We start from the raw sequence: 72,089 nt of genomic DNA on the forward strand, positions 1-72,089 counted from the left end.
TAAAATCTGGGAAATTACTGTTAGCTTCATTTTATGTCAATTATTCCTGGAAACTGATGCATAGATGTAACCACTGGCAAATTAGACTTCACAAAGTGAGAGGTGTGGATGTTAAAAAAGAACTGCTTCACCAATATAACTTTCAATTTACTATCAACTGATTTTTTTTGAGGGGAGAATAGTAGAAATTCCAATTGCAGAAAATAATTTGACACAATAGATCATGAATTGTCTTTAGTGAAAATCCCTGAGATAACATTAGGGATCCCTGTAAATGAAGTTAATAATAATATTTCACATTCATTGTTTGTTGAATTGAATGACTTGCATGCCAATTGCATATTGTAAGAAAATCCATCAACTTGTAAGAAAAAAATTCTCCCATTAATCGGTGTAACTTCTAAATCAAACCATATTTATGATCGACATAAATTACAAATCTTTAAAACAATTTAAATATATAAACATCAGTGACTGGACATGTTGAATCCTAATTGCATTATTCATGTAATAACATTCAATTTGTTAATTGCCTGACTTCATAAGCCAATGCACACAGTAAATTATTTTGTTGTATTCGATACAGGTTTGAGGGCAGTTTTTGAAGAGTCCAGTCGTCCAATATTACCAGCTGTTCAACAGAAAAAGAACAAGTTTATTGTGGATTTATGAGGATGGGAAAAGGACTGGTAGCCCAATGTGTGTAATGAAGATACGTGTGACCGTAACTTACTGTCTGAAGGACATCCATTATCTTCTTCCTCGATAGAGAACTGAGAGTAAAGAAAGGCTTCAGTTAATAAATGTCAAATATTTCATTTCCTGGATTTTGAGCAATAGAGCATTTGATACTTCATATGGACTTGTTTGCCTTTTTTTTATTATATGATTTGAGCAATTTATTCAGTTTCATAAGATGTTCTCATTCTTACCCATTCCGACATTGCTGCCCACACACGAAACTGTAAGACAAGTCATGCATTTTTATATCAATTCCAGTTATGTAATGTTCAATATCAGCGCAATATTGCCATGCAACACTTAAAAATGTCTGAATGTCCTTGCATTAGATACTGCTATTTAATGCTACACAATAGCAAATGAATTGACATTTATTTCAAAGAAAGATTCACACTTCGTGATTCACGTTCAGTGGTTCCTCTGCTAGAACGTGTGTGAACTTTAAGGGGAAACTGACTTCATACATCCAATAAAAATCACCTTTTGGTTTGATCCAGATGACAACTGGTTTGATGTTTTGGTAACACTTTATTTTACAGTGTCCTTGTCACACACGTTACATGTAGTTATATAGTTATAATAGTAAACTTTGCATAATTAAATGCAACTAAGACTAAACCAAACCCTATAGTAAGTACATGTTGTTAATTAATATTACTCAGTACTTAAATGTATAATTAACACCTTAAAATAAAAAGTGGGTTACATTTTATTTTAAGGTGTCATTGTTACAGTGTAATTATATATTTAAGTACTGAGTAATAATATTAAAGGACAACTCCGGCGCAAAATGAACCTCGGGTGTAATAACACATTGGTACAGACTAAATCGTTCCCTGAGATTTGTTTTCATGATAATCGAATATAAAGAGTTTTATCTCTAAAAACAGTTTAGCTTATAACACTAGTATATTGGGCATCGAGTAAGCAAACAGAGATCGCTAGTTAATACCATTAACAAGGCTCAAATTAGCCCCACACTAACACGGCAGCATAATGAGTGTCCTTACATGCAAACCGAAGCATTGAGAACTTTGTAAGTGTATAGACAGTTTAATAAGAAGATACTTTACACAGACAGTACAGTTAGCGCATACAGACAGCAGCCATCTTGGAAAACAGTCTCGATCAATAGAACCACGAAGGTGAGCGAACAGTACGTGTAGATATTGAAGATAAGATAAATTATATTTATTTTTTTATTTTCTCTGTTGCGTTCAGTGCTTCTCTTATGCGCTCAGTGCTTTCTTCCGGAAACAACGGACCATATGAGATTCCAAGTCACAGTTCAGCTCACGTATCACCGTGTTCGCGGTTTGACTGATCGAGACTGTTTTCCAAGATGGCTGCTGTCTGTATGCGCTAATTGTACTGTCTGTGTAAAGTATCTTCTTATTAAACTGTCTATACACTTACAAAGTTCTCAATGCTTCGGTTTGCATGTAAGGACACTCATTATGCTGCCGTGTTAGTGTGGGGCTAATTTGAGCCTTGTTAATGGTATTAACTAGCGATCTCTTTTTGCTTACTCGATGCCCAATATACTAGCGTTATAAGCTAAACTGTTTTTAGAGATAAAACTCTTTACATTCGATTATCATGAAAACAAATCTCAGGGAACGATTTAGTCTGTACCAATGTGTTATTACACCCGAGGTTCATTTTGCACCGGAGTTGTCCTTTAAGCAACTACATGTACTTTATAGGGTTAGGGTAGGATTTGGTTGAGGGTTAGTTGCATGTAATTATGCATAATTTACTGTTATTACTAATGCAACATATGTAACAAGGACACAGTAAAATTAAGTGTTACCAAAAAGTGTTACTGATATTTTATCTATGCAATGAAAATATATCTATTTTTAAGTGTGTCTAAATATTTTTTTGGGCACCTGTACTCAAGAACCTCATTACCTGAATACATCCTGCTGTTGCAGAACGGGACCTTGGCTCCGTCTCGATTCAGCGGGGCGACGACCACCGAGTACACCTGCCCGCACACGATCTCCGACACATCGCAGGTGCTGCTGCCGGGCGCCGGGCTGCACACGTGCGTGCTGTCGCTTCCCGTGACTTCTGCCGTGTAGCTGGTGAGGGCGCTGCTCGACCTCCAGCGCACACGCAAAGTGTTATTGGTTCCTCTGAAGAGACGGATGCCCGAGGGACAGCACTCACCTTGAGAGAGACGAGAACGTTAGATTCAACATGTGATATTATTGCTGTAACCTTTACACACGTTACCCGGCATAAATTACTACAGCAATGACCAAATAGCTACTTGGCTACATTATTTTCCCCATTTTCGTGGCCTAGAGGACGTCAGCTGATAATGAAACTTGTTTCTAAGACAAAATATTGTAGATTAATTTTGATTTAGAAAGTGTTGTAGTAGCCTATACATGTGTATAATAAGTAAGTGTTAGAAGTTTTATAGTAATTAAATATAGTAAATAGCATCCTAGACTATGACTATCTTAACGAGAGAGAGAATAATTTCTGTAGTGTAAAATTATTTTGGGTTTTTGTATATTTTTTCTATATTTTCTATATATTGCTTTCTCTTGCTGTTACAGTAATGTGTATTTATGCACATACAAATCCATTTGATGCATATTGTATATGTTACATATATGCATATTGTATTGGGTTGTATATGTACTTTACACAGACAGAAAAGCATTTATTTGACAGAATTCCTGAATCGTCAGTAAGCTGATCTGTCTAGATAGCGAGGTAAATGTTTATGTTGTTGCCAACAAATGGGACGCTAAATTGTATTCACATTCAGTTGGATATTGACTAAATATCTACTATACATTTTGGCTTTAATAAGATTTCCCTATAAATCGACAAGAATGAACTACATCAAATTCGTAATTACGACTTCAGAAGTGGGAAGTAGGACATTTCCGATAGCACACGAAGGCAGCTTAAGAATCACTCCAGACGGTTACGGAAGCAATTCTATGTTTTATATTGTTGCTGTCTGATGAAAACCCCAAATGTCCATTTTTACTACAGATGTAACAGTTCACATGTGTAATGATAGAATTTATAGTGCAAAATGTGGCCAATTATGTTATTTTCATTTCATTTTGGAGACACTTTTCATTGGACAGCAACAATATGAATTTGTGGTTTTTCTACCACTATTAATGGCAAGTTATTGAGAACACACTGGCAGAAAACCCATGATAGGTGCACTCCGCCTTGTGCCCGGTGCGACTGATCGCTTCCAGGGAGACGGTGTAGTTAGTGCCGCAGGTGATGCATCCCATCACGCATCCTGTTTCCATGGTGTGACACTGCGCATTGCCTCGTGGTGAAGACAGGGAGGCGATGAAGGTCTGGGCGCCGATAGCGTCCGACCAGGTCACGTTGGTCATGGCCTGAGTCACCTGGCTCACCGTGAGATTGTCTGGGCAACAAGGTGCTGGAAAAAAAATATAAGTAAAATTATATTTGTAGACTTTCAAATTAAAACGACGTGTGTTTCAGAACCCCAAAACAGCACTCTAGCTGAAATGGGGAAATGCTCTACATAGGCAAAAACTCAAAGCACACAAGCGACTCTCCTCAAATTTGATTTCAATAGTTTTCTGTTAGCATGTTGCTAAGCTAATGCCACCATAACATAAAAATATACAGCACATACTGTACAAATATTGGTTTAAATAGACCATTTTTAAGAGTATTATTGAATCATTCTTTTTGGAGAAAATGTATTTATATACTCTTAAAACTTATTTTCTTAAATTATCTTGTGTATTTTGTAGTTTAGCTGCCTGTGTAGGTTTTGGAACTTTTCTTTTTTGACACAATTGGCCTGTTGGCTCTCTGAATGGCCATGGAAAGCTAACCTGTTTCCAGGGGAACGGTGTAGCTGGGCATGCTGTTTCCAGCTGAGGAGGACGCGGTGGCACTGACTTCATAGACGGAGCCGCAGGGCAGGTTGGGCACCTGACAGGAAGTGCCGTTTGAGTGACAGACATGCATGTCGCCCACTGTGCCAATCACACTGACTGTGTAGTTGGCAGCTGTGTTAGCAGAAGTCCAGTTAACCAGCACACTAGACAAGTTACTCTGGCTCACACCGATGATCTCAGGCATGCATGGAGCTTTGAAAGAGAAAGTGTGCGTATATTATACACCTGTGGCACATATTCATGATCTAAATTCAAATTGAGTGTGTGAGTATACCTGTTTCGTGCGTTTGTGAACTGCAGGTGAGGTTACAGCCGCTTACGTCGTTGCATGGGATGACAACTACACTGTACCTGCTGTTGCAAGTGAGGTCAGAGAGGGCGCACCTGGGCGCCGTGTCGTTACACAGAACCGTTTCTGTTGCATCCACAGCACGAGTCTCATACAGATCCGCACCACGCACAGGAGACCACTGTATCATCAGCGTCTCCCAAGAAACTGCAGAAACTGTAGTGAGCTCTGGACAGCAAGGCACTGTGGAAAGTAAGAGAAGATAAAGCAGGTTAAAATGAATTTATGCAGTCATCGCAATCTAATGGAGAAAACCATGCAGTTTTAGGGTTACGGGCAAAATGTGGCGCATATCTATATATTACATTTCTGTAATTATGTCAAAATTATGTCACCGTGGGTCAGGACCAAAAACAGCATTTAAGGAGGGGTGTACAGACAATTGATGTGTTTATAGACTCTTGAGTTTTCTTCCATGTGTTGATGTTGTTGCAATTGAAAGGGTAAGTCTGGATAGGATATATTGAAGGGTTTGTCCTTTTGTTTAAATAGACTAAATACTTTAGTTTACATTACAGCCATGACCATGGGTGCCTCTCTATACTCAAATTGATGCTTCCTCGTTTGCTCGCTCCTCCGTCCTCCAGCCCGTGAAAACAATTGAACTCAGCCATCTTGAAGGGCATCTCAATTCTCTAATTGCACCCCGAGGAGGCGAGGAAGCTTCCTGAGGAGTCATGAGCGAGGACACACAGGTGTATCCTTCCCTCGCATCCTAAGGGGGTGGAGCAAAGACACGAGGAAAGGAAACGAGGATGCACAAATAAGAAATGAGAAGCACCCCATGATTTGCTACTCGCTATTGCTTGTACGGGGAAGATCATTCTAGAGAGCATTTGATTGGACAAATTAGGCTGTGAGTACAACATGATGTCATCAATCTTTTGGGCTTGTTTTCCCAAAGAAAGGTATGTTCATTTTATATTTGTTAAAGTGCTTTCTGCATATAATAACATGAAGCTCTCACAGGTGGTGTGGTTGACGAGAGGTCCCGGGGGACTGGGTCCAGCCTGGTTGTGTGCAAACACACTCATGATGTAGGAGTATCCGCAGCTGCAGTGAAACTGACAGCGAGGCTCAGTTGAGTTGCACGTCCCCTCGATGCCATCATCACTCTTAATAAAGGTAGTGTAGTACTCTGCATGAGGGACTGAGCTCCACTTCACAGAGCAGTTTCCAGCCACCACCTCCTCCACCCAGATAGGCTGTGGGGGACAAGGGACTGACGAACAACAGGATAGACAATTAGAGGCATTGCAAAGGGGAAGATTTTCATTGATAATGGCTTAAATTTCACTCAGCTGCTCACACAAAGTTAATGATTCTTCATAAGACTTGGAATATAGCACTTCGGACATAATGACTAAATGGCATAGTTTAGGATTGACTAACCTCTTTGCATGTGAATTAAGTAACAGAGCCAATGAATATAGCTGGAAATTCAGTAGGCGTCTTTAATATGTAGCCTACTGTAAATGTAGTTGGTCATATGTTTACATGCTAATGTTTTTGAATGTGCTGTTTAGTTTAGTTTCAGTAAACAGTCTGGGTGGACTGATGAGGGAGCTTTGTGTTGTCAACATTACAGCATATCTTAATAAAGGCATGTCCAATCCTGCTCCTGGAGACTTTAGCCATAATTAAACACACCTGAACCAGCTAATCATGATCTTAAGGATCACTGAAAACGTTATGGCAGTTGTGTTAGAGTTAAACTCTGCTGGAAGGTGGCCCTTCAGCAGAAGGATCGGAAAACCCTGACAATATTAAGCACATCACACTGAGCAAGTCCTGTTATCCAAGCATGAATTGTTTTACTCACATGAAATAATCTGAACTGGGTAAGAGGGGGCACTGTTTCCGCCCTTGTTGACAGCGATCACTGTGACAGAGTTGGTCTCTCCACAGCTCAAAGGAGTCAGGATGCAGGAGTTACTAGATGAGGAGCAGTTCTGGCCAGTCAAGCTCACGGCGACATACTGCTCTGCACCCTGGGCTGGGTCCCACGACACCACAATACCTGCATCAGGGGTGCTTGTCACCACCAGAGAAATAGACTGAGGAGTGGGAGAACCTGCGGAGACACACAAACAAAGTTTAATGTTCCTTAACTACAGCAGATTTTTTGGTAACACTTTATTTCGACAGTCCCCTTTAGACCAACTATAAGTAACTTTGAAGCTACATCTCAACTAACTGTCATTAGAGGATTAGTAGACTGTCTGTTTAATATCTGCCAACACTTTATTTTGTTGGTCCCCCAACAGACATTCTACTGACTATAAGTTACTTGGCAACTTATTCTCCCAACCCGAACCCTAACACCTAACCATAACCTAACAGTCTATTGACAGTCTACTACAGCCTACTAATACTCTAATGAGAGTTAGTTGACATTTAAAGTTACTTATAGTTAGTAGAATGTCTAAAGTGGACTATTTGGTAATCAATGAACATTTCCAATCCTGCACAGTGTAGCTTCAACCCTATTAAACACACCTGGATCAGCTAATCAAGGCCTTCCATGCAGGTGTGATATAACAGGTTGGAGCTAAACTCTGCAGGACGTCGGTTATTCATGAGTCCTGAAAAGCCCTGCCTAATATGCTGTACTTGGTGTGCATTCATTGCTGGTTGCTCTGTTATTGACCCCTTTCTCTTCCTCAAGTGTGATTTAGAGGTATGACATTTTTTACATTAAGTAATCTCTCTTTCCATTCCTATCCTCTTACGTGTGATCTGGCAAATTGTGAAGTCATCTCCGGGAATGTTCTCGGGACTCCAGGCGTTTCCCTTAATACAATAAAGGGTTCCTGCCTCCAGGTCTTGAAACAGAACCTGAGCGTCTGTGGTGTTGAGGCGACTTCGGCTGTATGAGCCGTCTTTGATGATGCTGAGGCTGTAGAGGACAGCATGATTGACTGGCTCCCACTTCACCAGGATGCTGCTGTTACTGGGAGAGCTGGTGTTGAACTGAGGAGTAGGAAGGACTGGGGTTCAACAGAACGAGGAAGAGAGAGAAACAATAATGGTAAGAAATCAGACAGACAGCTGCATTGTGACCAAAAGTTTTTTTTTTCTCTCAAGATTGAACCCCGAGCTAAGTGATCTAATTCTGAGGTATAGGTTCATTTTGTTTAAGTGAAATGGACATGAGAGACAACTGACAGGTGTCAGATGGTGTAAAGTAATCCGAGCAGTACCTTTTCACTCCTGTCCTTTCCTACTTGCCCTTTCTCTTCCCCTCCACTCTTTCCTTTCTTGTCCTGTCCTGCCCTCATCCTGGCATGTCATGTTCGTCCCATTCCTTTCTGTTCCTTTCACTCCTTTTTGTTTCCTTCTGTAATTTTTCATTCCCTTACGTTCTCTGGCATGTCCTGTCTGTGCCTGTCCCGTTCCTTTCTGTTCCCTTCAGGTCCCCTCTGTTCTCATCCATTACCTTCGGTCCCTCTGTTCACTTCCCTGTCCAGTCTTTTCCTTTCCTGTCCTGGCCTTCCCCTGGAATTTTCTGACTGTCCCTCAACTGTTCCTTTCTAATCCCTCCCTTTCCCCATTCTTTTCAATCAAAACTAGGCATGGGTTCTACCCTTACCACTTCCTGGTGTGTTCTAACTAAAACAGTTCTCACAATGCTTAAAATGTTTGAAGAAAACATCCCATTGTGCTGTTAGGGATCATATGCATGACGTAATTCTGTGGATATTTGTAATTGATATGATTTCTGTTCTGGGAATTAAGGTCTTTCCCCTTATTATTTTCTTGTGGCCATCTCAGGTGGAAAACGTGCTACCTGAACAATGAAACAAAACTGCTGAGGGCGCTTAGGTGAAGACACGGAATACATTTTCTGTGCCCAGTCCCTTGAGGAGGGCAGCCCTTTTGTTATAGTTCAGCTTCTCATACCTGGATAGGGATACATGCGTGAGAAACCTATTTAATTGAAAATGTGAACATAACCAATGCATACTGCTAAAAATCAAGCCCATGAGATCAGCTATGTAGCTTATCCTGATGTTTTTCCCCCCCAATGAGAGGATAAGGTTTCTGCACTGGGTGAGGGTTAGAGAATAGCCAACTCTGTCCCTTCATGAATGGATCATTTCTTTGGCCTCTAGGTCAAAGAGGGTGGAGAGAGAGGAGAAAAATATACCTGTCTTTGCCTCCACGGAGATGGATGGCTGGCTTCTGCCTGCACTGTTGACAGACATGACACTGAGAGTGTAGTCTGTGTATGGCTGGAGGTTGGTGACAGTCCCCGGAGACGTGGGTACTGGGATCTCTGAGAAGAAAGATCCATCGTTTGTCTCAGCCCGCAGGATGTAGGAAGTTGCACCGGAGACCTCAGTGAATTCCACAGTGATACTCTGGCTTTCTTTAGAGGAGGCCATCTCAATGCTGGGCACATCGGGAGCTAAACATAAGAAGAGATATTGCACAGTTCCATTCATTTAACACATCATCAGTTTACTGTAATTAACAATGCTTTTAGTAGGAGCCAAACTGATTTAGAAATGTTAAGCTGCAACAATGTCAGTTTATCAAACAGGACGCTAAGCCTGAAATATGGTTTTATGACCTGGAATTATGAGGGAATTTCCAGGCAAAGAAAAGAAATTTGAAATGTATTACAATTTTGAAATCGCTTAAAGTTTTTCACACTGAATACTCTTGAGCAAGACAACACCAGTTTTCAGTATACGCACCAGTAGATCTATCCACACTAGCGTCTGCAAGCATGTTCATGAGGCTGCCCAGGGCCTCGACACGAAAGGTGTATGCAGTGTTGGGATTCAGGGAATTAACGGAGCCCATAATAGTGTTCTGTCCAAAGCTGGCAAAGACCACGGGGACTGGAGAGTTCCTGAGGGAAGCTGTTACTCTGTAGGACAATGCACCTTCATACCTGCTCCAGCGCAGCACTGCACTCTTTGATGTCACCGTAAAAACACTCACGCTCATTGTGCTGCCTGAAAATAAATACAAGAAACGTATCTTTCTGAGGTATTCATCAATGATGTTGATTTAATACAAATGACAACCAAGAACAGTGTATTAATGAGTTTGAATTTAAACAGATACTGTAAATTGGATCCAGAAGAGCAGTACCTGATGCCTGTAAATGAAACAATTCAAAATTACTTTTGTTAGATTGAAACATTCGTTTATAAGTAAACAATTGTATGCATTGTCCCTATTATTAGATTTTGAATTCTAAGCGTTTTTCGTAACTGAATAATGATTCAAATAGAAAGTTAAAATATGACTGTATGACAGAATCATGGAAAACATGTTTATAAACACACACACACACACATATAAATATACATATATATAATTTATTTTATTAAGTAGTACTATTTACCTTATTCCTACATCATTCTATACTACATACGGAACTGTTCGTACATGAATAAAGGGTAAAAATAAATAAATAAATAAACAAAATGTGACTAATGACACTGTACCTGTGAGAATACTCCAAGCAAAAACACCAGTCCCTTGATTGCTCCAAGACCTGCCATCTGTTTTCTCTGTTTGAAATCCGGTTTTCTCTCTTTTTTGTAAAAAAAAAAATAGACTTAACTCTGCACTCTTTTCTGTTTCTTGTGTTTTGGCTGAATGTACATGGAGCTTTTCTTGAAGGCATCTCAGATACTTTAACCTAGCCCCGCCTCCTCAGAAGAGCTGGCCAATAAGAGCTTGGGATGAGAATGAGCTAGCCAATCAGAAGTGGAGATGTGAAATGCATGCAAACAGGTGTAACAGAAGACTGGGTGAAGAAGTCTATGCAAGTGCAGTTTATTCAAGTTTGTGCAGTTTAGTTGCTAATTATGTAAAAATCATTTATTATAAAGTGTTGCATATGCTGTCCCTGCAATTTAAAAAAAAAAAAAAATTAAAGTAAATAAAGAAATGAGACTGAATTTTCTTTGTGTAATTTTGAGATGGTACATTTTGGGCATTTAGTTTATATGTATAATTATAAAGGCTTTGGGACCCAGGAATCTTTTTTGTTAATTTAAAAAAAAAAATTTTTATGGTTTAATGGTTTATTCTTTAACCCTGTATAGTGTGAAGGCATGCCCCGCTAACAGTTCAACATGTGTTTGGGTAATTCTTTATTAATGGTGTCCCACCATACATCAGGTATTCTGGTGTAATTGCAACAATACATTTTTGACACACATTGAGTGGTTATATTGTGCATATAGATTTTATTTTAACATTGAATTGAATTGCTTTTATTATATTGTAATGAGAGTTTAATGTCTGTGGTGTCACAACAATGGATGTAAAAGGGGAATTCATGTAAATTCTGTACTGGACAACTTTTTTTTAGATAACTTGCAGATTTGACATTTTAATCTATATTTTCATAAACAAAGTCTTCTTAATATTTACAAAATGTCCCCTGATCTTGAATCTATCATGATGGCTGTCCCCATTTTAGGACAATCTTGGTGAAAATAGCACGTGCTTATAAATATATGGACAACTTGAACATTTACTAATAATGAACAATCGTTCTGTTTTATTTATCTTAGTTAATGTTAATTTCAGCATAATACTGTAAAAAAGAATTTAAATTAAAAGTTGTAGGCTATTTGTTAACATTAATGCACTCACTGTAAACTAACATGAACAAACAATGAACAATATTTTACTAACATTAATAAAGATTAACAAATGCTTCAAAAATTGCTCATTGATAGTTCGTGTTAGCTAATGCATGAACTAATGTTAACAAATGAGACCTTACTGTTTTGCCAGAACACATTCTGCCACTCGTTTGCCACTCCAATTGACGAATGAACCGTTTAATGAACTGCATCTTTGTTCACTGGGCAGTAATGGTGGAAATGTTCAATAGCTGTTTTTTTTTTTTTTTTTTTTTTTTTTGTAAATCAGACTTTTTATAGCGTATAATATCCTCTTCTTGTATCCAACGCTCGCACGCGCGCGCACTCACTCCTCCCAGATGACGGGAGCGCGCATTTGCTTTGACTCACTCAAGATGGCAACTGGAGCAGAACACGGCTTGAAAAAGATAGTTTGGCAAAGTAAGTTCATTGAGAGCAACAGTTGATTTTCTTCACACGTCTCGCATGCACAGTGCTACACTTCATCGTTTATACGAGTTCAGCTCAGAGGAAGAGCTGTCAGAAGTTTGAAGAGACACAGTTAACTTAGTGTGCTGGGTTTGCCCAGAGGAGTTAACGTCACAGCCGCCTCATGAAGTTATTTAGGTGTTTGTTTTGGTGTTAAATAAGAAAAAAAGTGCGATATGGGGTGTGTTTCGTTTGTTTGTCTCGGTGAATGTCTTACATGTGTTACAGTGGATCACTGTTTCCGTTAGCTGCTCTGCTAATGTTAGCCTGTCCGGTTCAGCTCACTGTGAACTGCAGGACTTGTGTCTGTTTTTAACGGAGAACGGGTTTATAACATTAGTTGTGGGCTCTGTATGTTGTCATGACCTTGGATGACGCGGAGCGTTTGATGATGTCATAATGTAACTTCAGTTCTCGCGCCCTTGTGTTACATTCTGTGAACTTTATCAGTGACTTCCGGTCTGCTGTGTTGTGACATTTGAGTTATAATGAAAGGAGAGCCATTTGTGTCCATAACATTTAATAGCCGTGACACGCACAAAGTAATTTTACCTTGTTAAATGTATATATTCTGATGTGTATGTAGGCTATGTGCACGTGTTTTAAAAGTATTTAAAAGGGGTATATGCACTTTGACGTGTATATATAGCAGTGGTTCTGAACCAGGGCCCTTTAAAGAGACCCAGTAGATCAAAATCTGGAGAAAAAACATTAACAGATCAAGATCTGCATGTAAATTGACAAATATTAGTCAAATTCACCTTTCACTCATACAATTGTCCTCACTGCAGTGCAGACTGACTTTTCACTACTTTAAAAAATAAGATAATATTAATAAATCTAAAGAGAGGAAGTGGAATTGTGTTAAAAAAAAAAAAAAAAAGAAACCCAGTCCAAAAGTTGGTAAAACACATCTTGTACTTTTACTTTCATTTAACATATTCATACTTTTTTTATTTTATCTCTACATAAGACTACATGTCTTTGCCCTCAAGCAGAACAAACTAAAAAATATAGGAAATAACACTTCTTGGAATTTTTTTTCAGTTCCACGGTGCATCAGCAAAACCGATTCACTGCTTTAACTAATAGATTGATTTATCTGACGTCACAGGAATCAAGGACACCATCATTGCCGACTGCAGAAAGTCAGAAGTATGGAAGGTCAGTTTGAATGCATTTATCAGTTATTCCAGTAGTGAGTATCTGTCTATCTATCTGTCATCTATTTGTTTGTATAATTACAGATATTACCATTTTATTTAAATAATATATTAGTACCTTTTAAAAGTAACATTAACTGAGGTTAATTAATGCTTTAGTTTCGTTTTTTTATCGTTAGTTCATGTTAACAAATGGAACCTTATTTTAAAGAAGGTTAGACTAAATATTTTAAGGTGACTTTCTTATAGATCTTGTAACAAATAAGAAAGTACTGAGTAATATGAATTAACAGCACATACATGTACATGTAACGTGTAAGAAGTATACTGTACAATAAAGTGTTACTGCAGAAGTATAATTACTGAATGGTTTTAATAAAGGGCACCTTGATTTGAAAGGGACCAGAATTTTTTAATTACGTGAAGGGATAGTCCACGCAAAAATGAAAAACTTGAATAATTTATATTGTTTCAAACCTGTGTGAATTTCTTTCTCATGCAGAACACAAAAGAAGATATTTTGAAGAATGTTGCTAACCAAACCTTTTCGGTTCCCATTGACTTCCATTGTATGGACAAAAAAATATGATGGAAGTCAATGGGAACCGAAACGCCAGGATTCTTCAAAATGTCTTCTTTTGTGAAAGAAATAAAGAAAGTCATACAGGTTTGGAACAACATAAGGGTGAGTAAATGACGACGTAGTTTTCATTTTTGTCTAAAGTATCCCTTTAAAGGAACACGCCACCCGTTTTTTTAAATAGGGGTTATTCACCGTCTCCCCAAGTTTAGATAGGTGGGCAAACGCATTTTTGTCTCAGTGCATGCATTGTCTTAGTCTGGCAGCGTCGCCGCTAGCTTAGCTTAGCATAATGAATGGGATCCTTTGTTGCCGGATAGCATGTCGTGAGTAAAAGTGATCCAAAAAAACAACCTAATTACTTCTTGTGGCCTGCGTATTCATGTACAAATAGCAATGCAGATTAAGACTAGGTGATTTCCTAGGCAGACATTGACTTGGGACTATATTGGGGTGAAGCACAGGCGAAGCACTGCTACTGGGGCGCAGAGATATCACGCAACACCTGAAATCCCCCAACTGCCGTCAACATACCGAATATCTTCGATATCTCAGCGCCCCAGTAGCAGTGGTTCGTCTTAATCTGCATTGCTATTTGAACTCGTTGTGAATCAATCAAAACTAACTTTAACTGGAAAATAACTTTATCCTAGAGCTGCCATAAAGCCAAAACAATCTGTTACTTTAATTTCCTGTCATCACTGTAAAGCCGCTTTGGAACAATCTACATTGTTAAAAGCGCTAAATAAATGAAGATGACTTGACTTGAATATGCAGGCTACAAGAAGTAATTATTATTATTATTATTATTATTTATTTATCACTTTTACTCACAACATGCTATCTGGCAACAAAGGATTCCATTCGTTATGCTAAGCTAAGCTAGCGGCGGCGCTGCCAAACTAAGACAATGCATGTACTGAGACAAAAATGCCCACCTATCTAAATGTAGCGGAGACCGGAGACGTTGAATAACCCCTATTTCACCCCTATAAAACGGTGGCGTGTTCCTTTAACAATTCCTGTTCCGCAGTTGTGATTGATGTCAAATCTGTCTCACAGATCCTCATACTGGACCAGTTTACCACCCGCCTCCTCTCCTCCTGCTGCAAAATGTCCGATCTCATGTCAGAGGGCATCACAAGTAAGTGAAGGGAAAGAGGTTTTGCTCCCGGGTTCAGTCGAACATCCTTTGTGTTAGACAGAAATGCAGCTCTCTGTGGATCCAGTGCTTGAACTTCTTTGTGTAGTGAGAGTCGGAAACTCTTCCTTCCTGTGTTTTCCAGAAGGGAAGCTTTCTCATTTCCTCTTAATCAAGACAAAGAATGAACTGGATGGGGAATTATTGTCATAATGTGTTACCTTTTGTTTGTTCACAGTCGTGGAGGACATTTACAAAAACAGAGAACCAGTTCCAGAGATGAAGGCCGTCTACTTCATGACCCCCACTGCCAAGGTCAGAGTTCAGGAGACATGCACTATATGATCAAATGTATTGGGACACCTGATCATTAAACCAACAGGGACTGTAATGACGTCGCACACTAGGGTGTTTTCACATAGGGTTCGTTTTAAAAGAACCAAACCCAGTTCACTTAGGGTGTGTTCACACTTGTATTTTGGTTCAATTGGTCTGGACCAAAAAAAATGTATTTAGTCCTGGTCCGCTTAGCGTTCACGTTGGCATTTTAACACAGAACCTAAAGACATATAGATACGTTCACAACCTGATTGGTCTGCTTTGATTGCATGTATTTTGTGACGGAACTTACCGAACATTCAAAACAATTTTGTGTCCTGGGATAAATGCGCTCGTTGTATGTGTGTAGCTACATATGGTGGTGCTTTGACCCGCTGAGAACTCGTGAAGAGCTTATATAATGTGTAAAGGAGTCAAAACAGCGCCAGGAATCCCTCCGTCACACACAAATGAAGATCTGCTGCGAGGAGACCCGGTTCTGATCCTGTACTGAACTGTGATGGGCAACATCACGACTATGATGAGAAAAAACAGGTTTGCTTGAGCATTCGGTCCTTTTTAGGGTCACATCTTGTGACATCATGTCCTGTTTTTGGTTCATTTACATGTCTTTGGTCCGTGGTGTTCATATTTCAGTCGAACCGCACCAGAGTTCGCTTGGAAGCGGATCGAGACCCGTCTTTTCATCGGTGTGCACCAGCGTTTGGACGGCAGCGTTCACACTTATTCAAATGAACCGCACTAACAGAGCAATCGCACCAGGGTTTGTCTTTATCGAACCAAACATGCCAAGTCTGAACACACCCTTAAAGACACACTAAGAACACACCCTTATCACTCCGACAGCGTTTAGAGGGCTCAAACAAACTAGGAGTGAAAACACACCTAAATATACACACATTAATATGGAGTTGGTCCCCCCTTCACAGCTATAACGGCTTCCACTCTTCTGGGAAGGCTTTCCACAAGATTTTGAGTTTTTCTGTGGGTATTTTTGCCCATTTATCCAGTAGCACATCTGTGAGGTCAGGCACTGGTGTTGGACGAGAAGCCCCGGCTCACAATCTCCATTCCACTTTATCCCAAAGGTGTAGATGGGGTTGAGGTCAGGACTATGTGCCGGCCAGTCAAGTTCCTCCACACCAAACTCATCCAACCATGTGTTTATGGACCTTGTTTTGTACAGTGAGACCCAGTCATGCTGAAATAGAAAAGGCCTTCCCCAAAACTGTTCCCACAAAGTTGGAAGCACAGCATCATCCTAAATGTGTTGGTATGCTGAAGCATTAAGACTTCCCTTCACTGGGAGTAAGTGGCCAAGCCCAACCCCTGAGAAACAACCCCACACCAGCATTCCCCCTCCACCAAACTACAGTTGGCACAGTATAGTCGGGCCGGTAACGTTCTTCTGGCATCCGCCAAACCCAGACTCATCCATCAGACTGGCAAACAGAGACGCATGATTCGTCACTTGACAGAACATGTTTCCACTGCTCCAGAGTCCAGTGGCAGCATGCTTTACTCCACTTCCCACACTTGTAGTTGGCGATGTGAGGCTTGCCTGCAGATGCTCGGCCATGGAAACCCATTCCGTGAAGCTCCCGCCGCACAGTTTTTGTGCTGATATTACTGCCAGTGGAAGTTTCACTTTTTCGCTATGAGATCAGCAGAGCTTTGGTGACTTTTCCGCATGCGCCTCAGCCCTCTGTGACCCTGCTTTGTGTCTTAACATGCTTTTTCACTTGTTGCTGCTGTTCCTAAATGCTTCCACTTTCCAGTAATTCCACTTAAAGTTGACCAAAGAATAGCAAGGATGAAATTTCACAAACCGACTTTATTGCAAAGGTAAATCCTATCACAGTACCACACTTGAACTCACTGAGCTCTTCGGAACAACCTATTTTTGTTTGTAAGTGCAGACTGCATGGCTTGATTTTGTCCCAATACTTTTGTCCATATAGTGTACATAATAAGCCTTTATTGTGATGATCTGTTTGTGACCTGGATGTTTTATGTATACAGTGTGTTGATGCATTTATTAATGACTTCAAAGAGACACCCAAATACAGAGCTGCATACGTCTTCTTCACTGACTGTGAGTTCACTGCTTCAACTCTGATTTGATTAAAAACAAACCCGCTAGATTGTGTGTTGTTTTTAGCAGCAGTGACATTTTTATTACTATTATATTGAAATGACCCCAGACTGTCCTGATGAGCTCTTCGACAAGATGAAGAAGAACTGTGCCAAACACATTAAAGTGTGTAAAGAGATCAACATCTCGTTTCTGCCACAGGAAGCACAAGTGAGTTTATCTGTATTCTGCAATTTATGTAGCTTGGTCTGGCAGAGTGTTTTATTGTGTATGACTGTGTTTTATGGGTCACCTGTGCAGGTGTTCACCTGTGATAACCCAGAGGCCTTCAAGAGCGTCTACAGTCCGAACAGTCAGGACAGAGATCAGACGCTGGAGAGGATCGCTGATCAGATCGTAACTCTCTGCGCCACGCTGGACGAGTACCCTGGAGTCAGATACAAGAAGTACAGACACTCTTATTCACTACACATCTGCTCCCATTACACCTGATGCTTGAATGGACTTCGAGTCATTGAATTCTGTCCTCTGCAGAGATTCAGCTCTCGTATATGGAAAGCAGTTGGCTGAACTTGTGGATAATAAACTGGCGCGACATTACGAGTTGGATGACAACTCGAAAATAAAGGTGAGAGCTGTAGAGTGTTTACAACAACCAAACATATTGGTTGGATACAAAGCTTTATACATAAAAATATAGTTTTCTTGAGATACAGTATACTCTTTAAAAGTTAAGGGTAATATATTTATGTGTAAATTAATATATTTTCTTTTTTTTAGCAAGGATGCATTAAACTGATCAAAAGTGCCAGTAAAAATTGTGGCAACGATATCATTTCTATCGTTATATATTTTGCTATATTGTTAATATAGTGGTATGTAAATAAATATATCTGCGTAAAGCAGAACTACTTAAAGTTATTCCCATGCATGAATGAGGAAAATTAAGAGCAGTGTAATGCGCTTAAATGGACAAATACATAAACAATTGTCAAAATGCCCACCGTGTGGAGTATTCAGTGAAACACAGTCAGTTGTGTCTGAAGCGAAACCTGATGTGTATCAGCGTATTAGATCTGTGCATTCGGCCTTAAAGAGACAGCAGCCTAATAAACCTGCTGCTCTCTTTGTTATTAATATTAATCAAACAACAACAGAAAAAAGAAAATCACTCACTGCTCTTGACTGGAGGACTTTTGTATCTTTAATAAGAATCAATTTATATTTAATTCATACTGTGAAGACTAAGCTGTGTCTTATTTTTACGTTTGATTATTCAATTTCTGCAGTATTTCTTATTAGTAAATAAATGTTTTCTTGGTAAAAACGACTAACTATTTGTTTTTTCTTAATTTTAATAACCAAAATAACTAAATTGTGATATATCGTTATCGTGAAATATAAACTCTCATGTTACAAAAGTTTCTCATTTGAAATAAATGCTGTTCTCTTGAACTTTCTGTTCATCACAGAATCTTGAAGAAATGTATCACTGTTTCCACATATATAAATAATACGAATAATTAGAAGCACAACTGTTTTCAACATTGATGATGATAATAATAAGAAATATTTCTTGAGCAGCATATCGGCATATTAGAACTGGAGTGTATTTCAGTCTTTTCACAAAATATGTATTTTCTTTATATAAGTGTATGTGCTCTGAAATGGGTTTGCAACAATGGCTGGTTAAAATGAAAGTTTTTTTTAAAAAGTAAATCAGAAATGTTTACAGCAATAAGTAAATTAATGTGTAATACATGGTAATAAAATAATGGTTGGTAAAAAAAATGGCTGGTTCAGTGCCACATTCAGAATTTTGAATAGACTTTAATTTAGTAATTTTGTAGGGAAAGCCCTTGTGGGATTGGTGAATAAGGTCATTTCCTCATTACTCCCTGAGGCTTGTTTCTGGTCTTGGATTTTATTCTGATGTCATCTTGTAAGTGACATTTCTACTAGCACAAACCATCAGAACTTTTCTTTCATATTCAGGCAAAAACGCCGGCTCAGCTTCTGATCGTTGATCGTGCGCTGGACCCTGTCAGCCCCATTCTTCACGAGCTCACCTACCAGGCCATGGCTTTTGACCTCATACCTATGAAGGACAACGCCTACGAGTACGTCACCTCAGCCAAATCACTTCTATTTAACTCTGAAATGATCATTACGGAGGATCAGTGTGAATCAGAGTTGTCTCTATTTACCTTAAAACACATCCCTGTTGTTATTATGGTTCTGCTGTGTATCAGTGTTTTTCTGTGTTTACTCTTAGGTATAAAACAAAGGATGGCTCCAAGAAAGAAGCTTTACTGAATGAAGAGGATGAATTATGGGTCAAATTACGTCACATGCACATTGCTGAGGTCACTGGGTGAGTAGAAATACTTGAGTTCAAATGAACCAGTAGACTCTGGTCAGATATTATTTAACTTCACTGTGTGTGTCAGTACTTCTCTAGATTTAATAAAATACACCACCGTTTCAAATTAAAATTTGTTCATGTTTTTGAAATAAGTCTGCATTTAGTTAATCAAAAATACAGTTAATACAGTAATATTGTGAAAAATTATTACAAATTAAAATAGCAGTTTTCTATGTGAATATATTGTACAATGTAATTTTTTGCTGTGATGTTAAAGCTGAATTTTCAGCATCATTACTCCAGTCTTCAGTGTCACATGACCTTTTAGAAATCATCAGATATGATGATTTGATGTTGAAAAAAGTTGTGCTGCTTCATATTTTTCAGGATTCTTTTATGAATAGAAAGTTCAAAAGAGCAGCATTTATTTTAAATTGAAATCTTGTAACAAAGTAGTGTATTTATACATTTCTCTCAACTCCGTCCTCCTTGGAGCTTGTTGCAGTGCATTATGGGATTGCTTCATCCATATAAGACACGTGCATTGTGGCCCTGTTATATGCCAAATTATCATCATAAACATCCGTAGCAATGTAACCAGTACTTATGTGTTTGTTCCAAAGGCAAATCCCCAAACTGGTAAAGGACATCTTTGCCGGCAGAAATGAGAAGCAATCGGCTGATGGGAAGGTACAGTATGTTTTTACAGTGAATAACAGCTCAGAACAATAACGGTAGTCTCCAGTTACAGATTCCCTCATTCGAGTGTGTCATACATGCCCCCTGTCATTGACAGATCACAATCGGAGCGCTCTCGCAGCTCATGAAGAAGATGCCAGCCTTTCGTAAGCAGGTTACTCAGGTAATCGAGATGCCTCACCTGCCCTGGAAGAGTGTGCTATCACATGACACCTGGGACCTATACATTCAACAGGCTGCCTAAAATACTGTACAAACCCACTGAGTGACTCACTTGCCCTTTTTATGTTTCCCGTCTCTTTCAGAAAACGGTCCACGTAAGTTTAGCCGAGGATCTGATGGGCCATTATCAGAAATATGTGGAAAAACTCTGCAAAGCGGAACAGGTAGAGCATGGCGATCACTTGAGGGAAAGGACGCCCTTTTCTGGCCAGAGTGTGTATGTTCACGCCTCTGGTTTGTGTGTAGGATCTGGCTGTAGGTGCAGATGCTGAAGGACAGAAGGTCAAGGACCCCATGAGGACGTTACTTCCTGTGCTGTTAAACCAGTATGACACCACTGACAAGATCCGGGCCGTCCTTCTCTACATCTTCAGTCTCAACGGTGGATGTTTCTCTTTTCCTGTCATGTAGAGATTAGGAAACGGCTGATATGTTTTCGTGCTGGATGTGTAAAGCTGAATATATGTGTGTTTGTGTGTCATGGTCAGGTACAACAGAGGAGAATCTGAATAAACTGATCCAGAATGTGAAAATCGAGCATGAAACCGGGTATATCCTTAACTGGAAACATCTGGGAGTTCCCATTGTCTCCTCAGTGAGTCCACGGATGCTTTCTTCTCCTCTGGCACTGCTTCTTTTCCAACTGCCATTACATAACTTCCTCATACTAATAACTTATCTGGTTGTGATATGTTTTGAATTGCAGTTTTGTAGCTTGGAACATATTTATGAATATGGAAGTGAGAGTATGCTGTGTGGTTTTACAATACCAGTCTTTCAGTATCAATACTCATGACACTTAGAGCCAATTCCCATACTGAAATATTATTAGGATTGATAAACTTTAATATGCTATTGAATCAACTTGGTAGTGAAGTACTGGTGGCAATTCTGATGGGGCGTGTGACATACAAGTTTTTATTTTGGCTGATATTTAGTTTTTTACCTTCATCTCTCTTCATAAGTCAAGCATGTTCTCATCTCGTAAACAAGCACGGAGAGACCGGTCAGACCAGGAGACTTACAACGTTTCTCGCTGGACACCCGTCATCAAAGATGTAATGGAGGTGAGTTAACCTAACGTGAAAAAATGCATCATCTCCATGTTAATCAAAGTTTTTATACTTCTACTGCACATTTTAGAGTGGCCTTTTATTGTGGCCAGCCTAAGGCACACCTGTGCAATAATCATGCTGTCTAATCAGCATCTTGATATGCCACACCTGTGAGGTGGATGGATGATCTCGGCAAAGGAGAAGTGCTCACTAACACAGATTTAGACAGATTTGTGAACAATATTTGAGAGAAATAGGCCTTTTGTGTACTTAGATCTTTGAGTTCAGCTCATGAAAAATGGGGGCAAAAACAAAAGTGTTGCGTTTATAATTTTGTTCAGTGTATCGTACCTCGTTTCAGATAATACAAATTTGACTTGTAGTCCAGAAAATATGGTATAGCAAATGATTTCTCTGACCCCCTGGCTATCGGATGAGTTACCCCACTTTGAAAACCCTTGGATTAATATATATGTATTATATAATACATAGATTAATACATAGAATATATTGTTTACTGAACCTGAGCTAACATGAACTAACAATGAGCAGTTTAATGCACTAACTAACATTAGCTAATGGGACCTTATTGTAAATCGTTGCCTTGTTTGTGTGATGAGTTGGAAATTACACAGATGTAATGTAACCATAATGTATAAACTGGAAATACAAACATGGAAGTTTGCAAGACATACATGTGGATGTACAAGATTTTCATCATCCATGCAGCAGTATCCCAAAAAGGGCAAGTAAGTGTCCCGAAACGCTCTCACCGCCCCTGGGCCAGCAGGTCATCCTTATTCTCGAGCTCTGATATATAATACAACAGGATATGAGCTTACACTTATAGTGTCTAATGTAAATAAGACCAATGCACATTTGTTCATGGCTAAGGGCACTGACATTATATCCTAGGTTTTGACTGACAGATCAAATGTCATGCTTCCAGAAATCACAAATAGACACTGTCTGATTTCCTTGTCATCTATAAATAGTACTTTAACACTGGTGAAAACCATTAGATTTCTAGTTGATTTCAGTGGAAAAAAAACCCTGAATTGCACAAGTGGCTGTGCATTTCACAGCTAGGCCTTCAGTGGTGTCCTACCAGAATTAACCCACCTCTTAATCCCATCATTATGACTCCACGGCTATAGAAACCTTCATTATACAGAAACGAAGTATAGCAGGGCTTTGCATCACAGACGGTATCTCAGGCAGCAAGAATGAATGCCATTATTAAAGCAAGAAACCCAATTCACACAATTCAACCAGTCTCCTTTCACTGCGCCACATACATCATCTCTAGCAGAAGCATCAATATTAACCTTATTAAATGACACAAATACAGTCCACCCCAGGTTTTCCCGTTGTTTTTTGTAGTGCCTTTTGAGTTCTCCGACCACAGAAAACCCGGAGAATACGGTTTTCTGGGGATTTGAAATTAGAGCAGAGAAGGCCTTGCTGAGCCTGAAGGCCCACCACTGTGCATTAGTAAGAAGAGCAAATAAAGACTACTGTGTTATATTTTGGATTTGTCAACTAAGTGTGTGTGTGTGTGTGTGGTAGGATGCAGTGGAGAACAAACTGGAGGTTAAAGACTGGCCGTTCCAGTCTGAGTGCCCGTCTGCGTGGAACGGCTCGCGTGCCGTAAGGTAGAGCCAGACACTTTGATTCACAGTTCCTGCAAGTCTGTTTCATAATGAATTAATGACTGCATCATTTACTTTAAGATACACACTTAAGCTCGGTTCAGACCACAGGAGTTTATAAATCTTAACCGATTGTGAAATCTGGTTGCATCACGCACATAAGGAGAATCTTCATACATTTTCTTCTTTCAAATCTCAAACCTGCACACACTAGAAGATTTGAAAGTCATGCCGCATCACACACTACAATATATAGATTATCATGCCAGATTTAGCATCTCACGTGATCTCACGGGGAAGCGGATGTAAACAAAATGTACACTGTCTCTCGGCAACTTATAAAGGCATTATAAAGGCAGTCGTGCCATTGCCACATATTGAGCAGCCGCTCCTCCCGTACCGATGCTGTTTTTTTCGCCATTTCAAAAGTTCTGTCACTTCCGTCTCCTTGTAGACTTGAAGTACGGACGTAATCATATTCGTAATCATGCCGATTTAAATCCTAAATATCAAACATGTTTGATATTGTCGGGGTGTCCGCGAGCAGATCGGGAGATTTAAGATTTGATCTGTAAACGCCTCACATTACCAGATAATCTGGGCTGACCTAAACCGACTGATGCCCTGGACACGCTCTTTTTCCTCCGAATGTTGGAAAGGGTGAATCAGGAATAAAATGGTCTAAAACTCCTGTAGTCTGAGCCTGGCTTTAAAGGGATAGTTCACTTTGAAATTAATCTTTGGTATGTTTTAGCTTACCTCAAGGGCATCCAAGATGTAGGTGTCTTTGTTTCCGCAGTAGTTTCAATTTTGATATTTTTAGGTCAAACCATTCTTGTCTGTCAGTCATATACTTCCGGCACTTGCGCAGACCGAAGCGCCCGCGCCCTCAGATCACTTGGACGTGGCTGTGGTTACAAGAGGTAAAAACGATATAAATACTGTTCGTTTTCTCACACAAACCGCTCGTTTCGTGTCTTAGGCCATCAATGTGTACTTACATTTACGAGTCATTAAATCATGTTTAATTTGGACTTCTCTGTGCATGCTCTTTGAGGTGGTGACCATAGACCTGCATTATATGACTGACAGACAAGAACGGTTTGACCTAAAAATATCAAAATTGAAACTACTGCGGAAACAAAGACTCCTACATCTTGGATGCCCTTGAGGTAAGCTAAAACATACCAAAAATTAATTTCAAAGTGAACTATCCCTTTAAAGCCATATTCTAGGTTCACTATCTTGGCATATTTTAATTCTCCATTAGAAAAAAAAAATCAATCCAAAAAGTTTCATTTTGGAGTTGTAGTCAATGTCTCTTTCTTGATTTCCTCTGGGCTTTCAGAGTGGTGAGGTAAGGCAAGGGTCAACTTTGGGTTGTTTGCTGCTTGTTCTGTGTTTACATACAGAATTACACATTTCGTACATTAAGGTTCCTTTTTGTTGCCTTGTTTCATGTTATTTATTTATTTTAAATAACATGGACCACCTACAATGAAATCTCTTCTCATTTCCTGCTGATGATATAATTGCATGACGTCAGATCATCCACTACTGTTCAAATCTTTGGGGTCAGTAAGATTTCTTTTTGGTTTAAAGAAATGAATACTTTCATTCAGCAAGGATGCATTGAATTGCAGTGTTGGAGAAGCTCTGAAACTGTAGTTTGACAGGCTACACGTTACTCATACGTTAAAGGAGTTAAGACACAGTCAAGCCACTCCACTGATAAGTCGTTTGCTACACTACAAATTGCGATCAAAAAGTAGCTAGCTACATTGAATTTTTTTTTACAATGACATTGTATATTACAAATAACTGAAAAGATTTGGAGTTTAAAACAGTGAAATGCATTACAATTCTGATTTCAAAGAGTTTTGTTTTATTTTGTAAACTAATCCAATGATACACACAATACTCCAATATAGCCTATATCTCAAACTGACTGTCAAAGTGCAAAATTGTTACAATTGTAACATCAAAGCAAGAACAAAATATATGCAACTTAAATTGGATACACAGGAGTAGTCAAACATGTACGTTAAACTCACAGCACATGCAGTGATGAAGCTCATTTACTGTGAGCGCTCTGTGACGCTTCGTTCTGAAACCGACTCAACCTACTTCATTAGATCACAGCCTTTGCCTTGTGATAAGCGCAATAATATTACGATTTTTTTTTTTTTTTTGATTGACGGATGCTTTGCCAAAGCAACGGCTCAAAACACAACGCTAGTGATCTTTTAGGTTCATTATAAAACTGTGGCGGGAACGTTAAACTATGACGGGTCATCATAAAATCAGAAGTAGACATTTGAGACAGAGTGGAATAAAGCAGGACAATTAATCAATTTAAAATTGCTATTGTTACACCTGTATGTGTTTTAAATCTTTGACGCAGACAGCAACAACTTCTATAAATTACATACAGTTGTGTAAACTTTACTAGTCGACCCAAGTGAAATATCAGCCTACTTCTGTATGCCCTTTATATAATCCTCAGATGATCTCTTCCCAGTGAACTGTAAAGCCGTGAGATGTGTGATGAAACTATAGATGCTGGTAACGCACCATTTTAGTTTGTGATCTAATCAGAAGACGATGTTTTAATGCATTTCAAGCTCGTCAAAACTCAAAACGAAATGTAGCTTTTTGGTCACACTACTTGCTGGAAAAAGTCGTTCGCTACTGTTTTAAAAGCAACTGAGCTTCTGTCAAGCTCCTGACATATGGAGTTAACTTAGCAGTGACAGTAGAGACATTTATATAACATTAGGAAATATTTCTATTTCAAATAAATGCTGTTCTTTTTATCTTTCTATTGTTTTCAACATTGATAATAATCATACGCATCAAATCCTCATATTAGAATGATTTCTGAAGAATGACACTGAAGACTGGAGTAATGATGCTGAAAATTCAGCTTTGATCACAGGAATAAATGACTTTTTACAATATATTCACATAGAAGACAGCTATTTAATAATATTTCACAATATTGCTGTTTTTACTGTTTTTCCGATCAAATAAATGCAGCCTTTGTGAACATTCGTCGTCTTCCAAAAACAAAACAAATCTTCGCGACCCCAAACTTTTCAACAGACCTGTATGCAGAAGGCATTTTCTTGTTGCATGCAATAAATGTGTGTTTTCTTCCATTGACTGTGTGTGTGTTTTGTGTCAGTGCGCGGCAGAAGCACAAGGGCAGCTCTCCGGATGATCTCAGGAGCGGCTCGCGCCTCATCGTCTTCCTTCTGGGTGGAGTCAGTCCCTCAGAGATGCGCTGTGCTTATGAAGTCACGCATGCTAATAAATCCTGCGAGGTCATCATCGGTAAGGGTCCATATGAGCGCTCGCGAACAACATCGTTCTGTATTAAACCTGAAAGAGGCTCTGTGGCTTAATGGTTTAAAATCCTGCCTGTGCATGGTTTTGAAACCGAGCCGCTTTTTTTTATCGTCCTCAGGCTCGACACACATCCTCACTCCGCGTGATCTGCTGCAGGACATCTTTAATCTGGGCAAACAACCCATGGAGAAATTCACCGTTGAGGAGGACAAACCCTGAGCGCTGCCTAATTTACCCACCAGGACTGAAGGGAACGCGTCTCAGCTGCCTCTGTGTCGCCTCGATCAGCATTACTTCTCATTCCTTTGAACGCTTTTCACAGGAAAAATAAACAGGGTGATTAAAACACATCCTGAGGTGGTTTCATGTGTAAAACATCATGCTCGTTTTAGGTTACATATAATGTTAAGTCTTTACAACTAACTTCACTAACAATGAGATTTGGGTTTGTTGAGGTTTTTAGGCTTTTCTAAATTGTTTAATACAATATCATGGAAAATAAAACATGCAAGACGATTCAGGACTTGTGTAACATCTTATTTGTTTGAAAACCCTTTAATACAGTAGAAGCACATTTAAAATAATGCATAAATGACATCAGCGTACTTATGACCGAAGCCTTACAAACTGGTGCCTTTATTTACTAGTGCACTGGATATACACTTTCTGTATATCTCTCATACTAACTAGTTATTTGTAAAAAGAAAAAAACCTTGACTGTCAATTTGACAAGATGTTTTAATGTTTGTCTTTTTGTTTTTGAATTGGGTTGATCTGTACATATTTATTCTCGCTCGTGTGTGTGTGTGTGTTTGCTTGTATAAAACGTGTATACTCAAGAATGAATAAAGGAGGGATTTAACAGATTGAATGTATACTTGCATTGAACGACTGACATGACATGAATGATGTGGTTCAATTCTAATTTGCTTTGTAACATTTAAACAGTGTTTGTAATGTGGTCTAATTTCATCTGTACTTCTACATAAAATATATATTGTCTCAATACATGATTTGGTGGATGTTGTCGTTGCCCTCAGGAGCTGTTGATTTGTACACTTCCTGAAGAAACTGCTGGTGTGGTTGCCGTGAGCAGTTTGTTTTTATTGAGAGATTAAACTATACAATTCCTGCTTGAGTTCATAAAAGGCAAAGAGACAAACGTAAGAAGATAGTCTTCTTTATTTCTGCATTACATGGTGTCCCAGAAACAGTCTCTGGTTACTGCAGGATTATGGTCTCCGCACAATAACTCGACTCTCTCAGAGGACTTGTTGCGAGTAAACCAATCTTATCAAATCTGTCCTATTTTGGGATTTAAACTATAAAGAAATGCGTGGAAACATGGATGTGCGTGTTGAGCAGCCATCTGAATGCATGTTGTATGAAGCCTGTATACGTTTACACAGCTCTGTCTGACAGAAAATTGATACCTTTATTTGTAGGGACAAAAAGATAACTAGAAAATGATCGAGTATAATGATTTTATTTTATTTTGTTGCTACTCATTAATTGAACTAAATTTCAATAACATGTTTTTATTAATTAGCCTACTCAGCAAATAACCAAACATATTAAATGATTTGACGAATGCACTTGTGAGCACGTACGTACACAACAAATATTAGTTATTTTGCCACTAAGATTAATATTAACCAGATTTGCATGCTTTATTATATACAGGTCTGTTATTTGTTTTAGTTTTTTTTTTTTTTTTAAAGAGAAATTTAATAAAAATGTATAAATAAAACTCTATAATAAAAATCGTCCTACTTTATATGCCTATAAGTGTCTTTAACTACTATAGGCTACTAACATTTATTTGTTACAGTTTGATATTTAGCAGTTATTGTGTAGGCCTACATGCGTTTTTTTACATTGTACTTATTTTTTTATTTAGTAGTAAAGTGTGGCCACACAAATACACGCAGAGATTTCCAGACATCTCACGCAGTTTTTGTCTTCTAATCTAGAGGGCTCTAGTGAATTTTCGACGATGACGTATTTTTGAAGCGACGGAAGAGTTGTTTGTAGTACAGTTCGCATTTATCACATATCCTGCACAGCACACCCTGAAGTCAAACACACAGGTAAAACATAAACGCTATTCATCATGCAAAGCTGTTTAATATGTAACGTTAGGCTTATAATGTTTCGCCCGAAACTGTACCCTCGGGTTTAAGCAGTGTTTAAGTAACGCGTGCTGTGAAGCTTGATTGTGCATCATCAGTATGACAGATCAATCATCCAGAGGTGTTTAACGTTAGACCTGTGATGACTTTATAGCTCTACACACATGTGTTATTGCGGTTTAAGCGGTAGGAAGTGTGTGCTGATGCGATATTTCACATTTTAAATGACATGGATGGAGCTCTTCATTCAGTCTGTGTTATGGGTGTGTCATATTCAGATTCAAGAGGTAACGTTATCGTTTTCCTTTTTATAGATCTTAATCAAGTGGTGAATTATGGTGAGTTATTCTTCCTTTCAGTGTAATGCCATTTCCTCTACTTTGCCCTAAATATAATCATTCTCATGTGACAGACCCTTAAAAATAATCATGTGACGGACCCTTAAATATGAACATTTTTATGTGACGGACCCTTAAATATGATCATGTGACGGACCCTTAAATATGAACATTCTCATGTGACGGACCCCTAAATATGTTCATTCCCATGTGACGGACCCCTAAATATGATCATTCCCATGTGACGGACCCCTAAATATGTTCATTCCCATGTGACGGACCCCTAAATATGATCATTCCCATGTGACGGACCCCTAAATATGAACATTCTCATGTGACGGACCCCTAAATATGATAATTCTCATGTGACGGACCCCTAAATATGTGACCGACCCCTAAATGTGTTCATTCTCATGCGACGGACCCCTAAATATGATCATTCTCATGTGACGGACCCCTAAATATGTGACCGACCCCTAAATGTGTTCATTCTCATGCGACGGACCCCTAAATGTGTTCATTCTCATGCGACGGACCCCTAAATGTGTTCATTCTCATGCGACGGACCCCTAAATGTGTTCATTCTCATTATGATCATATCAGATGATCAGATATAATATAAAACTCAAATTATACTGTGTAAAAATGAACAGTATAAATATGGCTAAAATCCTTAGTTTCTATTGCGTTATATTGTTTTACTTTTTGTTCTATTCACTCTGATAAGGTACCAAATACATCTATGCTGTTAGATGTATTTAAATAATTGTATTTATTTATCGTAATCAGGTTCTTATTTTTATGGAAGCTTGTTTTTGCCAAGGAATAAAACAATTTAAAAGATAATTGCGACTTTTTATCTCACAATTCTGTCTTTTTTCTCGCAATTGTGACAGAAAAAAAAGGTCAGAATTGTGAGATAAAGTCGCAAATACGTTTTTTTTTATTTTTTTTTATTTCGAGCTGAAAGCTTCCATATTATTCATTTAGTTATTGAAACCTGTAAACTTTCCCATGGACCCCTGGCACTTGAAAAGCCCTGCATCTGACGTGTGTGTGTGTGTGTGTGTGTGTCAGCACGGACGTGTGAAGTTAAAGTCAACAGCGCAGCAGGAGGAGGAGAAGAGGAAAGAGCGAGAGAAGAAGCTGAAGGCGTTTGTGTGCGCTCGCGATGCCGTCCTGAAGAAGGTTTGTCCCGCAGCGTGTGTGTAACGAGTGTGTAGCGTGACAGTGTGTGATCGCTCTGTCTGTGTGTCAGAGGAGCGCGGGGGAACAGGACGAGGAGGCTCTACACCTGACTCAGCTGCTCCTGTCCTCAAACCCCGACATCGCCACCCTGTGGAACTACAGGAGAGAAGTTCTCCTGCACCTGGAGACGCTACGGTGAGAGAGAGCGCTTCCTTTCACTCCAGGACAGGGTACGAGTTTCTGTGCTGCTGTGTTGTGAATGTAGAAGTGTGAGCTTGACTTAGGAGTCATTTTAACCTGTTGAGGTATGTTGCATTTCTTTCATTTTTTGGTCAACAACATCAGATTCCACATCTGTGTACGGTCACATCAAATATTTATGGCATGTGTTGACAATCTAGTGTTCACTTGTCATCGCAATCAGATAGTCTTACAGTGTTGAGAGATGACGGTGTCCTAATAACCATATTTGCATGTCACGTGTATTAAATGTTTAATCTCTTTGTTTTTTGGGGTGAAAAAATTAACTAAACATTGTTTTTTTTTAGTTTTTTTGATTAGAAATCTAATATTTTTCTTTATACCCAAGGCTTCTGAAAAATGTGTTACATTTTATTTCTGATTATTATAATATTTAGCAAATATTATATCTAGATTTATTTCATAGTTATGCAAACCACACACGTATTAAATGCAGAAATCCATTTTGTTTGGTGAAAATGTGTTTTTGTACTAAAAATATCAAAACAAATTTATTTGATCCCATCAGCTTTATTTTGGTCTTGTTTAAATTTATTACGAAATATTTTGCCAATATGCTTTGTGACTAGATTCTAGTATGTATATTATTCATATCATACATGTATAAAATCCAAAATCTTTAAAAAAAAGTATCAAAAAGATTTTTTTACTATTTTTCTTTCTGTCCAGGGCTTCTGAAAAATGACATTTAATTCTAATTATTCTGGTATTTTGACTAATATAATTTATTAGTAACTAGATTTATATCATATTTAATGTATATTGAATGAATGTGTGTGTGAATGAATTTCGCCCCCTGCCGAAAGAGCCTCTTGAAGCCGTCTCTCTCTCTCTCTCCTGCTCCTCTAGAGAGAAGGATGCGGTGCAGAAGCTGTACGAGTCTGAGCTGCTCTTCATCGAGGCCTGTCTGAAAGTGAACCCCAAGTCTTACGGCTGCTGGCACCACCGCACCTGGGTGAACACGCGCCTGCCCCGGCCCGACTGGACCCGGGAGCTCGGGCTCTGCGACCGCTGCCTCGGCCTGGACGAGCGCAACTGTACGACTGAACCAGAATGGACTGTGTGTTGCTCAGATTAGCATGTTTCTCCGTGTGCTAACGTGTGTTCCTCCTGCCTCTTCCCTCAGTCCACTGCTGGGATTACCGCCGCACGGTGGTCAAGGAGTCCGGTGTTTCTGTCGAGCAGGAGCTGCAGTTTACAGATCGCCTGATTGGCTCCAATTTCTCCAACTACTCCAGCTGGCATTACCGGAGCACGCTGTTACCTCGGCTCCGCCCCCAGCCGGCCCCTGACTCCGCCCCCAGCACAGCCTCGCCTCTGGGTCACTCGCACCGAGTCTGTGAGGAGCAGCTTCTGAAAGGTACAAAGCTTTAAGGCATCGAGACTTTCAGCACATCCTGGACACTGTATTGACCAATCAGTATTTTTAATCTCTGCATTTGTGGAACAGCAAATAGTATATGAGCTCATGATGTTCACTACCACTAAAAGATTTGGGGTCGGTCCAATTTGTAATGTTTTAAATGTAGAAAGCAGTCTCTTCTGCTCACCGAGGCTGCATTTATTTGATCATGCATAAAGTAAAAATAGTAATATAGTGAAATATTGTGAAAAATTGTAATACGTGTGAATATACCGTATTGTAAAAAGTCATTTATTCCTGCGTTCAAAGCTGTATTTTCAGCATCATTACTCCAGTCTTCAGTGTCACATGATCCTCCAGAAATCACTCTGATATGATGATTTGATGCTCAAGAAACGTTTCTGATTATTATCAATGTTTATGCCGTTTAATATTTTAGTTGTAACCATGATTGTATTATTCTTTGATGAGTTAAAAAGAACAGCATTTATTTGCAATAGCATTTTTTTTTATCAATTAATCAATTTAATGCATTGCTAAATAAAAGTATTAATTTCTTTTTAAAATATCATATTGACCCCAAACATGTGAACGGTCGTTCAGACTGCGCCATTTTCTGATCCCATTCTTCCTTATAGTTAGCTTTAAGTTTCTGTGTATTACAAATGAAAACAATACAAAATATATATTATTTATGTCTCACACAGAAAAAAAATGTGCTTATGCAATCAGAAAAGACATTTCTAGAATTACAGTATGATAATGTGCAGTCATTAGCACAAAATAAACCTAGAAACTGATTTTGACTGTACATTTATAATGCGTATTACACAGCTGCATCAAAATACATAATTGGAAAGGAAATATATATTTGAGTTGAAATTATTTTTATTATGTGAGAAGACTGTATACTATAAAACAATTGTTTGCAATTTTTCTCTTATTATTTCTCATGTTGTATTTTCTGTGTGGTGTTTGTGCTCTTGAAGGCTGTTAGTCTCTTAGTCGTGAGTGACATGATAATATGGTCAAGACCTGGAGCTACTTTATATCTGTGCAAAAATAATCTACACAGAATATGTCAGCCAATCACAATCAAGCGTCTAGGATGTTGTGGTATTAACTAAAATATTTGACCTCAGGTTACCGCGTTTGACCAGTCAAAGGTATTTCAGTGAGCCATGTAAGAGGATATTGATTTCTGACTTTATTTCTCTAGAATATGAGCTGGCCCATAATGCCTTCTTCACCGACCCCAACGATCAGAGCGCCTGGTTCTACTACCGCTGGCTGCTGGGCCGAGGTGAGTGTGTGTGTGTGTGTGTGTGTGTGTGTTTTCTGCACATTTGACGTGACAAGTCTGCTCACCCCTGCTGTGTGTGTGTGTGTGTGTGTAGCAGACCGAGAGGAGATGATCAGCTGTGTGTATGTCAGCCGGGAGGGCGAGAGGGTGTCTGTCGCCTTCTCCAAACCTGTTCAGGTAAGTGACCGCTGAGAGAAATCCACCAGCACTATTTAACCAGCACAGAGTGAATGAGTGAGTGTCTCTCTCTCTCTCTCTCTCTCTCTCTCTCTCTCTCTCTCTCTCTCTCTCTCTCTCTCTCTCTCTCTCTCTCTCTCTCTCTCTCTCTCTCTCTCTCTCTCTCTCTCTCTCTCTCTCTCTCTCTCTCTCTCTCTCTCTCTCAGGCGCTGTCAGTTGGTCTGATGCTGGTGTTGGACGGGCAGCCTCAGCCGGTGGAGTGGAGATGCGCCCATCCGCGTTTCCGTCACAGTCCTGTCTGGGTATCCTTCACTTCCGGGTCACCAAGCAGTGCCATTCCTGTTTTAAAGAGGACCTATTATGCTTTTGTTATGCTTATGTTTTTGTTATGCTCATTGTAGTCTTGAGTTTTCTTCAGGGAATGAACACATCACAATATTCCTCATTTAAATAATTCCCGCCAAAAGCATATGCAGAATAAAGGGGCGGGGCCTGGTTGAGTTAGTTAGTAGTGTCGAAACTGGCTGTTATTGTAAGGAGCGGGACATTTCCCAAACACGCTCAAAGTGCTCGACCAATCACAACACACTTCTCCAGCCGACCAATCAAAGCACACTGTGCTTTTCAGAAGGAGGGGCGTTACTGACAGACTGGGAAGAGAGGTGCTGCAACAATGACAAATATGGGGAAAAATAAAAAATTTTTTTTTTTGAACATTCAAGCATGAAAATCTGATCTAGTTGAGCCCTAAAACAAGATCAAGACTCTAACCTTGATGAAACTCGCCTGCCTGCAGCTTTTTATATTATTCCTGAAGACCTGGATTAGCTTGTTCAAATGTGTTTGATTTGGGTTGGAACTAAACTGCAGGAAAGTGGATCTCTAGGGCCAGAGTTAAGAAACACAAAAAGAGGCATTTAGCAGAATTTCCCAGATGCTCTTTTCCAGACAAAAAGCTCTTCCTTTGTTTGTAAAGCACTTGAGCTATAGCTTTCATCCACAAGAACACAGATCTTTAACCGTTTCTGTCAGCTGTGTGATCTTCCCCCCGGCTCCATCATTGACATGAGTAATGAACACAACCTGACCGTCCACTGGACAGAGAAACACACACACAGAGACTGTGCTCTCTACACAGGTGAGCGTCACACTGACACACGAGTGTGTGTGTGTGTGTGTGTGTGTGTGTGTGTAAGCAAGGAAGTTGAAGAAGAGTGATGGATGCAGACTGTGTGTGAACTTCTCTGTCATGTTTTAGGCTGTGCTGAAAGCTGGTGCAGAGACTCTGCTACTGATCAGGAACTGTTCAGGTACTTCTGTGCGTTTCTTTGTGTGTTTTTAATTGTTTGATGTTTTTTCTTTTTACCACCTAAACCCTTCATCTCTCAGGTGTGAAGGTGAAGAGCTTGCTTCGTAAGTTTAATATTGTGCATATGCAACAAATAAAGAATAAAGCCATTTTATTGGCAACATGCATCTGTCCATAAATCTCAGCCTAATTAATGCACTACCATTTAAAAGTTTAGGGTCAGTAAGAATTTTTTTTTTTTTTTTACTTTTTAGCAAAGATGCATTAAATTGAGGAAAAAGTGACAGTAAAGAAATTTATAATTCTACAGTACATTTTTATTTCAAATAAACTTTAAATTTTTTATTTAAGTTCTTTTGATCTTTCTATATATATCAAAGAAACCTGAAAAAAAGTATCACGGTTTCCACAAAAGTATGAAGCAGCACATCTGTTTTCAACATGGATAATAATCAGAGATGTTTCTTGATCATCATATTAGAGTGATTTCTGGAGGATCATGTGACACTGAAGACTGGAGTAATGATGCTGAAAACTCAGCTTTTTTAATCACAGGAATAAATTACATTTTAAAATATATTCACATAGAAGGTAGTTATTTAAAACTATAACAATATTTCATAATATTACTGTATTTTTGATCAAATAAATGCAGCCTTTTTGAGCAGGAGAGACTTCTTTCAAAAGCAAAAATAATAACCCCACACTTTTGACTGATAGTGTGTATATTAAAAACTATTTAAACAGTTTTGATAAAAAAGTTAAAGTGAATTTACATTTTTAAATATAGTTTTTATTAAACACTAAAACACATTTTGTATTTCTCAAAACAACTGTAAATCTGCAATAATTTAACTTTTCTTAATCTTGCATGTGTCACTAACATGTTTTTGCCGCAGCAAAACTCCAACGTCCTTCTCATGTTTCGCTCATGGGGGCAAATGTTTGTTGAGCATTGATAATTAAAGTTGGCCATTTCTTGTGATACGATGCATAACGTCAGAAATCAGTGCTGAATCTCAGCTCAGTGTGTGTGCGGCTCTCGGGTGTGTGACCCGCCCTCTGCCTGTCAATCGCTGGCAGATTCAGGTTTGCTGACATGTCTGCCGAGGGCGGGGTTTCGGTTTCAGTTAGAATGAAACTTTTATGTCAACTGTGTTACAATGAACAAAAAAAGGGCATTAAACGTGTTAATGATCAGGGTTTCCGCGGGGTTGTAAAAGGTAGTAAAAGGTAGTAAATTAAATTATGCCAAATTAAGGCCAGTAAAAAGTAGTAAAAAGTAGTAAACGTCATCTGACGAAGTAGTAAATTTTCGAACCCCCATCCAACTAGGCCTATGAGTTTCAATTTGTGTTAAGTGCAGGACTTTGTTCTAAAATTCGCGTGGATTTATTTATATGTTGCGAGTAGGACCTGTGCGATATCATGTGACGTGGTGTTTGTTCGTTCGCGCGCGCTGAAACAAACTGGGTACCCGGCTGGCCTGGCTTGCTGCCCAACCTGTTCGCGAGTTCGCTTCTATTTCAGTCATCAGTCGGCCGCCAAAGCCATATTTGATCGGTGAGTAGCCTAATGTAGACGACTGACTGCTACGCTTGTGACAGGGTGCATGTTAACTGAAAGAAGGAACAGAGAGAGAGCCCCGGCTGCGCGCGCGCACTCAATTCACTCTTGCTCTCTCTCCCTCGCTCATATTAATCAAAATCAATTGACAGACACGATGGTAAAAGGTCGGAAGACCGAAGTTTCACGTGGCGCAATTGGAAATTTATTTCCCGCTGTGTGTGAATTGTGCTAAAAAAAACGTTGCCTTATCTTCTCTCACGGCGTGTGCCACATTCAGCTGACATAACCACACTTTCAATAAAGGAAAAATCTATCCTAAAAAAACCTATTTGTTGACACAAATTTTGTGCGATGTCCTAACTGATGGGATAACCACACAATGCGTACACGTCCGCTAATGACGCGTCACTTTAATGAATGGTTAAAACAACTGATCTGTCCTCACGGGACTTCTGAATCGGTAACACAATATGGTTCCATTTATTAAAATCTAGTTAACTACATTAGTTAACATGAACTATTAATAAACTGCACGTCTACATCATTAATTAATCTTTCTTAATGTCAATTTCACCATATAGCCTACATTATTGAAATCAAAAGTTGTATTTGTTAACATTAGTTGATGCACTGTGAAGTAATATGAACAAACAATTCATGTATGTTGTAAACTACGTAGTATTTTCAGGTTATTTATGTTATAATGTGTAGAAACATTGCAAAAAAAAAAAAAAAATTAGTTTAGACTGGAGTGAGGTGAAACCAGAAAAAAAGTGCAAAGCAAGTTGTTATCTAGCAGCAATTTTTGTTATTTAATTTAAAAAAAAGAAAGAAGTATATCTGGCAGCTAATTCTATTAAATTTTACAGTATATGGTAGAAAATTAGACTTCAATAAACTTTTAAAATAAACTTTTTAATGCTCCGTTTTTATTCTACTTTTTGATATTGATATGATTATACCAAAACAATTATCACGTCCAGCAAAGAAGTATTTTTTTTTTTAAAAGGGCAAGAAAGGATAAGTGTCTGTCGGCCACCACCGAAGACCAATTTTGACCAAGGAAAAAACCCTGGACATTATGGGAAAATGCAAGTTTTCGAAGATATTTCATTACTTTACTTGTCTCTATATACGCCACTACAGTTGCATCTTGAAGTCGTGATGGTATTAAAAAATATAGTGAAGGTATTAAAAGGTATTAAATTCATTTTAAGAATTTCTGTGTATACCCTGTATTAAATGAAAGATAAAATATGATAGAGCAATATAATGAACAGTGACAGAAACAGAAGCATGCTTTTTAGCAGGATTAATTAAGCATGAAAATATCTGAAGGAAATATATATTTGATGAACAAATTAAGCCAACTAATATGATTTATATTCTTTTGGTTTATCTACTAATACATATAAAAATTACAAATGCAGTGAAAATTCAGGGATCGGTTACGGTATCGATATCGGCGAGTACCAAAAATGAAAGTATTGGTATCCGTCTCGTTCTGCAAAAAGTGGTATCGTGCATCCCTAATTGAAAATATTTAACGGGTTCGCGTGAGGGAGGAGCAAAGCAGTGCCATATTTGAAGCACATTTAGAGATGTGATTAAATAAATTGCTGTTTTGGGATAGTAATTTCACTGCTTAAGTCTGTGTGTGTGAGAATGTGTGTTTGTGGGTAAGTGTGTGTGATGTGACACACTTTATTATTAATCTTTATTAAAGTTTATGGCTGTTAAGTGTCATTTGTTTTTAAGTGCCAAGGTTATTATTCACCTTATTAGGGCTAAGGGCTAACGTAATGGTTAGGATAACTCAAGGGCTAGGGTTAAAGAGGTCATATAATGCCATTTTTGTACAAGTTAATATGAATCTTTAGGGTCTAAATGAAAACTTTGTAATATACTTTTATAAAAAATTCTCATTAGTATTTTAAGAAAACACTCATTTTACCAGCTCAAAAATAGCTCTGTTTTCAGCACGCCGTTTCAGTGCACAATCACATGCCTTTAAATGATAATGAGCTTTGGTCACCCCGCCCCTCTGCGTACACAGTTTTTAATAACACAATAACCATAACGCGTTGTTCATTATAAACGTGGGATTATGAATTATATTGAGAACATTGTAACGTTACATAGAATATATGTCGTGTTGGTAGTAAAAAATATTGTGGAGGTAGTAAAAAAGGTAGTAAAAGGTAGTAAATTCATCTCTATGATTCCTGCATAAACCCTGATGATGCACTGCATTAACATTATTTTTGACAGCCTTATCCATCATACATTTTATACATACAGGATCCAAGTTTAATGTGAATAATTGCATTCTTAGAGTGTGTGTATATTACATGTAAACTGTCTTTAATGATAATCGGTCCGACTTTATATTAAGTGGCTTTAAGTACTATGCACTTACATCAAAAAATAAGTACAATGCACTTTTTGTGTCCATGGTGTATTGTGTATCGCTGCTATTGAGATGTGATACTGGTAAGGTTAGGGACAGGTGTGTGTGGTATGGGTCGTTTTAAGGGTGGGTTAAGGTGTCAGGGAAGAGTCAACTGTGTAATTACTAATGTAATTACATAAATTAATTATAGCTGTAATTACATGCTGTTTTTTTAATATAAGTGTGTATGTGTGTGTGTGTGTGTGTGAGGTGTCAGGGAAGAGTCAACTGTGTAATTACTAATGTAATTACATAAATTAATGATAGCTGTAATTACATGCTGTTTTTTTAATATAAGTGTGTGTGTGTGTGTGTGTGTGTGTGAGGTGTCAGGGAAGAGTCAACTGTGTAATTACTAATGTAATTACATAAATTAATTATAGCTGTAATTACATGCTGTTTTTTTAATATAAGTGTGTATGTGTGTGTGTGTGTGTGTGAGGTGTCAGGGAAGAGTCAACTGTGTAATTACTAATGTAATTACTTAAATTAATTATAGCTGTAATTACATGCCGTTTTTTTAAAATAAGTGTGTGTGTGTGTGTGTGAGGTGTAAGGGTAGAGTCAACTGTGTAATTACATAAATTAATTATAGCTGTAATTGCATGCTGGTATTTTTAATATATAAGTGTGTGTGTGTGTGTGTGTGTGTGTGTGTGTCTGTGTCTACTTAACTATATTTTGGGGACAAATTTGTAGTGACTAAAACCTGACAAAATCTCCCTTTAGGGATTTCTTCATTTGTAAATCAAATCTAAAAAAGTCATTATTATTTTTTTAAATGCAAAAAATGCAGAAAGTTGTGTGTGATGGTTAGGTTTAGGAGTATAGTTAGTCCAAGTTGAGAGAATATACAGTTTGTACAGTATAAAAACCATTATGTCTATGGAAAGTCCCCATAAAACGTGAAAACAACTTCTGTGTGTGTGTGTGTGTGTGTGTTGCAGGAGTGAGCTGTCGGTTGAGAAAAGTTCAGTGCTACAGGCCGAGCTTCAGTCCTGCAATCAGCTGCTGGAGCTCGAGCCTCAGAACAAATGTAAGTGTGTGTGTGGGGGGCATCTGTTTTCATAAGGGTGTGTGTGTTTTATACATACATCCTTCACACAGCATTTGTATTTCCTGCATCATCGTGTAGAAAAGAAGCTGTTTTATGTCTGTGTGTGTTTCAGGGTGTCTGCTGACAATCATACTCCTCATGAGAGCTCTGGATCCTCTTGGCCATGAGAAAGAGACTCTGGCACATTTCCAGTCCCTCAAAGTGAGATCATACCACTGCATCCTCAACCATTACACATGCGCTGTCTACAGGACATGATGAACAACTAACAATACATCATTTAGGCAGTTATTTACATTAACAATGCCTTATAAAATCTCAGGACCTGCTTGGTTTATACTCCAGTAATGTGTCAATCATGTCAACCAAAACCCCTCACTGTAGGCAACCGTGATAGTGATGTTTGCCTCTGGAAGCCGTGTGATTGGTCGTTTTCTCGCTCTCACAGGAAGTGGACCCCATGCGCTCTTCCTACTACAGTGATTTGTGCAGCAAGTTTCTGATTGAAAACACCATCCTGAAAATGGAGTACGCAGAGGTGCGGGTGTTTAGCCTTTCCAATAAGGTAAGAGCGGCCGACCCGGGACTGACATTGTTATAGTTTCCAATTTTTCATTTAGTTTTTTATTCGCTTTATTTTCAAAGAGATTTTCCAATGAAGTTTTCTTATCTTATCAGTATATGAGGGATACATCTTCTTAATGCATATTTAATGTTAAAAAAATTATAAATTAAGTTCAAGCTAGACTTTTAACAGTTTAATTACCCTTCGCCGTTATTTGGGGGTAATTTTAAAGTCGGCATGAATTTTTTAAAATGTATTTTCTTAATGGAGGCCGCTGGCTTTATTGTGAACAATTTAAGAAAGCATTTTTTTTTTTTTTTATAAAATGACTTTAAAATCTTAAATGTCATAATGTGTGTGACATAATGCAAGACTGCCAATTGCAAATCAGTTGCTTTCAGATCCGCCTTCATTAATACATACGATATTATTTTTTAAATGTTATTTTTGAAAGCATTTATGAATATTTTAGTTTCACTTTTTAAAAATTATTCTTTATTTCAGTTTATTATTATTTTAAATAGTTTCAGTTTGAATATACTAAAATAATCTTGTCCTGTTTATTGTGTTCATTTAACTAAATATTAAAATATGTGAAGTTGAAGTTATTACATAAAAATATTTTTTGTAAACTTATGTATTCCCTTAAATTTCCAGGATGTTTAAAAAAAGAAGAAAAAGATTTCTTTACTGTGCTTGACGTAGTGAACGTGACTGAATTGTTTAAATGTTTCACTCGTGTGTAATTGAATGGCATGACGGAAACATGAGCAATATACAATGAAATAGTCTTACTCAACCATTTGCACGTGAGAGATAACTTTCTAAATCTTTGATAGGCCTTTCAGCCATTTAATAGAGTGCATTTTGAATATGATATCCTGTCAAACTATGTTTGTACTCAACTCATTGAGTCATCATTACCATTCGAGTCTTAAATACACGGAAATAAAAACTGTATTGGCATCATTTCAGGGTGCAAGATGCAATGCAATCACTCATACGGTGTGGATTTTTTTTGTGAATCTTTTAAAGACAAGAATAATTTCTGATTTAATATAATTTCTGAGGGCTTGCTGAGCAGATTAAATGGAATACATACCGAAAAATGTTGAATGGTAAAGAATGGAAAAGAAACTTCAACCAAACAGATGAAGAATTCATTGTAATAATATATGTTTTCTCTTCTACATTAAAGGCAGCAATTTAGTTAGTTAGTTTGTTAGTCATGAAAGTTTTACTCCTATTAAGAATAAAATTGGAGTAGAAATGTATTAGACTGGAGGTGTGAATTCAGCATTTTATTTAACAAATCCCCATACATTCTGGTATAAATAAAATAATGTACACATTTTTCATTATTATTTAATGTTTCCATAGCCATGTTTTTTTCTGTATGTTTTTATTTATTTTCTGTGAATGCTTGTATTGTATTTATTGTTGTTTCTATGCACAATTTCATTTCAGTGTGGCATAAATTCTCTTCAATACAAAGAATGACAAACTACAAAGAATTATTGTTTGGGTGCGCCTATCAAAGGTTCACTATGCAGTAACTATAGAAACACCCATGTGGCTGAATCACAGTGAGAACACACAGCTCCTCCTCGTTTCTGTCAGCGGAGTGACAACAGCAGTCACACCCGGTGTTCCAGAACATGTGCATTACAATAATCTACACCAGTATAACACCAAGCCATCATACATGCTTTACTTGTTTTCTTACTTTCAAACAGTGGCTCGCTGAGTTTCTCTGGCGTTGACCACATCCTTCTGCACAACATGCTCTGTTCTTTTTGGTCAATGTTACATTGCTTGAAAACAAAGATGAACTTGGAATATCTCGCAGTGATACATCTTGTTTTGTCGGTCTCTCTCCTACATCAGAAGCTGACGACCTTGTGTCACCTCGATCAGCTTCTCTTGGTGACCCACATCAACCTCTCCTCCAATCAGCTTGTGCGGCTGCCACCTCAGTTTGCCATGTTGCAGTGCCTAGAGGTGAACCCATACTGCTTTTCCTCATTTTCCCCACAAATAACGGGTAGGGACCATTTACATAGAATGCGTTTTTGCTGTAAAAAGAGATGTCCTTTATCTGCAAGCAATCACATCATTACAGTATGCCACAAGCTGATCCCGCAGCCAATGACATTGCTTGCTCAACATTTAAATAGTCTGGTTCATTGTTTGCTGTAGGCTAGTCCTTCAGTATCAGATAAACTCTGAACCCCTCCACCTCCCCAGCTCCACCTGGCTAGATCTGCTACAGGATTTATGTATATATATATTCATGTAGCAGCAGATCTTACATGCGGTGTGTGTCCGTGTGTCTATTAGCAGTAGCAAGTCCATACTGCAACAACAGCAGCGTAGCAGATCTAGTCCGCCAAGACCAATATATTCAATAACACGCTAAAACTATCCCGGGAGTTGTCATGACTGAACTTCTTTTTTAACTTTGGCGCTCTTTATTCAATACTGAAATATCTGAAACGCATCCAATACTCATTTTCCGCAGAATAGATACACAATACCAGCTGCTCTCTCTCTCTCTGACAGCGAGTGACACACAAACCCGCCTCCACTCACTCACTCGTTTCATTTGCTGCGGATGAATATTGTTGCTGTTACAAAGATAGATTTTGGCGTGGGATTGCACATATTGCGCATAATTTTACTCATTCCCGCAGATGTTGTCCTCACACCCGAACTGTGGCACATAAAGCCGCCTCTCAGCACTAAATTGAGTTCTTTTTCGCTGCTTATTGCACTTAAACAGTCAAATACAAACAAAATAATGTCAAAATGTCAGGTATTCATGTATGTTTTAAGTGAACATAAACAGTTGGGAAAGAAAACGCATGTGTAACAGTGTAATGGATCCATGCGTCAGGTTAAAGTGACAGCAGCCTAATAAACCTACTGCCAAATTATGAGATAATATTAAAAATATCTATATGGCTGTTTTTCCCCATGGTATCGATGTCAGAATTGTGGCCAGTGAAAATGCTGAGTGGCTCGTAACTTTGGAAAGACACTAGCCACAGTGGCTGGAGAGCGAAAAAGTTCATGTCAAGCCCTGCCGCTGTGTCGTGTGTGTGTTCCCGCAAAAGATGAGAGACTAGATGTTTGTCTAGCACGTGTTTGCATAGGTAGATAATGTGAAAGTAGCACAGTGGAATGGTAAAATGCATTCTGTGTGAACAACCCCCTAACCCCCTGTTTTTGTCGAGTGATCACACTGTAAAATGGCGAATTGCGCTTCACATGGAGTGGTTTAATGCTTCAGGTGCTGGAGGCCGATGATAACGCCATTGAAAGCCTGGAGGGACTGTATCATCTGCCTAAACTGGAGGAGGTTTCTCTGAAGAACAATCGTATCCTTTTCTTCTACAAATATGTGTCAAAACCCTTTTCTGGTGTCTGAGCCTTTTCTGGTGTTTGTTCATGTTAGTTCACAGTGCATTAACAAAAACAACATTTGATTTTAATAATGTATCAGTAAATGCTGAAATTAAAGGAGAACTCCGGCGCAAAATGAACCTTTGGTCTAATTACACATTGTTACCTAGTCAACCGTTATCTGAGATTTGTTTTCATGATTATCGAATGTAAATAGTTTTATCTCTAAAAACAGTTTAGCCTATAAAGCTAGTATAACGCTAGTATATTGGGCATAGATCAATGACAAATAAAAATCGCTTGTTAATACCACTAACAAGGCTCAAAATAGCCCCACACTACCACGGTAGCATAATGAGGGTCACTACCTTCAAACCGAAGCATTGAGAACTTTGTCAGTGTCCAGACAGTTTAATAAGAAGATATTTTAAACATACAGTCAACTTCGCGTATACAGGCAGAATCCATCTTTGAAATACAGCCTTTACCAGTCGATCTACGAACGCCGATCCAAGCCTGCTGTTCGCGCTCATCTTATCATTCTCACCAGCGCACTTGGATCGGCGTTCGTAGATCGACTGGTAAAGGCTGTATTTCAAAGATGGCTTCTGCCTGTATACGCGAAGTTGACTGTATGTTTAAAATATCTTCTTATTAAACTGTCTGGACACTGACAAAGTTCTCAATGCTTCGGTTTGAAGGTAGGGACCCTCATTATGCTACCGTGTTAGTGTGGGTCTATTTTCAGCCTTGTTAGTGGTATTAACAAGCGATTTTTATTTGTCATTACACTATGCCCAATATACTAGCGTTATACTAGCTTTATAGGCTAAACTGTTTTTAGAGATAAAACTATTTACATTCGATAATCATGAAAACAAATCTCAGATAACGGTTGACTAGGTAACAATGTGTAATTAGACCAAAGGTTCATTTTGCGCCGGAGTTCTCCTTTAATATTAACTAAGAGTAGTTAACTAATGAAACCTTATTGTAAAGTGTTACCGTTCTTTAAAGAAATTAATACTTTTTTTCAACAAGAATGTATTCAATTGATTAAAAGTGACAGTAAAGAAATTTATGAGACAAAATATTTTATTTTTCAAATAAATTCTGTTCTTTTGAACTTTCTATTAATCAAAGGATTCTGAAAAAAATCCACAAACATTTGAAAAACTGTTTTAAACATTGAAAGAAATGTTTCTTGAGCAGCATGTTTTTATAAAATTTCACATTCTAACTATTTTTACTGTATTTTGGTCAAATAAATGCAGTCTTACTGACCCCAAACTTTTGAATGGTAGTAAAAATTAAACATCCATATGTTACATATTAAACGGTATTAAAAAATATAGATTAAACAATATTATATGACTATATTTATATTTCTCTTTTACCAGTTAAGAATGTGTAATATACTGTATCAGTTAACTTGATTTCGATTGGTCAACTTTAGACACTCTTAACTTTGCAACTACATGCTAACTAACTCTCATTAGAGTATCAGTAGAGTATTAGACTGTTAGGTTCGGGTTTTTAGAATAAGTTGACATGTTCTTGCAAACTTACTTCTAGTCAGTAGAATGTCTAAACTGGACCATGGAAATAAAGTGTAACCTGCTGTATCTAATTATCTTATCTTGAGATTTTTAGTGTGTAATTTACATTTTGTGCATAATGCAATTTTTACACCGTGTTGTAACTGTAAAAAGTGTTTTCTTAATGCATTTCTCAGAAATCTGTAAACTGTCTGATGTTGAGTCATTGGTGTCCTGCACTAAACTGACCAGACTGGATCTGCGTGGAAACCCGGTCCACAAAACTGCCAACATCGAGTCTAAGCTCAGCCAGCTTTTGCCATTGGTTACTGCCCTGTCTCTTTGATGTGTGTGTGTGTGTGTGTGTGTGTGTGTGTGTGTGTGTGTGTGTGTGTGTGTGTGTGTGTGTGTGTGTGTGTGTCTCACTGACTTACTACATGTACTGCTTTAGATACTAATTAGAGCTCACTAACCATTTCTAAACCTGTACCTCGTGTGCTGAACCTGATCAGACTTACAGTGATGGTTCACCCAGAAATGAAGTCAGCCATTTGTTAGGCCATGTGTATTTGTATGTACGTATATTTTGATGAACGTTCATGCTGCTCTTTTCCATACAATGACAGTCCTAATTTAATTCAAATTAAATTACATTTAACTTTAGACACAGACATGAGAGAAATTTCAACAAAAAAAAGTTTGGTGAACTGTGCCTTTAAGAACAGTCAGCATCCTGTCTGTCTGTCTGTCTGTCTGTATGTTTGTGTTTGTGTGATAAATGACGGTTCTCATTTCAAATAAAGTTTGACCACTATGAACACCTGCATGCTGATAGAGAAAATCTGCTTTCACTTTTAACCCTTCAAGTTTTGAAGGTCCTGTTTATTGTTCTAGCGATGTATCGGTGAAGAGAAGCCATCTGTGGTGTGAATATTCACGCCAATAAAGAAACCCGTTTCTTCTTCCCCATGCTTGTGTCTAGTTGGGTCTAATTCTTTGATAACGTCACACTTTACATATTAGTCTGTGGGGTCTTATTAAAGACTATGTTGAGATGGAAGATGCAAATATGACTGCAAGCACCAAATTAAGGAACATGTTCCCCGATGTAATGTGCATTACATCGATGCGATGATTTGTTCAGTCATTAAGATATATAATATATATATATAATCTCTAGTGCCTTTGACTACTATTTACTTGCATTTAAAAAAAAGTTATAGAAGTAATTACAGCAATTTGGTATAGCAATTATGTTTGTTGAGCAGTAATTACAGGAGTATTGATGCTTTTGTAGTGGTTGATTCATAAAAGAGCACGTTTTTGCATGTATTAAGAATGGTTTGTATGGAATGTCGTGATAATGTATTTTAATGATCACTAAAGGATTCCTTGCTTTAAAATCCAGCTAAGACCAGCCTAACCAGCTAAAAAAAAGTGTTCAAAACCCCTCTAAAACCAGCCTGATAAACCAACTATGACCAGGCTGGGAGACCAGCCAAAACCAGGCTGGTTTTAGCTGGATCTTTCAGGGCTATGGAAATTCAAAACACTGAATGAGCTGAATCATGTATTTGAGTTACAGGATTTGTACCGTTCTAATGTTTGATGAACATCTTGACCAGGCTAACTTGTGTGTCATCTTCCATGCCCAGAATTACTCTTACGCTATTGCATGATTTTAAAACATCCCAGTCATCCTGTTAAACCAGTTCTCATGTAATCTTCCCACCGGTTCTTCGCCCTACCCTATATATAATAGTTAAATCTAGACACTTGCTGGAGTTCAATCCTAAATTAAACGCTCAGTCGATGAATTATATCGATAAGACACAATTACAACGGGTATTTTTAGAGTGGAGACGTGAACAAGGCATAAAGAAGACTGACACTTTTACAAACTGCAAAGGACTGCAAACAAGTAAGGAAAAACTTTATCATTCCATGAAAGGATCTCACCTGAGAAGGTGCCGACTGCTGTTTACTATATACTATTGTATTTTATTAGTGAATTACGGTTACTGTAGCATTTTGGTTGAAACTGTTTGGGAAATTAAACTGCAATAAAAAAAAATATGGAAACTATATATATTCTGGATGTCCAGATATGTCTCTCTCCAAATAACTGTTATGTAAGGGATTAGGGATAATGTACAGACAACTGCATGGCCATTATCAAAAAACAATCCCACACAGGGTCATCAGGACGACCCTGACCCTGAGCCAGAAGCAATTTATTTTGTGATAATTACCAGCCGACTGTCAAATGTTTGAAGTCGGTAAGATTTTTTTCCTTATGTTCACCAAGGCTGCATTTATTTTACCTAAAGTACAGTAAAAACAGTAACATTGTGAAATATTATTTCAATTTAAAATAGCTGTTTTCTATGAGAATATATTGTAAAAAGTAATTTATTCCTGATCAAAGCTGAATTTTCAGCATCATTATTCCAGTCTTCAGTGTCACATGATCCTTCAGAAATCATTCTGATATGATGATCAAGAAACATCTCTGATTAGTATCAATGTTGAAAACAGTTGTGATGCTTCAGATTTGTGTGGAAACCACAATAGCAATTTATTTAAGAATATTTCATGAATAGGTAGTTCAAAAGAACAACATTTATTTGAAATATAAATAGTTTGTACAATTATAAACATCTTTACTGTTACTTTCGATCAATTGAATAAAACAATCTGGGTTTGCAATAATAACTGCCTGTCTGTACATTATGCTGCCTATTACACTATACTTAGTCAATAAATAAATGGATGTGAAAAAAGTGATTAAGTCAACATTATTTCAGTAACTGTTGAATAAAAGAAAGAAAACTATGTTGGGGTAAAAACCCGCTCAGTTGAAGGGGATAAAGTTCCCCTTAAAAAAAAAAAACATTGTGGCCAAAAATGCCACACCATTTGCTGTGTTCATTCTCGGAACACAAATAAAGATCTTTTTAATGAAATCTGAGAGTTTTCTGTCCCTCCATAGACAGCTATGCAAAGTCCATGAAGATATTGTACAACTAATCCATATTAATTGAGCAATTTAGTCAAAATTTTCTGAAGAGACGCGATCGCTTTATATGATGAATAGATTGAATTGAACATTGATCAGCGAACATAAACAGAAGGTCAACCTATCTTGCTTGATGCATGAGAACAAACCTCTTGCTGAAGCTCAAACGTGCTGCGTAACATGAGAATGAACCTCATTGGTTCTTCCAGAAGCTCAAACGTGCTGCGTAACACGAGAATGAACCTCATTGGTTCTTGCTGAAGCTCAAACGTGCTGCGTAACACGAGAATTAACCTCATTGGTTCTTCCAGAAGCTCAAACGTGCTGCGTGACACGAGAATGAACCTCATTGGTTCTTGCAGAAGCTCAAACGTGCTGCGTGACACGAGAATGAACCTCATTGGTTCTTGCTGAAGCTCGAACGTGCTGCGTAACATGAGAATGAACCTCATTGGTTCTTCCAGAAGCTCAAACGTGCTGCGTAACACGAGAATAAACCTCATTGGTTCTTCCAGAAGCTCAAACGTGCTGCGTAACATGAGAATGAACCTCATTGGTTCTTCCAGAAGCTCAAACGTGCTGCGTAACACGAGAATGAACCTCATTGGTTCTTGCTGAAGCTCAAACGTGCTGCGTAACACGAGAATTAACCTCATTGGTTCTTCCAGAAGCTCAAACGTGCTGCGTAACACGAGAATGAACCTCATTGGTTCTTGCTGAAGCTCAAACGTGCTGCGTGACACGAGAATGAACCTCATTGGTTCTTGCTGAAGCTCGAACGTGCTGCGTAACATGAGAATGAACCTCATTGGTTCTTCCAGAAGCTCAAACGTGCTGCGTAACACGAGAATAAACCTCATTGGTTCTTCCAGAAGCTCAAACGTGCTGCGTAACATGAGAATGAACCTCATTGGTTCTTCCAGAAGCTCAAACGTGCTGCGTAACACGAGAATTAACCTCATTGGTTCTTCCAGAAGCTCAAACGTGCTGCGTAACACGAGAATAAACCTCATTGGTTCTTCCAGAAGCTCAAACGTGCTGCGTAACACGAGAATGAACCTCATTGGTTCTTGCTGAAGCTCAAACGTGCTGCGTAACATGAGAATGAACCTCATTGGTTCTTCCAGAAGCTCAAACGTGCTGCGTAACACGAGAATAAACCTCATTGGTTCTTCCAGAAGCTCAAACGTGCTGCGTAACACGAGAATGAACCTCATTGGTTCTTGCTGAAGCTCAAACGTGCTGCGTAACACGAGAATTAACCTCATTGGTTCTTCCAGAAGCTCAAACGTGCTGCGTAACACGAGAATGAACCTCATTGGTTCTTGCTGAAGCTCAAACGTGATGCGTAACACAAGAATGAACCTCATTGGTTCTTGCTGAAGCTCAAACGTGCTGCGTGACACGAGAATGAACCTCATTGGTTCTTGCAGAAGCTCAAACGTGCTGCGTAACACGAGAATTAACCTCATTGGTTCTTGCAGAAGCTCAAACGTGCTACGTAACACAAGAATGAACCTCATTGGTTCTTGCAGAAGCTCAAACGTCCTGCGTAACACGAGAATGAACCTCATTGGTTCTTGCAGAAGCTCAAACGTGCTGCGTAACACGAGAATGAACCTCATTGGTTCTTCCAGAAGCTCAAACGTCCTGCGTAACACGAGAATGAACCTCATTGGTTCTTGCAGAAGCTCAAACGTGCTGCGTAACACGAGAATGAACCTCATTGGTTCTTGCAGAAGCTCAAACGTGCTGCGTAACACGAAAATTTGAACCTCATTGGTTCTTCCAGAAGCTCAAACGTGCTGCGTAACATGAGAATGAACCTCATTGGTTCTTCCAGAAGCTCAAACGTGCTACGTAACACAAGAATGAACCTCATTGGTTCTTGCAGAAGCTCAAACGTGCTGCTTAACACGAGAATAAACCTCATTGGTTCTTCCAGAAGCTCAAACGTCCTGCGTAACACGAGAATGAAGCTCATTGGTTCTTGCAGAAGCTCAAACGTGCTGCGTAACACGAGAATGAACCTCATTGGTTCTTGCAGAAGCTCAAACGTGCTGCGTAACACGAAAATTTGAACCTCATTGGTTCTTCCAGAAGCTCAAACGTGCTGCGTAACATGAGAATGAACCTCATTGGTTCTTGCTGAAGCTCAAACGTGCTGCGTAACACGAAAATTTGAACCTCATTGGTTCTTCCAGAAGCTCAAACGTGCTGCGTAACACGAGAATGAACCTCATTGGTTCTTGTGGAAGCTCAAACGTGCTGTGTAACACGATAATTAACCTCATTGGTTCATCCAGAAGCTCAAACGTGCTGCGTAACACAAGAATGGACCTCATTGGTTCTTGTGGAAGCTCAAACGTGCTGCGTGACACGAGAATGAACCTCATTGGTTCTTCCAGAAGCTCAAACGTGCTGCGTAACACGAAAAATTGAACCTCATTGGTTCTTCCAGAAGCTCAAACGTGCTGCGTAACACAAGAATGAACCTCATTGGTTCTTCCAGAAGCTCAAACGTGCTGCGTAACACGATAATTAACCTCATTGGTTCTTCCAGAAGCTCAAACGTGCTGCGTAACACGATAATTAACCTCATTGGTTCTTCCAGAAGCTCAAACGTGCTGCGTAACACAAGAATGGACCTCATTGATTCTTGCAGAAGCTCAAACGTGCTGCGTAACACAAGAATGGACCTCATTGGTTCTTGCAGAAGCTCAAACGTGCTGCGTAACACGAGAATGAACCTCATTGGTTCTTGCAGAAGCTCAAACGTGCTGCGTAACACAAGAATGAACCTCATTGGTTCTTCCAGAAGCTCAAACGTGCTGCGTAACACGATAATTAACCTCATTGGTTCTTCCAGAAGCTCAAACGTGCTGCGTAACACGAGAATGAACCTCATTGGTTCTTGCTGAAGCTCAAACGTGCTGCGTAACACAAGAATGGACCTCATTGGTTCTTGCTGAAGCTCAAACGTGCTGCGTAACACAAGAATGAACCTCATTGGTTCTTGCTGAAGCTCAAACGTGCTGCGTAACACAAGAATGGACCTCATTGGTTCTTGCTGAAGCTCAAACGTGCTGCGTAACACAAGAATGGACCTCATTGGTTCTTGCAGAAGCTCAAACGTGCTGCGTAACACGAGAATGAACCTCATTGGTTCTTGCTGAAGCTCAAACGTGCTGCGTAACACGAGAATGAACCTCATTGGTTCTTGCTGAAGCTCAAACGTGCTGCGTAACACGAAAATTTGAACCTCATTGGTTCTTCCAGAAGCTCAAACGTGCTGCGTGACACGAGAATGAACCTCATTGGTTCTTGTGGAAGCTCAAACGTGCTGCGTAACACGAAAAATTGAACCTCATTGGCAGTGTTGGGAGTAACGCGTTACAAAAGTAATGCATTACAGTAACATATTACTTTTTGCTGTAACGCAGTAGTGTAAGGCATTACTAATCAATTTTCAGTAATATTTTACTCGGTACATGTTCAGTAAGGCTTGCGTTACAACAGACTTTTAGTTTTAATTGTAAAACAAACAAAAAAACAGCAAGACTGGCCAGCGCGAGCACAGAGGCCGAAATCATGCCTCACGGCACACTTGTAAAAAATAGACATTAACCAATGAAAAATGCAAGTAGGCTAAATTACCTGTTCGTGGTCAGTCAATAGCCGCGTGTGGTGTCCAAGTCTGCAAATAAAGACTAAATGGCAGCGTCTGATATATTTGTATAGCGATTTATTTTTTACAAGTGTGCCGTGAGGCATGATTTCGGCCTCTGTGCTCGCGCTGGCCAGTGGAAAAGCGGCTAATGGTGCATGAAGATGACATGAAGTAGAGAGTATACATTCGCGAGATGGACGTGCATTAGGCTATTCGTTCTGTGTTTTCTTTCTAAACAGTTAGGCTATGTTTATGTGGTATTTTTCATGTTTTCATCACGCAATCATGTTTTTGATGCGGTGGTGACGCGTTCATGTAAGGGCGGCGGCGCTGCCGATAAGCACCTAAAAGCTCTCACAAAGAACCGGCAAAAGCAATGATTATGAATGTCAAATATATGGAGACATTTTAAATGTTTATTAATAAAGATGAAGTTGACGATGCTGACTCGTGATCTTCGCAGTAGGCTAGTGAATGCGCCAGAGAGAAATGCACATTCCATACAGATAAGCAGGGAGCAGTCCGTTTTCTTTCGTTTTGAATTGTACTGTTTACAAGTAGACATTTCAATATAGATATATTTCTCTGGTCCGTGAAGTAGGCTACCTTATACGCTGAGTTTCGGTAACGGAGAACTGTCACGTCCACTCTGTAACATTGTTTTTTCCTCATAAATGCGAACACAAAAAAAAAAAAGAAAAAAAAAAGAAAAATATTTTATGTTCTGTGGAGAGCCAACCCTTCTTCATCCGATTTGCGCAGTGTAATTCACAGAATAAAAAAAAAAAGATATTTTGTCTCCTAAAAGTTAAAGATTTTTTTGTCACGCATGACTGTCTATTTCCCTAATATTAAATATAAAACGCATGTGTACTGATATTTTTCTAATGTCTGGACTCCTTTCAGGGAGGAGCCTATGGATAAACAGACGTTTCAATATTTTGGTATTAAATGAATTTTCTAAAAAATTTAGATTTCAAGTTTTGACTGCAAATGTCACGTCCAAAACGCTGGAATTCCCCAATTTTAAATAATTTATCCTCAACTAGTTTTGTGGTGTAGGTCTACGTATTTCATAATGTTAACTTCAAATAAAACTAATTGTAATTTAAAGATGTGGTGGCATTGGATCTGCGATTTCGGTTTCATATTACTTATCGTTACAGCCCTAGTCATTTTAGAATGTTCTACTTATTTTGGTGAAAGTAACTCAAAAGTAATACAGGAGTAATGTAACGCATTACAATTCTGAGACAGTAATATTGTAAGGTAATGAATTACTTTTAAATAACAGTAACAAGTAATATATAATGTATTACAGTTTGGAAGTAACTTGCACAACACTGCTCATTTGGTTCTTCCAGAAGCTCAAACGTGCTGCGTAACACAAGAATGGACCTCATTGGTTCTTGTGGAAGCTCAAACGTGCTGCGTAACACGAAAAATTGAACCTCATTGGTTCATCCAGAAGCTCAAACGTGCTGCGTAACACAAGAATGGACCTCATTGGTTCTTGTGGAAGCTCAAACGTGCTGCGTAACACGAAAATTTGAACCTCATTGGTTCATCCAGAAGCTCAAACGTGCTGCGTAACACAAGAATGGACCTCATTGGTTCTTGTGGAAGCTCAAACGTGCTGAGTAACACGAAAAATTGAACCTCATTGGTTCTTCCAGAAGCTCAAACGTGCTGCGTAACACGAGAATGAACCTCATTGGTTCTTGCTGAAGCTCAAACGTGCTGCGTGACACGAGAATGAACCTCATTGGTTCTTGCAGAAGCTCAAACGTGCTGCGTAACACAAGAATGAACCTCATTGGTTCTTCCAGAAGCTCAAACGTGCTGCGTAACACGATAATTAACCTCATTGGTTCTTCCAGAAGCTCAAACGTGCTGCGTAACACAAGAATGAACCTCATTGGTTCTTGCTGAAGCTCAAACGTGCTGCGTGACACGAGAATGAACCTCATTGGTTCTTGCAGAAGCTCAAACGTGCTGCGTAACACAAGAATGAACCTCATTGGGACTTCCAGAAGCTCAAACGTGCTGCGTAACACGATAATTAACCTCATTGGTTCATCCAGAAGCTCAAACGTGCTGCGTAACACAAGAATGGACCTCATTGGTTCTTGCAGAAGCTCAAACGTGCTCCGTAACACGAGAATGAACCTCATTGGTTCTTGCTGAAGCTCAAACGTGCTGCGTGACACGAGAATGAACCTCATTGGTTCTTGCAGAAGCTCAAACCTGCTGCGTAACACGAAAATTTGAACCTCATTGGTTCTTCCAGAAGCTCAAACGTGCTGCGTAACACGAGAATGAACCTCATTGGTTCTTGCTGAAGCTCAAACGTGCTGCGTAACACGAAAATTTGAACCTCATTGGTTCTTCTAGAAGCTCAAACGTGCTGCGTAACACGAGAATGAACCTCATTGGTTCTTGCTGAAGCTCAAACGTGCTGCGTAACTCGAGAATGAACCTCATTGGTTCTTCCAGAAGCTCAAACGTGCTGCGTAACACGAAAATTTGAACCTCATTGGTTCTTCCAGAAGCTCAAACGTGCTGCGTAACACGAGAATGAACCTCATTGGTTCTTGCTGAAGCTCAAACGTGCTGCGTAACACAAGAATGAACCTCATTGGTTCTTGTGGAAGCTCAAACGTGCTGCGTAACACGAAAATTTGAACCTCATTGGTTCTTCCAGAAGCTCAAACGTGCTGCGTAACACGAGAATGAACCTCATTGGTTCTTGCTGAAGCTCAAACGTGCTGCGTAACTCGAGAATGAACCTCATTGGTTCTTGCTGAAGCTCAAACGTGCTGCGTAACACGATAATTAACCTCATTGGTTCTTCCAGAAGCTCAAACGTGCTGCGTAACTCGAGAATTAACCTCATTGGTTCTTCCAGAAGCTCAAACGTGCTGCGTAACTCGAGAATGAACCTCATTGGTTCTTGCTGAAGCTCAAACGTGCTGCGTAACACGAGAATGAACCTCATTGGTTCTTGCTGAAGCTCAAACGTGCTGCGTAACACAAGAATTAACCTCATTGGTTCTTGCTGAAGCTCAAACGTGCTGCGTAACACGAGAATGAACCTCATTGGTTCTTGCTGAAGCTCAAACGTGCTGCGTAACTCGAGAATTAACCTCATTGGTTCTTTTTGCTGAAGCTCAAACGTGCTGCGTAACACGAGAATGAACCTCATTGGTTCTTGCTGAAGCTAAAACGTGCTGTGTAACTTGAGAATTAACCTCATTGGTTCTTCCAGAAGCTCAAACGTGCTGCGTAACACGAGAATGAACCTCATTGGTTCTTGCTGAAGCTCAAACGTGCTGCGTAACACGAGAATTAACCTCATTGGTTCTTGCTGAAGCTCAAACGTGCTGCGTGACACGAGAATGAACCTCATTGGTTCTTTCAGAAGCTCAAACGTGCTGCGTGACACGAGAATGAACCTCATTGGTTCATACAGAATCTCAAACGTGCTGCGTGACACGAGAATGAACCTCATTGGTTCTTGCTGAAGCTCAAACGTGCTGCGTAACACAAGAATTAACCTCATTGGTTCTTGCTGAAGCTCAAACGTGCTGCGTGACACGAGAATGAACCTCATTGGTTCTTCCAGAAGCTCAAACGTGCTGCGTGACACGAGAATGAACCTCATTGGTTCATACAGAATCTCAAACGTGCTGCGTGACACGAGAATGAACATCATTGGTTCTTGCTGAAGCTCAAACGTGCTGCGTAACACGAGAATTAACCTCATTGGTTCTTGCTGAAGCTCAAACGTGCTGCGTAACACGAGAATTAACCTCATTGGTTCTTGCTGAAGCTCAAACGTGCTGCGTAACACGAGAATGAACCTCATTGGTTCTTGCTGAAGCTCAAACGTGCTGCGTAACTCGAGAATGAACCTCATTGGTTCTTCCAGAAGCTCAAACGTGCTGCGTAACACGAAAATTTGAACCTCATTGGTTCTTCCAGAAGCTCAAACGTGCTGCGTAACACGAGAATGAACCTCATTGGTTCTTTTTGCTGAAGCTCAAACGTGCTGCGTAACACAAGAATGAACCTCATTGGTTCTTGTGGAAGCTCAAACGTGCTGCGTAACACGAAAATTTGAACCTCATTGGTTCTTCCAGAAGCTCAAACGTGCTGCGTAACACGAGAATGAACCTCATTGGTTCTTGCTGAAGCTCAAACGTGCTGCGTAACTCGAGAATGAACCTCATTGGTTCTTGCTGAAGCTCAAACGTGCTGCGTAACACGATAATTAACCTCATTGGTTCTTCCAGAAGCTCAAACGTGCTGCGTAACTCGAGAATTAACCTCATTGGTTCTTCCAGAAGCTCAAACGTGCTGCGTAACTCGAGAATGAACCTCATTGGTTCTTGCTAAAGCTCAAACGTGCTGCGTAACACGAGAATGAACCTCATTGGTTCTTGCTGAAGCTCAAACGTGCTGCGTAACACGAGAATGAACCTCATTGGTTCTTGCTGAAGCTCAAACGTGCTGCGTAACTCGAGAATTAACCTCATTGGTTCTTTTTGCTGAAGCTCAAACGTGCTGCGTAACACGAGAATGAACCTCATTGGTTCTTGCTGAAGCTAAAACGTGCTGTGTAACTTGAGAATTAACCTCATTGGTTCTTCCAGAAGCTCAAACGTGCTGCGTAACACGAGAATGAACCTCATTGGTTCTTGCTGAAGCTCAAACGTGCTGCGTAACACGAGAATTAACCTCATTGGTTCTTGCTGAAGCTCAAACGTGCTGCGTGACACGAGAATGAACCTCATTGGTTCTTCCAGAAGCTCAAACGTGCTGCGTGACACGAGAATGAACCTCATTGGTTCATACAGAATCTCAAACGTGCTGCGTGACACGAGAATGAACCTCATTGGTTCTTGCTGAAGCTCAAACGTGCTGCGTAACACAAGAATTAACCTCATTGGTTCTTGCTGAAGCTCAAACGTGCTGCGTGACACGAGAATGAACCTCATTGGTTCTTCCAGAAGCTCAAACGTGCTGCGTGACACGAGAATGAACCTCATTGGTTCATACAGAATCTCAAACGTGCTGCGTGACACGAGAATGAACATCATTGGTTCTTGCTGAAGCTCAAACGTGCTGCGTAACACGAGAATTAACCTCATTGGTTCTTGCTGAAGCTCAAACGTGCTGCGTAACACGAGAATTAACCTCATTGGTTCTTGCTGAAGCTCAAACGTGCTGCGTGACACGAGAATGAACCTCATTGGTTCTTCCAGAAGCTCAAACGTGCTGCGTGACACGAGAATGAACCTCATTGGTTCATACAGAATCTCAAACGTGCTGCGTGACACGAGAATGAACCTCATTGGTTCTTGCTGAAGCTCAAACGTGCTGCGTAACACAAGAATTAACCTCATTGGTTCTTGCTGAAGCTCAAACGTGCTGCGTAACACGAGAATTAACCTCATTGGTTCTTGCTGAAGCTCAAACGTGCTGCGTGACACGAGAATGAACCTCATTGGTTCTTGCTGAAGCTCAAACGTGCTGCGTAACACAAGAATTAACCTCATTGGTTCTTGCTGAAGCTCAAACGTGCTGCGTAACTCGAGAATTAACCTCATTGGTTCTTTTTGCTGAAGCTCAAACGTGCTGCGTAACACGAGAATGAACCTCATTGGTTCTTGCTGAAGCTAAAACGTGCTGTGTAACTTGAGAATTAACCTCATTGGTTCTTCCAGAAGCTCAAACGTGCTGCGTAACATGAGAATGAACCTCATTGGTTCATACAGAATCTCAAACGTGCTGCGTGACACGAGAATGAACCTCATTGGTTCTTGCTGAAGCTCAAACGTGCTGCGTACCACGAAAATTTGAACCTCATTGGTTCTTGCTGAAGCTCAAACGTGCTGCGTAACACAAGAATTAACCTCATTGGTTCTTGCTGAAGCTCAAACGTGCTGCGTAACACGAGAATTAACCTCATTGGTTCTTGCTGAAGCTCAAACGTGCTGCGTAACTCGAGAATTAACCTCATTGGTTCTTTTTGCTGAAGCTCAAACGTGCTGCGTAACACGAGAATGAACCTCATTGGTTCTTGCTGAAGCTAAAACGTGCTGTGTAACTTGAGAATTAACCTCATTGGTTCTTCCAGAAGCTCAAACGTGCTGCGTAACACGAGAATGAACCTCATTGGTTCTTGCTGAAGCTCAAACGTGCTGCGTAACACGAGAATTAACCTCATTGGTTCTTGCTGAAGCTCAAACGTGCTGCGTGACACGAGAATGAACCTCATTGGTTCTTCCAGAAGCTCAAACGTGCTGCGTGACACGAGAATGAACCTCATTGGTTCTTCCAGAAGCTCAAACGTGCTGCGTAACATGAGAATGAACCTCATTGGTTCATACAGAATCTCAAACGTGCTGCGTGACACGAGAATGAACCTCATTGGTTCTTGCTGAAGCTCAAACGTGCTGCGTAACACGAGCATGAACCTCATTGGTTCTTTTTGTTGAAGCTCAAACGTGCTGCGTAACATGAGAATGAACCTCATTGGTTCTTGCTGAAGCTCAAAAGTGCTGCGTAACACGAGAATGAACCTCATTGGTTCTTTTTGCTGAAGCTCAAACGTGCTGCGTAACACGAGAATGAACCTCATTGGTTCTTGCTGAAGCTCAAACGTGCTGCGTAACACGAGAATGAACCTCATTGGGTCTTGCTGAAGCCAAAACATGCTGCGTAATTTGAGAATTAACCTCATTGGTTCTTCCAGAAGCTCAAACGTGCTGCGTGACACGAGAATGAATCTCATTGGTTCTTGCTGAAGCTCAAACGTGCTGCGTGACACGAGAACGAACCTCATTGGTTCTTGCTGAAGCTCAAACGTGCTGCGTGACACGAGAATGAACCTCATTGGTTCTTCCAGAAGCTCAAACGTGCTGCGTGACACGAGAATGAACCTCATTGGTTCTTCCTGAAGCTCAAACGTGCTGCGTAACACGAGAATGAACCTCATTGGTTCTTCCAGAAGCTCAAACGTGCTGCGTAACACAAGAATGGACCTCATTGGTTCTTGCAGAAGCTCAAACGTGCTGCGTAACACGAAAATTTGAACCTCATTGGTTCTTCCAGAAGCTCAAACGTGCTGCGTAACACAAGAATGGACCTCATTGGTTCTTGCAGAAGCTCAAACGTGCTGCGTAACACAAGAATGGACCTCATTGGTTCTTGCAGAAGCTCAAACGTCCTGCGTAACACAAGAATGAACCTCATTGGTTCTTCCAGAAGCTCAAACGTGCTGCGTGACACGAGAATGAACCTCATTGGTTCTTCCAGAAGCTCAAACGTGCTGCGTAACACGAGAATGAACCTCATTGGTTCTTCCAGAAGCTCAAACGTGCTGCGTAACACGAGAATTAACCTCATTGGTTCTTCCAGAAGCTCAAACGTGCTGCGTAACACGAGAATTAACCTCATTGGTTCTTCCAGAAGCTCAAACGTGCTGCGTGACACGAGAATGAACCTCATTGGTTCATCCAGAAGCTCAAACGTGCTGCGTGACACGAGAATGAACCTCATTGGTTCTCCCAGAAGCTCAAACGTGCTGCGTAACATGAGAATGAACCTCATTGGTTCTTGTGGAAGCTCAAACGTGCTGCGTAACACAAGAATGAACCTCATTGGTTCTTGTGGAAGCTAAAACGTGCTGCGTAACACGAAAATTTGAACCTCATTGGTTCTTCCAGAAGCTCAAATGTGCTGCGTAACACAAGAATGGACCTCATTGGTTCTTCCGGAAGCTCAAACGTGCTGCGTGACACGAGAATGAACCTCATTGGTTCTTGCTGAAGCTCGAACGTGCTGCGTAACACAAGAATGGACCTCATTGGTTCTTCCGGAAGCTCAAACGTGCTGCGTGACACGAGAATGAACCTCATTGGTTCTTGCTGAAGCTCGAACGTGCTGCGTGACACGAGAACGAACCTCATTGGTTCTTGCAGAAGCTCAAACGTGCTGCGTAACACAAGAATTAACCTCATTGGTTCTTGCTGAAGCTCAAACGTGCTGCGTGACACGAAAATGAACCTCATTGGTTCTTGCTGAAGCTCGAACGTGCTGCGTAACACAAGAATGAACCTCATTGGTTCTTGCTGAAGCTCAAACGTGCTGCGTGACACGAGAATGAACCTCATTGGTTCTTGCTGAAGCTCAAACGTGCTGCGTAACTCGAGAATTAACCTCATTGGTTCTTCCAGAAGCTCAAACGTGCTGCGTAACATGAGAATGAACCTCATTGGTTCTTGCTGAAGCTCAAACGAGGTGCGTAACACGAGAATGAACCTCATTGGTTCTTGCTGAAGCTCAAACGTGCTGCGTAACACGAGAATGAACCTCATTGGTTCTTGCTTAAGCTCAAACGTGCTGCGTAACTCGAGAATTAACCTCATTGGTTCTTCCAGAAGCTCAAACGTGCTGCGTAACATGAGAATGAACCTCATTGGTTCTTGCTGAAGCTCAAACGTGCTGCGTAACACGAGAATGAACCTCATTGGTTCTTGCTGAAGCTCGAACGTGCTGCGTAACATGAGAATGAACCTCATTGGTTCTTCCAGAAGCTCAAACGTGCTGCGTAACACGAGAATGAACCTCATTGGTTCTTGCTGAAGCTCAAACGTGCTGCATAACTCGAGAATTAACCTCATTGGTTCTTGCTGAAGCTCAAACGTGCTGCGTGACACGAGAATGATCCTCATTGGTTCTTGCTGAAGCTCAAACGTGCTGCGTAACTCGAGAATGAACCTCATTGGTTCTTCCAGAAGCTCAAACGTGCTGCGTAACATGAGAATGAACCTCATTGGTTCTTGCTGAAGCTCAAACGTGCTGCGTAACACGAGAATTAACCTCATTGGTTCTTGCTGAAGCTCAAACGTGCTGCGTAACTCGAGAATGAACCTCATTGGTTCTTGCTGAAGCTCAAACGTGCTGCGTAACTCGAGAATTAACTCATTGGTTCTTCCAGAAGCTCAAACGTGCTGCGTAACATGAGAATGAACCTCATTGGTTCTTGCTGAAGCTCAAACGTGCTGCGTAACACGAGAATGAACCTCATTGGTTCTTGCTGAAGCTCAAACGTGCTGCGTAACTCGAGAATTAACCTCATTGGTTCTTCCGGAAGCTCAAACGTGCTGCGCAACATGAGAATGAACCTCATTGGTTCTTGCTGAAGCTCAAACGTGCTGCGTAACACGAGAATGAACCTCATTGGTTCTTGCTGAAGCTCAAACGTGCTGCGTAACACGAGAATGAACCTCATTGGTTCTTGCTGAAGCTCAAACGTGCTGCGTGACACGAGAATGAACCTCATTGGTTCTTGCTGAAGGTGAAACGTGCTGCGTAACTCGAGAATTAACCTCATTGGTTCTTCCAGAAGCTCAAACGTGCTGCGTAACATGAGAATGAACCTCATTGGTTCTTGCTGAAGCTCAAACGTGCTGCGTAACACGAGAATGAACCTCATTGGTTCTTGCTGAAGCTCAAACGTGCTGCGTGACACGAGAATTAACCTCATTGGTTCTTCCAGAAGCTCAAACGTGCTGCGTGACACGAGAATGAACCTCATTGGTTCTTGCTGAAGCTCAAACGTGCTGCGTAACACGAGATGAAACCTCATTGGTTCTTGCTGAAGCTCAAACATGCTGCGTAACACGAGAATTAACCTCATTGGTTCTTCCAGAAGCTAAAACGTGCTGCGTAACACGAGAATGAACCTCATTGGTTCTTGCTGAAGCTCAAACATGCTGCGTAACACGAGAATTAACCTCATTGGTTCTTCCAGAAGCTCAAACGTGCTGCGTGACACGAGAATGAACCTCATTGGTTCTTGCTGAAGCTCAAACATGCTGCGTGACACAAGAATGAACCTAATTGGTTCTTCGAGAAGCTCAAACGTGCTGCGTGACACGAGAATAAACCTCATTGGTTCTTCCAGAAGCTCAAACGTGCTGCGTAACATGAGAATGAACCTCATTGGTTCATACAGAAGCTCAAACGTGCTGCGTGACACAAGAATGAACCTCATTAATTCTTGCTGAAGCTCAAACGTGCTGCGTAACACGAGAATGAACCTCATTGGTTCTTGCTGAAGCTCAAACGTGCTGCGTTACACGAGAATGAACCTCATTGATTCTTGTGGAAGCTCAAACGTGCTGCGTAACACGAGAATGAACCTCATTGGTTCTTGTGGAAGCTCAAACGTGCTGCGTAACACGAAAATTTGAACCTCATTGGTTCTTCCAGAAGCTCAAACGTGCTGCGTAACACAAGAATGGACCTCATTGGTTCTTGAAGAAGCTCAAACGTGCTACGTAACACAAGAATGGACCTCATTGGTTCTTGCAGAAGCTCAAACGTGCTGCGTAACACAAGAATGGACCTCATTGGTTCTTCCAGAAGCTCAAACGTGCTGCGTAACACAAGAATGGACCTCATTGGTTCTTGCAGAAGCTCAAACGTGCTGCGTAACACAAGAATGAACCTCATTGGTTCTTTTTGCTGAAGCTCAAACGTGCTGCGTAACACAAGAATTAACCTCATTGGTTTTTGCTGAAGCTTAAACGTGCTGCGTAACACGAGAATGAACCTCATTGGTTCTTGTCGAAGCTCAAACGTGCTGCGTAACTTGAGAATTAACCTCATTGGTTCTTCCGGAAGCTCAAACATTGCTGCGTTACACGAGAATGAACCTCATTGGCTCTTGCTGAAGCTCAAACGTGCTGCGTAACACGATAATGAACCTCATTGGTTCTTGCTGAAGCTCAAACGTGCTGCGTAACACGAAAATTTGAACCTCATTGGTTCTTCCAGAAGCTCAAACGTGCTGCGTAGCACAAGAATGGACCTCATTGGTTCTTGCTGAAGCTCAAACGTGCTGCGTAACACGAGAATGAACCTCATTGGTTCTTGCTGAAGCTCAAACGTGCTGGTGCTGCGTTACACGAGAATGAACCTCATTGATTCTTGTGGAAGCTCAAACGTGCTAAGTAACACGAGAATGAACCTCATTGGTTCTTGTGGAAGCTCAAACGTGCTGCGTAACACGAAAATTTTAACCTCATTGGTTCTTCCAGAAGCTCAAACGTGCTGCGTAACACAAAAATGGACCTCATTGGTTCTTGCAGAAGCTCAAACGTGCTGCGTAACACAAGAATGGACCTCATTGGTTCTTCCAGAAGCTCAAACGTGCTGCGTAACACAAGAATGGACCTTTATTGGTTCTTGTAGAAGCTCAAGCGTGATGCGTAACACGAGAATGAACCTCATTGGTTATTGCTGAAGCTCAAACGTGCTGCGTAACACGAGAATGAACCTCATTGGTTCTTGCTGAAGCTCAAACGTGCTGCGTAACACGAGAATGAACCTCATTGGTTCTTTTTGCTGAAGCTCAAACGTGCTGCGTAACACGAGAATGAACCTCATTGGTTCTTGCTGAAGCTCAAACGTGCTGCGTAACTTGAGAATTAACCTCATTGGTTCTTCCAGAAGCTCAAACGTGCTGCGTAACACGAGAATGAATCTCATTGGCTCTTGCTGAAGCTCAAACGTGCTGCGTAACACGAGAATTAACCTCATTGGTTCTTCCACAAGCTCAAACGTGCTGCGTAACGCAAGAATGGACCTCATTGGTTCTTGCAAAAGCTCAAACGTGCTCTATAACACGAAAATTTGAACCTCATTGGTTCTTCCAGAAGCTCAATCGTGCTGCGTAACACAAGAATGGACCTCATTGGTTCTTTCAGAAGCTCAAACGTGCTGCGTAACATGAGAATGAACCTCATTGGTTCATACAGAAGCTCAAACGTGCTGCGGGACACGAGAATGAACCTCATTGGTTCTTGCTGAAGCTCAAACGTGCTGCGTAACACGAGAATGAACCTCATTGGTTCTTGCTGAAGTTCAAACGTGCTGCGTAACACGAGAATGAACCTCATTGGTTCTTGTGGAAGCTCAAACGTGCTGCGTAACACGAAAATTTGAACCTCATTGGTTCTTCCAGAAGCTAAAACGTGCTGCGTAACACGAAAATTTGAACCTCATTGGTTCTTCCAGAAGCTCAAATGTGCTGCGTAACACAAGAATGGACCTCATTGGTTCTTGCTGAAGCTCGAACGTGCTGCGTAACACAAGAATGGACCTCATTGGTTCTTCCGGAAGCTCAAACGTGCTGCGTGACACGAGAATGAACCTCATTGGTTCTTGCTGAAGCTCGAACGTGCTGCGTGACACGAGAACGAACCTCATTGGTTCTTGCAGAAGCTCAAACGTGCTGCGTAACACAAGAATTAACCTCATTGGTTCTTGCTGAAGCTCAAACGTGCTGCGTGACACGAAAATGAACCTCATTGGTTCTTGCTGAAGCTCGAACGTGCTGCGTAACACAAGAATGAACCTCATTGGTTCTTGCTGAAGCTCAAACGTGCTGCGTGACACGAGAATGAACCTCATTGGTTCTTGCTGAAGCTCAAACGTGCTGCGTAACTCGAGAATTAACCTCATTGGTTCTTCCAGAAGCTCAAACGTGCTGCGTAACATGAGAATGAACCTCATTGGTTCTTGCTGAAGCTCAAACGAGGTGCGTAACACGAGAATGAACCTCATTGGTTCTTGCTGAAGCTCAAACGTGCTGCGTAACACGAGAATGAACCTCATTGGTTCTTGCTTAAGCTCAAACGTGCTGCGTAACTCGAGAATTAACCTCATTGGTTCTTCCAGAAGCTCAAACGTGCTGCGTAACATGAGAATGAACCTCATTGGTTCTTGCTGAAGCTCAAACGTGCTGCGTAACACGAGAATGAACCTCATTGGTTCTTGCTGAAGCTCGAACGTGCTGCGTAACATGAGAATGAACCTCATTGGTTCTTCCAGAAGCTCAAACGTGCTGCGTAACACGAGAATGAACCTCATTGGTTCTTGCTGAAGCTCAAACGTGCTGCATAACTCGAGAATTAACCTCATTGGTTCTTGCTGAAGCTCAAACGTGCTGCGTGACACGAGAATGATCCTCATTGGTTCTTGCTGAAGCTCAAACGTGCTGCGTAACTCGAGAATGAACCTCATTGGTTCTTCCAGAAGCTCAAACGTGCTGCGTAACATGAGAATGAACCTCATTGGTTCTTGCTGAAGCTCAAACGTGCTGCGTAACACGAGAATTAACCTCATTGGTTCTTGCTGAAGCTCAAACGTGCTGCGTAACTCGAGAATGAACCTCATTGGTTCTTGCTGAAGCTCAAACGTGCTGCGTAACTCGAGAATTAACTCATTGGTTCTTCCAGAAGCTCAAACGTGCTGCGTAACATGAGAATGAACCTCATTGGTTCTTGCTGAAGCTCAAACGTGCTGCGTAACACGAGAATGAACCTCATTGGTTCTTGCTGAAGCTCAAACGTGCTGCGTAACTCGAGAATTAACCTCATTGGTTCTTCCGGAAGCTCAAACGTGCTGCGCAACATGAGAATGAACCTCATTGGTTCTTGCTGAAGCTCAAACGTGCTGCGTAACACGAGAATGAACCTCATTGGTTCTTGCTGAAGCTCAAACGTGCTGCGTAACACGAGAATGAACCTCATTGGTTCTTGCTGAAGCTCAAACGTGCTGCGTGACACGAGAATGAACCTCATTGGTTCTTGCTGAAGGTGAAACGTGCTGCGTAACTCGAGAATTAACCTCATTGGTTCTTCCAGAAGCTCAAACGTGCTGCGTAACATGAGAATGAACCTCATTGGTTCTTGCTGAAGCTCAAACGTGCTGCGTAACACGAGAATGAACCTCATTGGTTCTTGCTGAAGCTCAAACGTGCTGCGTGACACGAGAATTAACCTCATTGGTTCTTCCAGAAGCTCAAACGTGCTGCGTGACACGAGAATTAACCTCATTGGTTCTTGCTGAAGCTCAAACGTGCTGCGTAACACGAGATGAAACCTCATTGGTTCTTGCTGAAGCTCAAACATGCTGCGTAACACGAGAATTAACCTCATTGGTTCTTCCAGAAGCTAAAACGTGCTGCGTAACACGAGAATGAACCTCATTGGTTCTTGCTGAAGCTCAAACATGCTGCGTAACACGAGAATTAACCTCATTGGTTCTTCCAGAAGCTCAAACGTGCTGCGTGACACGAGAATGAACCTCATTGGTTCTTGCTGAAGCTCAAACATGCTGCGTGACACAAGAATGAACCTAATTGGTTCTTCGAGAAGCTCAAACGTGCTGCGTGACACGAGAATAAACCTCATTGGTTCTTCCAGAAGCTCAAACGTGCTGCGTAACATGAGAATGAACCTCATTGGTTCATACAGAAGCTCAAACGTGCTGCGTGACACAAGAATGAACCTCATTAATTCTTGCTGAAGCTCAAACGTGCTGCGTAACACGAGAATGAACCTCATTGGTTCTTGCTGAAGCTCAAACGTGCTGCGTTACACGAGAATGAACCTCATTGATTCTTGTGGAAGCTTAAACGTGCTGCGTAACACGAGAATGAACCTCATTGGTTCTTGTGGAAGCTCAAACGTGCTGCGTAACACGAAAATTTGAACCTCATTGGTTCTTCCAGAAGCTCAAACGTGCTGCGTAACACAAGAATGGACCTCATTGGTTCTTGAAGAAGCTCAAACGTGCTACGTAACACAAGAATGGACCTCATTGGTTCTTGCAGAAGCTCAAACGTGCTGCGTAACACAAGAATGGACCTCATTGGTTCTTCCAGAAGCTCAAACGTGCTGCGTAACACAAGAATGGACCTCATTGGTTCTTGCAGAAGCTCAAACGTGCTGCGTAACACAAGAATGAACCTCATTGGTTCTTTTTGCTGAAGCTCAAACGTGCTGCGTAACACAAGAATTAACCTCATTGGTTTTTGCTGAAGCTTAAACGTGCTGCGTAACACGAGAATGAACCTCATTGGTTCTTGTCGAAGCTCAAACGTGCTGCGTAACTTGAGAATTAACCTCATTGGTTCTTCCGGAAGCTCAAACATTGCTGCGTTACACGAGAATGAACCTCATTGGCTCTTGCTGAAGCTCAAACGTGCTGCGTAACACGATAATGAACCTCATTGGTTCTTGCTGAAGCTCAAACGTGCTGCGTAACACGAAAATTTGAACCTCATTGGTTCTTCCAGAAGCTCAAACGTGCTGCGTAGCACAAGAATGGACCTCATTGGTTCTTGCTGAAGCTCAAACGTGCTGCGTAACACGAGAATGAACCTCATTGGTTCTTGCTGAAGCTCAAACGTGCTGGTGCTGCGTTACACGAGAATGAACCTCATTGATTCTTGTGGAAGCTCAAACGTGCTAAGTAACACGAGAATGAACCTCATTGGTTCTTGTGGAAGCTCAAACGTGCTGCGTAACACGAAAATGTTAACCTCATTGGTTCTTCCAGAAGCTCAAACGTGCTGCGTAACACAAAAATGGACCTCATTGGTTCTTGCAGAAGCTCAAACGTGCTGCGTAACACAAGAATGGACCTCATTGGTTCTTCCAGAAGCTCAAACGTGCTGCGTAACACAAGAATGGACCTTTATTGGTTCTTGTAGAAGCTCAAGCGTGATGCGTAACACGAGAATGAACCTCATTGGTTATTGCTGAAGCTCAAACGTGCTGCGTAACACGAGAATGAACCTCATTGGTTCTTGCTGAAGCTCAAACGTGCTGCGTAACACGAGAATGAACCTCATTGGTTCTTTTTGCTGAAGCTCAAACGTGCTGCGTAACACGAGAATGAACCTCATTGGTTCTTGCTGAAGCTCAAACGTGCTGCGTAACTTGAGAATTAACCTCATTGGTTCTTCCAGAAGCTCAAACGTGCTGCGTAACACGAGAATGAATCTCATTGGCTCTTGCTGAAGCTCAAACGTGCTGCGTAACACGAGAATTAACCTCATTGGTTCTTCCACAAGCTCAAACGTGCTGCGTAACGCAAGAATGGACCTCATTGGTTCTTGCAAAAGCTCAAACGTGCTCTATAACACGAAAATTTGAACCTCATTGGTTCTTCCAGAAGCTCAAACGTGCTGCGTAACACAAGAATGGACCTCATTGGTTCTTTCAGAAGCTCAAACGTGCTGCGTAACATGAGAATGAACCTCATTGGTTCATACAGAAGCTCAAACGTGCTGCGGGACACGAGAATGAACCTCATTGGTTCTTGCTGAAGCTCAAACGTGCTGCGTAACACGAGAATGAACCTCATTGGTTCTTGCTGAAGTTCAAACGTGCTGCGTAACACGAGAATGAACCTCATTGGTTCTTGTGGAAGCTCAAACGTGCTGCGTAACACGAAAATTTGAACCTCATTGGTTCTTCCAGAAGCTCAAACGTGCTGCGTAACACGAGAATGGACCTCATTGGTTCTTGCAGAAGCTCAAACGTGATGCGTAACACGAGAATGAACCTCATTGGTACTTCCAGAAGCTCAAACGTCCTGCGTAACACGAGAATTAACCTCATTGGTTCTTGCTGAAGCTCAAACGTGCTGCGTAACACGAGAATTAACCTCATTGGTTCTTCCAGAAGCTCAAACGTGCTGCGTGACACGAGAATGAACCTCATTGGTTCTTCCAGAAGCTCAAACGTGCTGCGTGACACGAGAATGAACTTCATTGGTTCTCCCAGAAGCTCAAACGTGCTGCGTAACATGAGAATGAACCTCATTGGTTCTTGTGGAAGCTCAAACGTGCTGCGTAACACAAGAATGAACCTCATTGGTTCTTGTGGAAGCTAAAACGTGCTGCGTAACACGAAAATTTGAACCTCATTGGTTCTTCCAGAAGCTCAAATGTGCTGCGTAACACAAGAATGGACCTCATTGGTTCTTCCGGAAGCTCAAACGTGCTGCGTGACACGAGAATGAACCTCATTGGTTCTTGCTGAAGCTCGAACGTGCTGCGTAACACAAGAATGAACCTCATTGGTTCTTGCAGAAGCTCAAACGTGCTGCGTGACACGAGAACGAACCTCATTGGTTCTTGCAGAAGCTCAAACGTGCTGCGTAACACAAGAATTAACCTCATTGGTTCTTGCTGAAGCTCAAACGTGCTGCGTGACACGAAAATGAACCTCATTGGTTCTTGCTGAAGCTCGAACGTGCTGCGTAACACAAGAATAAACCTCATTGGTTCTTGCTGAAGCTGAAACGTGCTAAGTGACACGAGAATGAACCTCATTGGTTCTTGCTGAAGCTCAAACGTGCTGCGTAACTCGAGAATTAACCTCATTGGTTCTTCCAGAAGCTCAAACGTGCTGCGTAACATGAGAATGAACCTCATTGGTTCTTGCTGAAGCTCAAACGAGGTGCGTAACACGAGAATGAACCTCATTGGTTCTTGCTGAAGCTCAAACTTGCTGCGTAACACGAGAATGAACCTCATTGGTTCTTGCTGAAGCTCAAACGTGCTGCGTAACTCGAGAATTAACCTCATTGGTTCTTCCAGAAGCTCAAACGTGCTGCGTAACATGAGAATGAACCTCATTGGTTCTTGCTGAAGCTCAAACGTGCTGCGTAACACGAGAATGAACCTCATTGGTTCTTGCTGAAGCTCGAACGTGCTGCGTAACATGAGAATGAACCTCATTGGTTCTTGCAAAAGCTCAAACGTGCTGCGTAACACGAGAATGAACCTCATTGGTTCTTGCTGAAGCTCAAACGTGCTGCGTGACACGAGAATGAACCTCATTGGTTCTTGCTGAAGCTCAAACGTGCTGCATAACTCGAGAATTAACCTCATTGGTTCTTGCTGAAGCTCAAACGTGCTGCGTAACATGAGAATGAACCTCATTGGTTCTTCCAGAAGCTCAAATGTGCTGCGTAACACGAGAATGAACCTCATTGGTTCTTGCTGAAGCTCAAACGTGCTGCGTAACATGAGAATGAACCTCATTGGTTCTTGCTGAAGCTCGAACGTGCTGCGTAACATGAGAATGAACCTCATTGGTTCTTGCAAAAGCTCAAACGTGCTGCGTAACACGAGAATGAACCTCATTGGTTCTTGCTGAAGCTCAAACGTGCTGCGTGACACGAGAATGAACCTCATTGGTTCTTGCTGAAGCTCAAACGTGCTGCATAACTCGAGAATTAACCTCATTGGTTCTTGCTGAAGCTCAAACGTGCTGCGTGACACGAGAATGATCCTCATTGGTTCTTGCTGAAGCTCAAACGTGCTGCGTAACTCGAGAATGAACCTCATTGGTTCTTCCAGAAGCTCAAACGTGCTGCGTAACATGAGAATGAACCTCATTGGTTCTTGCTGAAGCTCAAACGTGCTGCATAACACGAGAATTAACCTCATTGGTTCTTGCTGAAGCTCAAACGTGCTGCGTAACTCGAGAATGAACCTCATTGGTTCTTGCTGAAGCTCAAACGTGCTGCGTAACACGAGAATGAACCTCATTGGTTCTTTTTGCTGAAGCTCAAACGTGCTGCGTAACACGAGAATGAACCTCATTGGTTCTTGCTGAAGCTCAAACGTGCTGCGTAACACGAGAATGAACCTCATTGGTTCTTTTTGCTGAAGCTCAAACGTGCTGCGTAACACGAGAATGAACCTCATTGGTTCTTGCTGAAGCTCAAACGTGCTGCGTAACTTGAGAATTAACCTCATTGGTTCTTCCAGAAGCTCAAACGTGCTGCGTAACACGAGAATGAATCTCATTGGCTCTTGCTGAAGCTCAAACGTGCTGCGTAACACGAGAATTAACCTCATTGGTTCTTCCACAAGCTCAAACGTGCTGCGTAACGCAAGAATGGACCTCATTGGTTCTTGCAAAAGCTCAAACGTGCTCTATAACACGAAAATTTGAACCTCATTGGTTCTTCCAGAAGCTCAAACGTGCTGCGTAACACAAGAATGGACCTCATTGGTTCTTTCAGAAGCTCAAACGTGCTGCGTAACATGAGAATGAACCTCATTGGTTCATACAGAAGCTCAAACGTGCTGCGGGACACGAGAATGAACCTCATTGGTTCTTGCTGAAGCTCAAACGTGCTGCGTAACACGAGAATGAACCTCATTGGTTCTTGCTGAAGTTCAAACGTGCTGCGTTACACGAGAATGAACCTCATTGGTTCTTGTGGAAGCTCAAACGTGCTGCGTAACACGAGAATGAACCTCATTGGTTCTTGTGGAAGCTCAAACGTGCTGCGTAACACGAAAATTTGAACCTCATTGGTTCTTCCAGAAGCTCAAACGTGCTGCGTAACACAAGAATGGACCTCATTGGTTCTTGCAGAAGCTCAAACGTGATGCGTAACACGAGAATGAACCTCATTGGTACTTCCAGAAGCTCAAACGTCCTGCGTAACACGAGAATTAACCTCATTGGTTCTTGCTGAAGCTCAAACGTGCTGCGTAACACGAGAATTAACCTCATTGGTTCTTCCAGAAGCTCAAACGTGCTGCGTGACACGAGAATGAACCTCATTGGTTCTTCCAGAAGCTCAAACGTGCTGCGTGACACGAGAATGAACTTCATTGGTTCTCCCAGAAGCTCAAACGTGCTGCGTAACATGAGAATGAACCTCATTGGTTCTTGTGGAAGCTCAAACGTGCTGCGTAACACAAGAATGAACCTCATTGGTTCTTGTGGAAGCTAAAACGTGCTGCGTAACACGAAAATTTGAACCTCATTGGTTCTTCCAGAAGCTCAAATGTGCTGCGTAACACAAGAATGGACCTCATTGGTTCTTCCGGAAGCTCAAACGTGCTGCGTGACACGAGAATGAACCTCATTGGTTCTTGCTGAAGCTCGAACGTGCTGCGTAACACAAGAATGAACCTCATTGGTTCTTGCAGAAGCTCAAACGTGCTGCGTGACACGAGAACGAACCTCATTGGTTCTTGCAGAAGCTCAAACGTGCTGCGTAACACAAGAATTAACCTCATTGGTTCTTGCTGAAGCTCAAACGTGCTGCGTGACA

The 72,089-nt window shown here is 40.5% G+C and overlaps 3 protein-coding genes across 3 annotated transcripts; 2 read left to right on the top strand and 1 right to left on the bottom strand.

Moving 5' to 3' along the window:
- Positions 1–573: 573 nt before the first annotated feature.
- On the bottom strand, positions 574–10,600 carry LOC130104230 (fibronectin type III domain-containing protein 7). The gene is made up of 13 exons (XM_056270713.1): positions 10,475–10,600; positions 9,720–9,983; positions 9,167–9,427; positions 7,749–8,006; positions 6,839–7,090; positions 5,984–6,238; positions 4,942–5,199; positions 4,602–4,859; positions 3,920–4,174; positions 2,656–2,916; positions 933–962; positions 734–773; positions 574–631 (listed from the first exon to the last, which is right to left on the bottom strand). The coding sequence occupies exons 1-12, from the start codon at positions 10,536–10,538 to the stop codon at positions 751–753; spliced, it is 2,439 nt and encodes an 812-aa protein (XP_056126688.1). The 5' UTR covers positions 10,539–10,600; the 3' UTR covers positions 574–631; positions 734–750.
- A 1,381-nt stretch (positions 10,601–11,981) lies between these two features.
- stxbp3 (syntaxin binding protein 3) lies at positions 11,982–27,042 on the top strand. Its single transcript, XM_056270715.1, has 19 exons — positions 11,982–12,077; positions 13,240–13,289; positions 14,931–15,012; positions 15,248–15,324; positions 17,371–17,443; positions 17,553–17,653; positions 17,744–17,889; positions 17,978–18,071; positions 19,439–19,563; positions 19,719–19,817; positions 20,432–20,498; positions 20,605–20,670; positions 20,813–20,893; positions 20,976–21,111; positions 21,218–21,324; positions 21,695–21,796; positions 23,354–23,439; positions 26,624–26,772; positions 26,906–27,042. The coding sequence occupies exons 1-19, from the start codon at positions 11,996–11,998 to the stop codon at positions 27,004–27,006; spliced, it is 1,824 nt and encodes a 607-aa protein (XP_056126690.1). The 5' UTR covers positions 11,982–11,995; the 3' UTR covers positions 27,007–27,042.
- A 1,746-nt stretch (positions 27,043–28,788) lies between these two features.
- On the top strand, positions 28,789–45,815 carry rabggta (Rab geranylgeranyltransferase subunit alpha). Its single transcript, XM_056270716.1, has 17 exons — positions 28,789–28,877; positions 29,234–29,257; positions 30,335–30,445; positions 30,516–30,640; positions 31,556–31,743; positions 31,833–32,066; positions 33,289–33,372; positions 33,467–33,549; positions 33,756–33,851; positions 34,582–34,687; positions 34,808–34,859; positions 39,827–39,915; positions 40,049–40,137; positions 40,385–40,501; positions 42,389–42,502; positions 43,794–43,881; positions 45,642–45,815. Exons 2-17 carry the CDS (start codon positions 29,255–29,257, stop codon positions 45,788–45,790), a joined length of 1,728 nt encoding a protein of 575 aa, XP_056126691.1. The 5' UTR covers positions 28,789–28,877; positions 29,234–29,254; the 3' UTR covers positions 45,791–45,815.
- Positions 45,816–72,089: the final 26,274 nt, after the last annotated feature.

This window comes from Rhinichthys klamathensis, unplaced genomic scaffold, assembly GCF_029890125.1.
Source record: "Rhinichthys klamathensis goyatoka isolate OS25496 unplaced genomic scaffold, OSU_Roscu_1.1 h1tg000305l_1, whole genome shotgun sequence".
Taxonomy (NCBI): domain Eukaryota; kingdom Metazoa; phylum Chordata; class Actinopteri; order Cypriniformes; family Leuciscidae; genus Rhinichthys; species Rhinichthys klamathensis.

What these genes read in the sequence shown, in the direction of transcription:
- LOC130104230 (XM_056270713.1), bottom strand. Translation starts at nt 10,538, where the DNA reads ATGGCAGGTCTTGGAGCAATCAAGGGACTGGTGTTTTTGCTTGGAGTA. An exon ending in CACAATTTGCCAGATCACAC is followed by an intron (nt 7,091 to 7,748) that starts GTAAGAGGATAG and finishes GTGTCTCCGCAG; the next exon opens with GTTCTCCCACTCCTCAGTCT. An exon ending in CAACAGCAGGATGTATTCAG is followed by an intron (nt 963 to 2,655) that starts GTAATGAGGTTC and finishes CTTGTCTTACAG; the next exon opens with TTTCGTGTGTGGGCAGCAAT.
- rabggta (XM_056270716.1), top strand. An exon ending in TGAGGAGCAGCTTCTGAAAG is followed by an intron (nt 32,067 to 33,288) that starts GTACAAAGCTTT and finishes TTATTTCTCTAG; the next exon opens with AATATGAGCTGGCCCATAAT. An exon ending in ACTGATCAGGAACTGTTCAG is followed by an intron (nt 34,860 to 39,826) that starts GTACTTCTGTGC and finishes TGTGTGTTGCAG; the next exon opens with GAGTGAGCTGTCGGTTGAGA.
- stxbp3 (XM_056270715.1), top strand. Translation starts at nt 11,996, where the DNA reads ATGACGGGAGCGCGCATTTGCTTTGACTCACTCAAGATGGCAACTGGA. An exon ending in ATGAAGGACAACGCCTACGA is followed by an intron (nt 19,564 to 19,718) that starts GTACGTCACCTC and finishes GTTTACTCTTAG; the next exon opens with GTATAAAACAAAGGATGGCT. An exon ending in TCATCAAAGATGTAATGGAG is followed by an intron (nt 21,797 to 23,353) that starts GTGAGTTAACCT and finishes TGTGTGTGGTAG; the next exon opens with GATGCAGTGGAGAACAAACT.